Below are 72089 nucleotides of genomic sequence, written 5' to 3' on the forward strand. Positions count from 1 at the left end.
GTTACCCACGAGTCATTGGCTCGTGTGTCTTCTTTACCCTCTAAATTACAAACAAAATTCATCCCTTTTTGTCTCGTTCACTCTCCTTCAATTTGTCAACTTTCGTATGATTGATTGGTAAATCGAGTGGTAGAGAATTAAATTTTTAGCTTTAGTGATGGAAGTTCAATCTGCATAACCTCAATTTCATTCGAATTAGTCTGTAATAAAATTAAAGTTAACCATTAAAATTGTATAAAAAGCTCCCAGGAGGGAAAAAGGTTTCATCACATCACAGTTGCATTTTATGATTCAACTCACGGATAGATAAAAATCACTTTCACCAAGCTGACAAGGGATCATAAATGGGATTCATTATTTCGTTTTGCACTGTTAAAACTTCTATTGGACTAGTACATTACTGCTGTTCTTTTTGTATTTGTTACAATGAAATAAAAGTGCTAAGTACTAACAGAGTAAGAAGCCATCCCAAATGAAAATGTGCAAAATTTGTAGCATTACAATGGCCTCCTTTCACAAGGAAAACACATAAAGCAAAGTTCTGCAAACTCTTAACTTAATCAAAAAAGGAAAAAGAAAGTGCCTAGAAAAATTCCATGAAAAACATGGAAATACTAGGCACTAAAAAAGAAAAGCAAAACAGGATGATCAACCAATAAAAAATGTCTAATGGCTCCTGCAGCAAGTTCTTTTTGTCTCAAAAAGTTGCAGTGATTTCAAGCACAGCAAAACCATTTTCTCTGCATTGGAATAAAAGAGAAGGAAGTTAGTAATCAAGAGATGTTTTCATGTGAGATGAAAATTGAATGAATCCCAAGAATCTGTGAATTTAAGGTCGGACCTTAATGGAAAATTTATGTTTGTTTCTCTCCTTATATGCAGCATGTTTTTGCTGTGGTTTTGCAGCCTCAGTGGTTACAACTGAAACATTCTCACCAGTCCTCTTCTCATCTCTAGCTTTGTTAAATATGGCTGTGAATCCTTCAGCTGAGGCTGGATCTTTTACATCCCATTCACCAAATTTTGGTAGAGGCTGTCTCTTTTGATACTGCAAACATGGAAGAATAACAGATTATTTATCAAATCAAAGCAAAAAAAAAAAAGTTTTTTGAAACAATTATGGCATTCCCCTTTTATTACTCTTTCTGGGTTCGTTTGTTTCCAGAAAAGAACGTAGTAAAAAGAAGAGAAAAGCTATCAAATTGATCCAAAAAGAATTGCCTTTTTTTTCACAACCATTTCTTTTAGTATGTGATAATGAAACTGAAAAAAAAAAAAGAAAAAAGGCAGAGAACAAAAGACCCAGAAAGAAAAAGAAATTCTTGGAGAAAAGAAAAGGAGGGGAAGAGAATCTTACAGATGACATGATTGAAGAGTTTTTGTGGATTTACTGATTGATGATTATGATGAGGATATGAAAGAAAATTCAAATATGTGTGGATTTATATCAGGAATTTTGAGGTTTAAAGGTCGTCGGAGAATTTCAAAATAGGTTTGATTTTCCACACGGATCAAACTCGTCCAAGACGCGTGATCTTCCCATTTCATTTTCTCTTCTTTTTTCATTTTTGACTCTGTTTCTACAGAAAGGGATACTCTGCCTTTGTCCGTTTGATTTTACGCGGTTTGAAACGGTGGGCTTTAAAAGGGTCGTGCTAGTAAGAATTTAGATACGTCTAAAAATTTGCATATACGTATAATGTTTTTTTCATCTTAAATACATATAAAATACGATAATTATATATCTCAATTCTCAGTCTAATGACGGTGATGAATAGTGCCATACAAGCCATCAAGCTAGTTTGTTCAATGCATGAGAAGCCATGAACACGATAACACTAAAAGATATGTTACATATTTATATTTTCAATTCTGTCTATGATCTATATAGCAAATTGCAGATCCTCAATGTCCCACTTCAGACAAAAGAGGCACAATGCAAATTATTGCCTTTGAAAGTTCGATCCTTACATTTTCTGCGGTTTCTAAAAGTGCTATCCCACAGAATGTACATGGTGGTAAGAATATGAATACCAACCTATTACGCAACATGATAAGAAGAGTTAGATGAGGAAAAAACAAAAAGAATGATAAAGAATGACTACCATGTTTATCTTATTGAGAAAAACAACACCCACGCGCAGCAATCACACACAAAATAACAAGCTCAAATCAAAAATAAGAACACACAAATATATTTGGTTCGACCCAACTCAAAATGGCCTACTCCAAACTTAATCCACTATCAAATAAATCTTTACAATTGTGAGACTTTTAGAATGAGAAAAGTCTCCTAAAACTCCTTACTCAAAACTTAACCCAAAACCCAATTACACCCTTTAATAGCCTACTCACTTAGCTATTCTCTTAGTGTCTAACTCTCTAGTTTTACTAAACTAAAACCAAAACATCTTATTTATAGAGGTGAAACCCTTTATACCTTTACTAAATTCTCGATGTGGGATACAAGATAAATTCAAACTTACTTAACTTTCGATATGGGATTCTGAGATTGAAAAATTGTGCTCAATTTCATATGTGGCAATTCCGCCAAGATCTCTTCGTTAGTTGGGGGAAGAATCTGCACGAATCGGATTTTTTTAGGAACATATCGAGAGAGAATTGGATTTGGTTAGACAATGTATGGTTGGTAAACAGGGATCGATTTTTTAGCAAGGTACGGAATGTATCGTCAAATATTCAATATTATTTAAGGCAAATCCCAACAAATCCTCCCTTGATTTGAATCTCCAAATACTTCAACAGTATCTGCAAAGCTAACATGCTTACCTTTCTTCTTTTTTTCATCACAGGCATTCCAGCAACTGAGCTTCCATCAAACATGTACAAGTGATTGACCCTATTCCCTTGTAGAATCACACTACCATTCTTGTACACTTTTAACCAATCATTACTACCATAAAATGTGTACCCTGAGAAGCTAACTCACCCAGAGCAATCAAATTGTAGTGACAATTTGGTACATACCTTACATGACGAAGTGTCCTAATAACACCATTGTGAGATCTAAGGCGAACACTCTCAATGCCTTGAATCTGCACTTTTTCTTTGTTAGCAACCACAATATCCCCATACTTTTCATTCTCATTCAACTCCACAAAGCAGCTCCTATCATTGCAAACATGAACTGTAGCAGCTGAATCTAAAACCCAACCTTTATCACTTTTCAAAGTCTGGGTCTCATCCACACAAGTTGTCAAAACAACATCATCATCATCAGACAAGACAGCAGCAGTATCACTCTTTTCTTCATCTGATTTCTTCTCATCATTCGCCCTTTTGAAAGCAACCATTTCCCTTCTCAGCTTCCTGCAGCGCACTTGGATATGTCACTTCTTACCACAATAATAACATTCTACATCACTGTAATCTCTGTCTCTTGACTTGGATCTCCATCTCGATCCATTAATCCTCTTTTGAGTCTTCCCTCAATCAAAACCCTCTACAGCTAGTGTACTCTCCTCAGGTGATGAGTTCTGAGCTCCCATAAACCTTTCATTCTCACGCAACAGGGCAGTCACATCATCCAACTTCAAAGTAGACTTGCCTACCAATACAGTCTGAACTAAAGGCCTATAAGACTTGGGCAAAGATGACAGCAAAATTAAAGCTTTTTCATTGGATCTTTATGCTTTTTTTTCATTGGATCTTTATGAGAGGGTTTCAGTTTAGATCCGCGCCAAAGTTTCAGGCGAAAAGGAGATAGGATCTTGATCTGGATACCTTCTGATAACCAATTTTTTGGAAAGTCTTTTGTGGAGAATTGAAGACCATTATAAGTGCATTTAACATGTATTTCTCGCTTCCAAACCTTGAAATCCGTGGACCGCTCAGGAATTTGAAATAATAATATACGGACAATGTTTTTAGCTATTATCAATGAAGGTAATAGAATATATTTTCTAAAAATCGATTGGGCTATTAACATGATGCCCCTTGGTCCTTGACCAAAAAAGACGATATCCCAAAATTCTGCTGCGTCCAGCAAGCAAGAAGTCATCTGCCTCTTTTTTGTCTCCTTTTTGTATCTCTTCTATGCTTTCTCTTCTTTTTACCACTTGTTGGGAAAAACAACACACGCGCGCAGCAACCACACACAAAATAACAAGCTCAAATCAAGAATAAGAACACACAAATATATTTGATTCGGCCCAACTCAAAATGACCTACTCCAAACCTAATCCACTATCAAATAAATCTTTACAATTGTGAGACTTTTAGAATGAGAAAAATCTCCTAAAACTCCTTACTCAAAACTTAACCCAAAACCCAATTACACCCTTTAATAACCTACTCACTTAGCTATTCTCTTGGTGTCTAACTCTCTGGGGTTACTAAACTAAAACCAAAACATCTTATTTATAGGGGTGAAACCCTTTATACCTTTACTAAATTCTCGATGTGGGATACAAGACAAATTCAAACTTACTTAACTTTCGATGTGGGATTCTGAGATTCAAGGCAAATCCCAACATATCTATAATACAATTTTAAGGAGCAGATTGGAAATGAGGATCGATGATAGCGAACTTTGTTACAAAATAGTTCCCAGTAGCCATATGTGCAGGAGAAGACAATAGGCAATTAGGCCTAGCCTTGCTCTGGGACGACTGCTTAGAACTCGGCCACCAGATACCCTGAAGCAATTAAAAACAGATAAAATATCATTACAAACGAATAAAATACATAGAAGGCAAGCACTAAAATCCCTCTATGGAAAAATAGTTTCCCGTTCCCTGATAATTTGGGTTGAACATTTTACCAAATTCCATCGACTCGATCTGCAATCAACTTTCCTTGTTTTGGTATCAGACCAGATGTGTTGAGAGACTTGAACAATCGACCTGCCAAACAAAGGACACGCTTAAGTTCTGTAAATTCTGAGACATATATCGATCAGAAGTTATTTTTCTTAAAAAATATTCTAGAATGCCAACCTTTGTCCTCGTCAGTTTCCTCACTGTTGATCAGGCGATCAGATTCCGAGCCAATATTTAGTGCAAGATGGTCTGTTGATCCTTTTCGCATGGTTCGCACGTGAGCAGCCGAGGCCACAGGAGTTATTGTATTCTTTCCAAGTGATCCCTGCGTAAGCATCAAAAAGTAATCAGATTTCCTAACAGCATAATCTGCAGGGAAGTATGATACTATCAGTAGAATCAAACAGATAGAAAGACCTACAATAATGGTATTGACGACTGAGAAATCCAGCATTTAGCTTTAAATTAGAGAGAGATAGATGCTTCAAATTTATAAAAGTGCTTCTATTTGGGAGCAACATCATCATCATAAAATTAAGCAGTATATTGACAGTACATCAAAACATGATTATGCATTTAACAGTCTGTGATTAGTAACACCTTTTATTTTCTTTAACACTATATTTGTTACCACAAACTAATTCAAACAATTTTCATACTACTTCATCAAACATGCATAACACAAACTGATTTCCGTAATCCATCTGCCTCCACATTCACACAAAGTTTTATTGGGAAGTCATGCTTAAATCCACATTCACTGCCATGTTGCATTCTCAACAAAGAGGATTGAAAATTCAAGCATCACTTGAAGATGTTCCAATTATTTGACCACAAAAGATTCATCACTATATATCTATATAATATATATATATATATATATATTATAGCCTTAAAATTCATAATTTAAGTTCTCTGAGATCACTATATAGCCTTAAAACATTTAGGTCAAGGAAGCTATACAGGACGGCAATAATGAAGCAGATTCATTCACAAAACATAGATCTATTACATTGCACTATGACTAAAGAACCATCCATACATATAAATTTTCAATCTAACGGTAAGAGATACCCAGAGGACTATTTAAACCACCATATATGATAGTATACCTTTTAACTAAAATTATCCTAAAAAATGCACTCAATATCTGCCTCACAATGCAAAAATTTGAAGTCACGAAAACTCAAATGCTAATCGAACAAAACAAGCTAACAATATATGTATCAAACCACAGACAGTTAATAGTGACAAGATCAAGTTAATAAACATTAATTACAGAAATGTGCAAAAAAAAAAAAATTACCACATCTTCAACTTCAGATATTTCTGACCCAGTGGGTGCAGAAGGTGCATCAAAAATGCTCCTTTCCTGTACAATCTCAGGCTGAGCAGTCCCCCCCTGAAGAGAATCTTCAAGTAACTTAACCTTGGTTGACAATTCATCCACAACCTTTTGGCTTCCAAGCAACTTGGTACCAAGTTCCTGTGCTTTGGATTTTGAATTTTCGGCCTCCAACAACAGGGCACTAACCTGCTTTTCTAAAACAGGCAAAAGTGCTTTCACACCAACAGAATTTTGGCCTCCAATAAACTCTTTACCTCCCAACACAACAATAATCTTTTCCAAACCAATTGTAACCTCAGACAGCTCTATTTTCATCTCTTCCAAGTCTGGCATATTTCTAACATGTGTCCCAATTTCTTCTTTCAGATGCTCAATGTCAAATATCTGTCTTGAAAGTGTAGACTGTAGTTCTTCCTTCTCATAAGATAACAAATATATTTGATTCTGGAAATCAGTGAAACTATCAATAACAGAGAATAGTTTCTTAACATCAACTGAGCTGTGCGGCTCCAGGTCTTCTGACTCTTCAATAGGAACTTCAATCCCACTTAGCTTGTCCAATAGAGTTCTTACTTGAGATGCTGACAAGAGAGGCTCTTCAGCTTCTGCAACAATTGAAAAATAACTTCATAAAGAGTACTAGCAATTAACAATCAAAAGCACAAGATTAACAAAGTGAGAGGGGAGACGTTTACCTTTTTCTTTCGTCAACAAATTATTGTACAATGACAAAAGTTCTGCCTCTTTTTCTTTCCATCTGTCCTCTTTGGCTTGATAATCCTCTACCTTAAGCCTCCCTTCTCTGCATGAATCTTCCAACACTTCTATCTCACTCTCCAACTTGAAAACCCTATTTTGATATACATCTCTTTCTTCAATGGCTTTCTCCTTGGCTCTTCTGGCATCTTCCAATTCTTTCTGCAAATCATGAATGACAGTGGCCACTGCTTTACTTGTAGTTTCGAAAAACTTCACCACACCCTGAACTTTTCTAGTAGCAGTCAACAATTTCTCTGCTGTCTGAGCATATCTGTTGCCACTATAGCCTTGCTGAGCCATGTCATCTCCAACAAATTCTCCTGCTTCTGGATGCAAACCATGGTTCAATTTTTCAAGCCCAGCTACAGAGCTGAGTTCAATAAGATTGTTCTTGACTTCAAACTGCAGGTCTCCAGTTGCATCTGCACATGCAGAGAGTAAAATTGAAACATCATTCTGTAACATGCCTAAAGCCTTCTCCTTTTCTTGTTCACGCATTTCCAGGATTTTGACATTTTGTTTCAAGGATTCCATGCTCTCAACCATACTTTTTACCTCATCCTTTGTGCCCTGCAATTTTTTTAACAGGGCTGCTATTGACTCATCTAGGAAGGTTGAAAAACCTTCAAACCTATCAGCAAGGATTTTGTTTCGCAACTGGAACCCTTCTGCAACCCTTCTAAAACATGAAGAAACATCACCAGCATTTATTGCATTTATTTCATCATTCTCCATTTCAAAGTTCACGGTATTATCAATAACATCAGAGAAACATCTTGCTAGATTAGCAATATCCTGTGATAAATGAAAAGAGACTATTAAAAAATAAATAAATTCTTCACTCATTCAGGAAGTTGAGGAAAGAAAGTGATTCAATGTCCACAAGACAATAAGTAAAAGAAAAAGGAAAGTTCGGCATCACCTCCATGAATGGATAACCTTGTACCTGTTCCAAATCCTTGTCAAACAAATGCTCCCTTGTGTTTTTAATGGTAAGATCCAAATCTTTAAGGCGCTCCAAGTTCCTTTCAAAGCATTGTTTCATTGTAGACAACAAACTTTGGTCTTTGGAAAGCATTTGAAGATTATTGAGATGACCAATCAAGTCTATGGATCTGCTTGCTAAGCTGCCACTGCTTCCAGCCAACTCTTCCATGCATGCATTCAGTTTGGAATTAAGAGTCGATATCTCCAGATCAGCAGTTCTTTTTTCGCCTTGAAGCACAGAAAAGTCATTTTCAGCCTTAGCCGACGCATCTTCTAGCAATTTTATGGTTGTGCCAGCATCTGCCAGCTTGCCAACCTGGGTCTCAATTTCATCTTTTAGTTTCTTCAGCTCATTCTCCAAGTTGGTTATTTCCACTTGTGCATTGTTCCTTTGTTCAGTTAGTGAAGCAACAGTCGTCTCTGCCTGAGAAAGTGCATTTTCTAGTGACTTTATAGTGTTATATGCCTCTGTGAGTCTGCTGGTCTGAATAGCAACTTCTTCTCTCACTTTCTCCACTTCCATCGCTGCAGCAGCTCTGCTACCTTGAACCCCCTCTTTCTCACTGATAAGTAATGATATTTTATTTTCTGCCACTGACAATGCCTCTTCAAGTGACTTTCTAGCCTCACAAGTCTCAGCAAACTTGTTAGTTTGTGAATGAGCTTCTTCAATTGCTTTCTGCAACTCTATTTCTATATTTTTTTTACCAAATTCCATCTCCCTTTTCTCTTCAGCAAGTTGAGACAAATCATTCTCTGCAACAACCAATCTGTCTTCCAGTAATTTCATTGTTTCTTGGGCTTCTGCTAACTTGACAGCCAGGTTACTAGCCTCTTCCTTTACTTCCCTCAATTCTTGATCAGTCTGTGTCTTTGCAGTCTGACAATTATCAATATACCGAGCAAGCCAGTTCAGCTTCTCTACAGGCTCTTGGCATGCTGAATCAACTGGAATAACAATGCAATCAATCGATTCAACTACTCTCTGCAATATGCTATTGCTCTCAAGTAAGAATTTCTCAAGTTGATCGCTTTCCTCTTTCATAGCTGCCAGGTCACTTTCCAACTTTGGGATGCGCTCTAAATCAGTAGACAAAGTACTGATCTGATACCTGCCCTCTGCAACTTTAGATTGTTGCTGTTGTAACTCAAGCCTCAGCTTCTCAATTTCAGAGTTCTTTTCCTCAATAAGAAGTTTCAAGTTTTCCCGATCTTGAACCAAACCCTTTCCTTTCTTAACTGCCATTGACAACTTCTCCCTCAACAGACCAGATTTCTCCTCTGATCGTTCAAGATCTTTTTGCAGAACATCTTTCTCCTCTTTCAGTGCAAAGAGTTCCTCAGAAGTTACTCTGAACTGATTTGACAGATCACTGAACCGTGACTTCACCAGCATATCTTCTTCTAGTATGTCCTTAGAAAGCACCAACTCAAGATCCCTAACATACAAGAGACTTTGAAGTTTTTCAAATAGTTCAGCATCCATAATCTCCAAAGTTGCACTCTTTTGTTCTTTTATTTTCCCAAAGCACCTATCTATTAGCATGGGTAAATTAGAAGTCTCTTCAATCCCTTCTCGATCCCTCATCATTATTCCAGAACCCTCTACCAACATCCTTAACATCTGATCTTTCTCTGATGAAAGTTGATGGACCTTCTCAACTACTTTTTCATATTTACTTTTGACGTCGTCCAACTCTTTTTGAATATAATCCTTCTCTGTTAGTTCTGCTGCAAGTGAAGCACTTAAATGATCCTTGTCCGATGATATCTGACGTGCCTTGCTAACAATTTCCTCATATTTACTTCCGAGGTGATCTAACTCTTCCTTAATGTAATCCTTCTCTTGTTGTACAGATGAAAGTGAAGCACTCAAGTGATCAATCTCATTACGTGAAGCTTCCTTTGTTCTAGCAATTTCATTTTGCAACATATTTATTTCATCTTTAGCCTGGTAAAAAGATTCCTTAAGCCAAACCAAGCGAGAATCTAAATCAGAAAAGGAGATATTTTCTGGTAAATCAATTGCACAAATGGTACCTTTCAATCTGTAGAAGTCCAAAGAAACACCCTTCAGTTCATTTCTTTCATTAGCAAGCCATCTAGCTCTTCCAACAATATCCACTGATTGGAGTTCCTCAGGTACATCAATCAGGGATAGGATGCGTTCAAATGTCTCAAGAGTCAAGGTCTTTTGTGATAGTGATTCTTGCAATGATGCAACCAAATTTTCACTATTCACCAACTCTTCCTTGTGTAATGCTAGGGCACTAGACTTCTCTTGCAATTCAATCAGACATTGCTCAAGCTCACTTGTTTTACCAACCAGAGACTGCTTCAAGGTGTCGCACTGCTGAACCAATGCCTTACCTTTCGTCACAGCCATACTTAGCTTTTCCTTAGTATTAGCACACCTCACCTTTTCCTGCTCAACCTCTGTCTTTGTTTTTCCAAGCTCGGAATTTAGCATCTCCACTGTCGCTTTCTCACTTTCAACTTGTTCAAGCAATTTACTATTTTCATCCTCCAGAAGACCTATTTTTTCAACCAGCTCTTCTTCCTTTCTCCTCAACTCAAATAACTCATCACGGGCAGCAACAAATACAGTCCTAAACTCCTGCACACCAAAATGGCACTCAGCCTTTGCCAAACACTGCCTAAGTTGGTTAACTTCAAAAAGAAACTGGTTATACTTCTCAATTAATGCTGACGTTTTTTTCTCAACAAGGTCAATCTTTTCACCACCAGAATCACCGAACAAATCTCCTTGATCAACAACTAACCCAAGAGCAGCCAAAATTCTCTCCAGTGCAATCTCACATTGCTGGTTCTTCTGTACATAAACCTCCTTCTCTGCTTCTGCTACTGATCTCATAACCTTCGCATTCAGCCCTTCAATCTCTTTATCCTTCATATTAATCTCCTTGTCAAGCACCTCCATCTCTTCCTGCACACACTACAAACCTAAGTAACATTTTAAAATATAAAAATCATTGACCAATACATTAATCTTCAATGCAAAATATACACATAAATGTATCTACTAAACCTTGTATCTGATTTCGAGTTTCTCCTTTTCGTCAACTGCCTGCTCCAGCAAAGCACGCAGCCGTTCCATTTCATTGGCAAAGTGATTGTTATCATCATCTTCATTATTGTATGCACCATTATCCATTTCATCAAACTTTCCAGTGACGGCATTCGGTTTTTCTCCTAAAACAACATCGTTTTGACGTCTAGCTGGCATTCCAGTCTCCTTATTATCATTATTCATCTCATCAGAAGCATCCATAAACATATCTTCTTTGCTATCAACATGAGACAACTTAATAGATTCCGCTTCCTAAATTGATTAAAAAAAATCATAATTAAAAAATAAATATCAAATTATAGATTTTCCCTATCAACAATGAAAAAAAAAAAACCGAGATTGCAATTAAAAAAAACCTGATTAGTGGAAGACCGAGGGTAAATTGATCCATTATCAACAGCTCCAGAATTCACCGAATAGTGATTTTCAGACATTTCTACTGATCATATAAATTCATAACAATTAGAGACAGTTCCTTCTTCAATGACAAGAATCAGATCTGGAAGAAAAATCCAACGCGAAAGATTTAAAAATTAATAAATAAAAAACCTTACAAAATAAGGCGGATTAATGGATTTGACTTGAATTGAAATCCTACGGTGGATTGATGAGCTGATGAGATTCTGATTCAGCTTGTATTCAAAGGAGAAATTGAAGCTTGCGCACAGCTGCGTAGTACTATTTCTTTTTTTTTTTTTCTTTTTTTTTTTATTTAGTAATTTTTTTTGTGCTTTTGTTTTAATTTTTGCGTTATTGTGTCGACTTCATTGATGCGTGTGAAGAAGTTCGCTCCAATCGGATGCGATCGATGGTTTGTCACGATGTCAAAGAGTTCTTTTAATAATTCATTTGTACTTATAGAAGAGCAATGTGATAAAGCATGATATGGGTTTTTGTTCTTTTATAAAATTTACATTTGATTCATTGGATATTAAAATATTATTTTATATTTTCAATTAATTTGTGAATTAATTTCATTTATTAATTAAAATATTTTAAATTTGTAAAATTATTAATTAAATTTTATTATTACAAATAAAATAAAATTTATATTAAAATATCTATTAACAATTAAACATTAATTTATAATAAAATATTTATGTAATCAATATATAAAAAAATTACTTTGGATTCAAAAGAAAATGTTTTGGAACATAGTTGATTCCCATTTTTGAATCTATGTGATTCTAAAAATAATAATTAATGTAAGAGATTTACTCAAGTTAAAAAAAAAAAAAAACCTACTTAATTTGTAAAATAATAAAATATAATCTAAAAATTCTTGAATTGAAAAATATTTATTGATTAAGCAAAACTTATTATCATTACTTTCACGATAAATAATATTTTATTGTTTAAAAAAGATAAAAATTTAAAAATTTAAATATAGTAGCAATAATTGTTCTCTTTACTCTATTTTTGTTTCTCACTTTCATTTAATAAAATATTATAATAAATATAACATTGCATATTAAAATTTATTATCGAGAAGTTTCATATATCCAAAAAATAAGTAGTAGGATTAATGACTAGCCAATTGTTTGGCACCTAAATAGGATCTTTGCATAGAACAAAATTTTTCACAAAGTTAAACTCAATGCATAATACAAAAAGTTTAACGAATAAAATACATATATACTGTCTATAAATGATATAAAACCAATTTCTTTATTCCTTAATTTTTTCTTGGCATAACAAAAAATATATATACCTCCAAAATTTGTTTTATTGTTTGAAAACTATGATCTTGATATAAAAAAATAATTAAAATAATTAAAAAATGTGAAGCAAATAAAAAAAGAGTTTAAAATAAACAATAATGTTAGAAAATAAAATTAACTAAAAACAGAATTGACATACCTTAACTTAATTGTAATATTGACCAAACCATTAAAAATATTAAGAAATTTGCATTAAAAAAATTTGAAAAAAAAATACTTGTAGGATTATTGGATGTGAAAATACATACTTTATATTTAACATGTAGTCAAAGCAAGTTCAGATTTTGAAAGTATAAAGGATATAATAAGTTATTTTAATTTATTTGAATTTAAAAAAAATCAAATATTAAAAGATTATGAGGAAATCTATGGAGATATTGAAATTTTCAAATTTAAAAAAGATATATGTATATTATTGAAAATTTTTATTTTAAAAGAAATATATCTAAATTATATTTAATTTGTATGCTTTATATATAATTAATCCAAGTATTTTAAAGTAATATACATAGGAAAGAGTCAAAAAGTTAGTAAAACTATAATGATTTAATCAAAAAATATTTATATGTAAAACTTAGCATTTGAGTTTTTGATTTGATATATATTTATTATAAGAGTTAGTTAAGATTTTTTACGATTTAAATTAAGTTAAAATTTATATAAAATTGAAATATTAGATAAACTTAATTTTTAAAATTTTAAAATTATTTGTTAAATAATTAAAATTAAAGAATTATCTTATGTATAGATTGCATATATAAGTAATCATGCACAAATGCTTATTTGGTCATATATTTAAAATTATTTTATGTGCCATCAAATTATATTATACACATAGGATTACAAGTGAGCAAATCTTATAATGTATTCTTATATGTTGTAATACAATATTATATATGAATATGATTGATTTTTCATTTAAATATTGATAAACTTTAATTCATAAATATATTTAAATAATAATTTTATCTATAGATAATATCTAATTAGATAATAATATTTAAATTTGGGTGTTTTATACCTTTATCTTTTAAGAGAATCAGATAATTACTTGATAGCTCTGGACTTAAGAAAGTCCATCAAAGTGACCAATATAGCTTATTAGAGTTTAAAAGTTATCTAACATGAATTTTCTTCTTACAGGCACTAGAATACGCTTCCTTAATTCTTCTAACATCTTTTGACTACATCAAACTTTATTAAAAGATCCGTCACTTATTTTATCCCTATTTCACCAAAACATTTCCAAATTTCAATCGAAATTCCATTTGATCTTACAACTATTTTTACTTTCATTATTCTCAAAACCTCTTAAATCTTATACATTTTGATATTCAGTTTGAACACACTATTTATATTCTTAAAAGTGCACTATGATTTCATCTGTATAAATAAATAAAACAAATTTATTGAATTTATTTTCTTATTTGTTTTTAAATCTTAATAAAAAATATATTAGCTTAAGCGATTTCTAATTAAATTTATTATGATTCGAGAAATAAAACAAAAAAGATATGTTATAACTGATTTGAAAAAAAAGAATTTACTTGATGGAATGAATAGTATGTTTAGTAAAATAGTACCTATCATCATAAAAAGTATTTTAGTTCATATAACAAGAATAAACTAATAAAAAAAGATATTAAATTAATAGTAATGAAAAAACATTTAGCTCATATGTTTTATAAAATATTGGAAAACCTATATAACTAAAAACTAACAATAATGAGAGCTTTTTTCTAAGTTGTTTTGGTATATATATATATATATATATATATTTTTTCACATTTTTTAAAAATATTAATATTAAAAGTTTTTATAACAAATATTGATTTAAATTTAAATTTTATTTAAATTTAGATATATCTAAATTTATTTTTTAAAGCTGGTGGATTGTTTATTAAAATTATCTTTATCTACAACTAATATATTACAAAACTAAAGATAATATAAAGATTATTTATACAAAAATATATTGAAAATATTAAACAATATTTTTAAAATTTTTGATATATTTAAATAATCATATTAAGTTTAGATAAATTACTTTAAAATTTATTTTAAATTGAGAAGATATGATATATAGGAAAAAAGAATTTCATTAGAATTTAATTAGTTTTTGATTAAATTTTAAAAATTTAGATAATTTAATCATTTTTAAAATATATTTTCTATAAATAATTTAAAATTAATAAATATCTCATGTGTCATCATAGTGAAAAGTTTTGAAAATTATCTTACTCGTAAAAAAAAGACTGTTCACGTAAATATCCATGTCAACAAATGTTATAATTATGTATGTTGTAATATAATATATATATATATATATATACATATACTATTTGATTTAATTCATGTATATATATAATTATAAATGATTTATTTGAATTTAATTTAATAATTTTAATTTAATATAATATTAATAACAATTTTTAATATAAACTATATCTTAATTATATAAAATATAATATATTTATTAAATTAATATCTTAAATTAAGTATTAAATAATAATTTTATTAATGTAATACATATATATAAATATAAAATTAAAATAAATAATATATATATATATATATATATATATACACACACCAAGCTGAGGTGAAATAAATTTACTTAAAAACTTATTCCAATCCAATCTCGATTTAAAAAAAAAATGCGAATAAACTTGAAACCTAATTTAAAAAAAAAAAAAACTCTATAGAGATGGATTGAAACCTAACTATTACAAATAAATTTACCTATCTTATATGTGATAGTGAAAATTTACGATAAAAAATGAAAAAAAAAATTTTATCATGTTTTAATAAAGGAAAATCCTTAAACGAATACTGAAAGGGCAATTGTTTGTATTTTCTTTGGAGCAAAGTTATGCTAAATCGGTGCAATTATAGAAATAAAAATTGGAAGAAATTTCACCTAAAAAAAAAGTTGAACAAAATAAGAACTAAATTTATTTTCTTTTCTTAATTAAGGAGTACAATTTTAAATGTGAGCGTTTAATTTATGGAATCGGAACTATTTTTTATGAAAGATATTTAATTAAAAATATATTGACATCACATCATATATATATATTATATTACAATGTACATAGTTATCAAATAATAATTGTTGACGTGAACGTTTACGTGAATAGTTTTTTTTTTACACATAAAATAATTTCTAAAATTTTTTATTATGATGACATATAAGATATTTATTATTTTTAAATTATTTATAAAAAATATATTTTAAAATTTATTAAATTATCTAAAATTTAAAATTTAATCAAAAACTAATTAAAATTTTAATGAAATTTTTTTCTCATGTACATCAACTCATCTCAATTTAAAACCAATTTTAAAATAATTTATCTTTTTCAATTTATTTGGAGTTAACATGAATATTTAAATTTATCAAAATTTTAAAAATATTATTTAATATCTTTAATATTTTTGATAAATAATTATTGCATTATCTTCAACTTTTAAATATATTTCAAAAAATAAATGAGAATGAGAAAAATATATAAATGCCAGAACAACTTCAAATAAGTTTCTCCTATACACCATTTCATCTCAATTTAAAACTAATTTTAAAATAATTGATATTTTCTAATTTATCAGTAATTAACATGAATATTTAAATTTATCACAACTTTTAAAAATATTATTTAATATCTTTAATTTTTTTATAAATAATTCTTACATTATTTTCATCTTTTAAATATATTTCACCAAAACATGGACAAATATATATATATATATATATATATATAAATACCAAAACAACTTTAGAAAAGTTTCTCTTGCATCTCAATTTAAAACTAATTTTAAAGTAATTTAAAGTAATTTAACATTTTCAATTTATCTACACTAATTTTAAAGTAAATTATCATTTTCAATTTATCTGAAGTAATTTATTTTTTTCAATTTATTTGCAGTTAACATGAGGATTTAAATTTATCACAACTTTTAAAAATATTATTTAATATCTTTAATATCTTTTTTATAAATAATCCTTACATTATTTTCAACTTTTAAATATATTTCACAAATAAAATATGAAAATAAATATATAAATACTAGAACAACTTCAAAAAAACTCTAATTGTTGATAGTTCTTAGTTATATAGCTTTTCTAACATCCCAATGAACTAAATATATATTTTTTCAACCATTAATTTATTCTTTCTTTTTATTAGTCTATTATCGCTATAGGAACTAACATATTTTTTGTGATAATACGTACTATTTCACTAAATATACTATTAATTCCATCAGATAGGATTTTTTTTTTTCAAATCAGCTGTAATATATTTTTTAAAAAAACTATAAAAACACATATATTCTTATATTTTTACCTATGTTATATGCAGATCTTTTATTTTTTAACAGATTTTCAATCAATCACGTAATATATTTTGTCTTTTAACTGATTAATATTTTCCATTCGTATAAAATAAAATTGATGTTTTGATTAATTGATATAATAGAGTTTTGTACTTTAAACATAAACTTATGTTCCAGTTATACATTTAAAGAGTGAATTATTTCTCAACTCATATCCCCATTGTGAAACATATAACATAATTTCAAATCAAGAGATTATTTTTCATAAAAAATAAAATTAAAAAATAATTCAAGGATAGTCTCATAATTAGTATTAATTTTAAATTTATTTATATCTTATTTTAAAAAAATCTCAAAACCATAAAATATTTCACAAAGATTCTTGAAAAAGAAGATATGAATCCTACGATAACTTCTTAATTATGGAACAAATGATTTTTTATAGCCTTTAGCAGAATTTAAAAAGAAAACCTTATTTTTATTATGATTTGATATTTTAATTATATTATTTAAATGTTACATATAGTTTCAATATGTAAATAATTCAATAATATTAATTTATATTTTTATTTAAATTTAAATAAAATAAAAATATTTCATGCATCGCACAGATAGCAAACTAGTTTAGTTATAATTAACAAATTTTATTTAAATTTAATATTTTTTGGGTAATTTTAAGAAATTACTGCTCCTTCTATTTCCTTGTGGAAAGGAGGCATTCCACTGGGTTTCCTAACACAAACAGAATGGTTCAACAAAAAAAGAAATGGGGAACAACCTCATTTGGCTGGGAAAATTGGGTGTAGATGACTTTTGCTCGGTGTAACAAAAAGGATAATTTAAAACATGATATAGTGATATAATGTGAAAATATTATAAAAAATTATAAATGTGATATAATTTAAAATTTAATAAAAATCATATACAAATTTAACAAAATTAAAAAAATAAAATTTATATTTTTATATAAACACAAATTATAATACATAATTTTAATATAAAATATATAACTAACATATAAATTATTAATATTTTACATAATACGTATACATGGGATGGTCGTATACACAAATGATTAGAGTCATGCAGTGAGTTACAAATATAACCATTGGAATGGTCGTATCTCTAAAGTCCTTACGGTATGCATGCCTTCAAATAAAATCTCGTTATACAATTGTGAAAACGCTTATTATTAACTTAGAAATTATTTTTTGTTTGTCAGATACAGTGTTGGGTGCAAACTCCGTTGTGGTTTCAAGGGCAACCAACCGGTGGGATGGGATGCTGGCCACTAGAGAAGTTTTCGAGTCTCCAATATGCCAAGGATGAAATGGGTTGTTCAGTAGTTACCAGCAAAGCCGTCCGTAATGGCCCACAATGAGCTGCTCTGGACCAGAAGGCATTGGAAGAATTTTACTTCAGAGAAAGTCTGGTTCCAAATTACACAATTCGTATATGTTGATTATTTTAACACATACAAAACAATTATGGGAAACCTTGCAGGGTTTGGGTTTTCAGATGGATCCCAGGCATGCTGTGTCGTTGGAGGTGGATTTTTCAACTTTAACTTGCACAGTTTCTGTGGTATGATTAGCACCAATACCTGCAGCAACCCATCTGGTCAGGTCCACTGGGATGAGCTTCATCTCACAGAAGCAATACATCGACAAATAACTTGGCAAAGACAACCAAATGGTACCGTTTTCAACTTTCAACAGATTGATTAAGTGCATTTGACAACATGCTGAGAAACCCATTAAGGTTAAAAAGAAGTGAATGGCGTCAACTTCAGCAGAAACAATTTTCTTAAAAAGAAATTTTGTAATGTCTGAATCTTTCTCTAATCGAGGCCATTCTTTCCTCAATGACCTTCATTCATCTTTTATCTACAGTCTGATCCTTTTGTTTCTTTTTGAACCATTACGATATTGTATAGCCTGTATATCATTTTAAAGACTGAAACATCAAACTACCACCAAGTATCAACCATCTGTTTTACGCATACTTCTTCAACCAGTCACTTTGTGTATCACTTTCAACAAAAGATTAAGAGGAAATGGCAGACTCAAGTTTCAGAAATTACAGCTTCCATTAATAATTAATGAGGGTTTCTTACACTAATGTTCATTAACTTCCGAAAAGCGTAAAATGGGACTGCTTCTTTTCAGTAAGAAGCAGAGAGAATTTTCTTACCGGACTCTATTTACATTTGATGGTCGGCCTTTTCCATCTGCACACTATTTAAAAGAACTTCAAATCAAATTAGGTAATCTTTTGGAAGGCTGTTGATGTAGATGTAGAAACGCAACAAGTCCTCCTTGGAAACAGTTTCATTGTCGACCACATCATCATTGCAAGTAAGTACCCATAAATCTTCAGAGTTAACTCTTTTCATGCTCCCACGGCAAAATGGACAGGACTCTGATTTTGTGTTCCTATAATTTGAAAAGAAAAACCATTAAGGGTGAAACTTGAAAACATGGGGGTGTAAGAGGAATGGCATGAGGTTTTCAGTTACCAATTGCGGTAGCATCTGATGCACATTGCATGACAACAATTAGGCATGACCATTTTGGTGCAAGGCTCCAAGCAAATCCCACATTCATCTTCCCTCTCCAAATCAATATTCCCAAGTCCATCATCTAATTCAACTCTTTTCTTACCAGAACACCCCATGGTAAAATGCCCTTCCTTATCATCATCCAACACCCCCAAGTTACCATGGAGCCTTTGAAGTGATGGTAATATAACACCTACAATTTAGTTAATTAACAGAAAGGGATAATGGTAAGGTGAATGAATCATTATAGCCGAAATTCATGGTGTCATATAAACAAGAAAAAAAAAACACTCAAAATATTATTACATGCATACCATAAAACTCTCTAATTGTTGCCTTCCTTCCATGTGTAGATATCTTTGATCTCCCGTCCGTATATACCTGTAGCAAATAAGATAGAAATGAACAAATGGCACATAGAAATATGTATGTAAATAAATGTGAACCATCCTTTAAGAATCAAAATAAGTGAAGGAAGACAAACGAACCTTGTATACAAGTATGTGAAAGAGGTTTTGATATCTAGGGAGTAGACATATGCAGGAAGAATCCATCCATTGTAGCAAAAATAGAAAGAGGGGTGTCAAATGATTGTACACCAATTTCATTCGAAGATGTGCACCACTGTTGGCTCTTGGTATTGCAGCAGCCCTAAAGCCCCAAAATTTTATTAAATTTTGCTTAGAAGAATTAAAATGAAGACATCTAAATTACATTCTAACCTAATCATCCAAGCATCATAATAACCTAAAGTTAGACCAAAGAATAAAGCCAAACTTCCCAACTTCTTTTGTTTTTGATGAAAAATTCTATCATAAACGTGCTAATTTTTTTTTATATATAAAGGAGGCCACAGCCTGAGGATAAAGTAAGGTATTGCAAGTGGTGGGATTTGAAGCCAAACCTACTGGATAGCAAGTGGTTGCATCACTAAGCTCCGGGTTGATAAGCATGCAAATATTAATAGACCATTAAATTACTGAAATTTACTTCAGTTCCTATTAGGTAAAGAAACATCAAACTACCAACAAGTCCAACAAATAGGCAGACAGAGATTTTAGCTGGTATAAAAATTGCCAGCCAACAATCTACAATTCTAGACTATTTGCTAAAAAATCCGCAACTGGTTATGCCTTCCTACAAAGTCCTAGTCAGAGCACAATTATATCATCAGATCAGGCCAACCAAGTTTATGATAAAGAGTAAAGAACAACATAACATTCCAAACTGGGTAATTTTCCTTTTTCTTTCGAAACTAGCAGAGCAGCAAAAGAATTAAGCTTTTTGATCATGATCATGAAAAGCACCCCAACCAACTAATAAACACAAACAACAAGACCAAGTCAACAACCTACTTAAGGAATGGTGAAGGGAAAAAAAAATCAAAATAATAAATTTGCCAGAAAACTAAAAACCCAGAAAGGAAAACTTACAAAGCATTTGCATGTTGTATATCAGCCTCTAGTATTTTCAAAGAGTCTTGATAAGAACACTTGGACAACTGATAATACATCATCCCCATCTCTTTCACTCTTTCTCTTAACAAAAAAGGAAAAAACAGAGAAACAAAGAAACCTTGTCAGGGTATAAGAATCTACAAAGATGAGCAACAGGGTCTTTCTTTTTTGAGAACCTTATCCTCCCCCAAAGACTACAAAGAACAAGAAAAAAAAGGGTCTTTTTCTTCTCTCCTGCCCTTACCCTTCTCTTCGCATCCTTTTTGTGATTCGAAGGAGGCTCCAGTGAATAAAAAATATTGTAGTAATAATTATTCAACATGAAAATAAAAAGACTAATCCTTTTCTTTGGGTTTGGTTTTGTTCCTTAAATTTTTATGATTAAAGAAAAGAGTGAAGAATACGGTATAAAAAAATGCGTTTATTTCAATGTCTTACTTATTTCTCTTGCTCTTGTCTTAACCTTTGTGTTTTTTTTTTTTTTTTTTTTTAATTCTTATTTTAGTAATAACATAATCAGATTACAGTTAATATGATAATTTTTTTAACATAAGGTCATAATTATAACCATAGTATCAAAATTTTATTTGTATATAAAAATTTTAAATACAAAACAAAATGATAAAAAAATAAAAATGTTACATTTAAAATTTAAAAAAATTATTTTTGAAAAAATGAAAAATAAATTTTATATTTTTATATGTTAATTTTAATGTTTTACATATATTTAATATGAAATAAATATAATACGAAGATATGAATTATAAATTTAATTTTACATATTATTTTAGAGTTTTATAATATAATAATTGTTCATCTATTCAACAAAAAGCAATAATCAAAAGGTTTGTTTGAATTTCCAAAACCCTTGGTTGAATATTTTATTTAAGTAAAAAAGGGTGGCTATGTTTAATTTTAAACAATTGTTGTGACAGTTAGATTTCTGTTTCAAAGAAATCTAAAAAATCCAAAATCTATGGTCAAAATTATATTTTGTTTGAACAATGAATTTAAAAATCGAAAAGAAATAGAGTATTTGTTTATTATATCCTACAAAAATAATTTATCTTTAAGTAAATATGTTAATTTAATGAAAAAAACATGTAATTAATTTGTAATTATTAACATTATCATCTGTTTGTCAATGTTTTTGCTTTATACCAAAGTTTTAAAAAAGGACAAATCAGAAAATTCACTCAAGGTAATTTATATTCGATGGTACTAATAATTATATGAATGTATGACAAATCCTGTTTGTGCTTTTAACACAATCATCATTTCCACGTGGTTCTTTGCAGTTTTGACATTATAACTTTCCCATTCTCTACATTAGCAGTGAGTTTTGTGAATAGAAATAAGAACGGGGTGGATATGCGCTAGTTTTAAAATATTTTGTTTAATATTTAAAATATTTGAATTTATTTAAATTTAAATTCATTTAAATGAGTATTATCTGTAAAAATATTTGAATTTATTAAAGTATTTGTTTATTTAATTTATTATTAAAAAATAAAATAAATAAAATTTTAATTTAAAATTTCAATTCATTCTTAATTAATAATAAAAAATATTTTTAAAGTTTTAAAATTTTCACAAATATAAAATTAAATATTTTATATGTAATGAGTTACGGATTCAAATACGAATTCAGATATCCATTTATTTTCATTAAAACTTAAATGGATTGAAATATTAGATATCTAGAAGATATATCCATATTCACTCTGAATTTGTTATGAATAATAAATTATTATTCAAATATATTAATTATTTATTTATAACTATCAAAATCTGACATAAATGAATAAAATAATGATAGATATTCATTTATTTACTAATTATTATAACCTCTATTTGTGGGAGAAAAAAATTAGTTAAATATATATTTGACTTATGAATTTTGTAATTTGGGTCACATTAGTAACTAAATTTTTTTTTTTGTTACATTGGTACTTGAACTTTTAAATTTTTATCATATTGGTACCTCTGATTAACACTATTAGTTAACTTCGATAACTTAGCATGAATATCAAATAAGATGCTGATATATGTCAAAAAGTTCACTCAATACTACATCATCATTATATCATAGTTAAGTCATCTTTAATAAAAAATTAAAAAAATTCTAAAAAAAATTCTAAAAAATTTCAAAAGTGAAAAAAAAAATCTAAAACCTCAAAAAATTTTATGAAATTCTAAAAATTATAAAATAATTTTTCAAAATTTTTTTAAAATTTTAAGAAAAATTTTAAAAATTCAAATAAAACTTCAAAAAATATAACAATATTATGAAAAATTTTTAGAAAATTCAAAAAAATTTTAAAATTTCTGAAAAATTTTAAAAAATAAAAAATCTTATAAAATTTTCAAAAAAAATTAAAATATAAAAAAATTTTAAAATTCTAAAAATATTTTAAAAAATTCTAAAAACTTTTAAAAAATAAAAAAGATATAAAATACTAAAAATTATAGAAAACTTTTTAAAAATAAAAAAAGAAGTAAAGAAACTTAAAAATTTTCAAAAAATTCCAGATTTCAAAATAATCCAAAAAATTTAAAAGAAAAAAATGACTGTTTTAATAAAATTTAAAAATTTGTTAAAATTAAAAAAAACCCAAAATAAAAAATTAAATTTTTTTTTAAAATACAATAATTTTTTAAAAAAAATTTAAAAATTCTAAAATTTTGACATATATTTTAATCTTACAATTTCAATTATATATATATATATATATTTAATTTTTATATTTTTTGAAAAATTTTGGCTTTTTACTAAATTTTTTGCATTTTAATTTTTTTAGATTTTTTTATATTTTAAACAATGTTTCAAAATTTTGAAATTATTGAATTGTCCAAAAAATTTTAAAAGCATTTACATTTTTCCTTATTTTAAGTTTTTTAAGTTTTTGTATTTTTTTAAACTTTAAGAAAATTTAATTTTTGTAAATTTTAATTTTTTTAAACTTTTTGATTTTTTAAAAATTTCCAAATTTTTAAAAATTTCCAAATTTTGATAATTTATAAAATATTTCATATTTCATATTTTTTATAAATTTTAAAATTTTTTATTATTTTTTAAAAATTTCTAGAATTTTTTAGAATTTTAAGAATTTTTCAAAATTTTTGAGAAACTGTAAAAAAATTTGCATATTAAAAAATATTTTAAGAATTTTTTATAAAAATTTTCAGTATTTTTTATAATATTTTAAATTAAATTTTTTTTATAAAATTTAAAATTTTTTTAAAATTTTGTCAAAATTTGTCAAATTTTTTATATTTATTTTGAATTTTTATATGTTTGTAATTTTTTTTAAGTTTTTAGAATTTTTAAAAAACTTTTAAAAAAATTATATTTTTAATAAAATTTTTAATATTCTTCTAAGAATTTTTAAATTTTATAGATTTTTTTGAATTTGTTTAATAATTTTTAAAAAAATTTTAGATTTTTTAGAAGTTTTAGTTTTTTTTTTATTTTTCATTTAAATATGATGTTGGTATAATCTAAAATTGATGGTGTGACGTTGATTAAATTTTTTAGACATGTGTTAGTATTTTATTGGATGTTAATTTTGCGTTAATAAAATTAACTAACGATATTAGAAAGAGGTATCAATATGATAACGATTTGAAAGTTCAGGTATTAATATGTCAAAAAAAATTTTAGATATTAATGTGACAAAAATTACAAAATTCAAAAACCAAATATGGATTTAACCTCAAAAAAAATGTGTGAAAGAAAAACTTTTTTGATAAAAAAATAATGGGAGAAAAAATGAATGAATATACAAACTTTTTTTCTTTCAAATGCAATCTTTATAAATATAAAAAAAAATCATTCAATTTAAATTAATAAATTTTTTTATAATTTTATTCTTAATCCCTTTTTTTATTTTCTATTATTCATATTAAATATAATAAAATATAATTGGATTGTTTTTAAAATTTAATAATTTTATATTCATTGGTTTAAAATTTAAATAATTCAAGTGTCAAAATTAAATGATCCAAATATAAAATAAATCAAATTAAAAAAAATGAAATCTAAAGTGATCAAAACTTGAACAATTCAAATTTTCTTCAAATTAAAATGATTAGAGTCAAAATGGTTCAACCTGACTTGTATAATTATCACTTCTAATAGAGAATTACCCTAATCAATATGATCAATTTATTAAAGGTAAAAAAATTGGCAAGCCTGCCCCATGTTGCATGGAGCTGTCTTCTGTTTGGCAAAATTATCCACCCTCTGCGGATAGCCAATTAGCGTAAACTAACCTAATGGACCAGCAATAATTAAAAGCAACCTAAATTATTATATGTATCGCGCTTATTAAATTAAATAGGCTTTTAGAGTTTAGGATATAAGGATTAAAATTTAAAATTTAAAATTAAAGTTTTTTTTTTTTTTTCATGTAAAAAAACATTAAGACTTGACCTAAATTTTATTGTCCCGCCTGCTTCTAATAGGAGGAGAAATAATTCATCAGTTCACTGAATTTGGATTTTTCAGTGTAAAATTAAAACAAAAGATATTTTTTAATTATTTAATTGGCTTTTAAATATTTAATTTTATAGTTATTTTTATGTTTGTATCCAAACATATATCTTATTATTAATTTTTAATTAAAATATAAAAAAAATCTCTAAATTATAATTAAAAAATCATCTAGGGCTTCATTTTTTATTGCAATCAATTAATCCACCTAGCACTTATTTGTATTCAATTAAATTCTTATTTGAAAGAAAAAGTTAATACCATTAATTTTTGTTGCCAATTAAAATAAAATTTCATGTAATATTAGTAAAATAAATTAAAATTTACCACATGACGTAATTAATGTATGAGAAAATCAAATAAAATAAACTTTTCTTTTCTTTTCTATTTTCTCCGTCTCTTTTTCTAAGATTAATCTAAAGGCTCAATTAATTATAATTCGAGTGTTGATTGATTTAATTTTGCTCTGTAATTAGATTTTGTTCATTTAAGAGTTTAATTGAATCGAAATAAAAGCTTAAAGTTTAAATTAATTACAATAAAATGTTACGAGTTTAAATGATTATTGAATTATAATTCAAATTTTTTTTAGTCTTTAACTTTGTTTTTAATCTCAACTATAATAATTAATTTTATCGTCATTACTATTTTAATTTATCAAAAGTTATAACAAATACTAATTTTTCATTATAAAAAAAAGTGAAAATAAAAAGAAAAGAAGATGTCAAAGAAAAAAACAGGAAAAAGGCAAAGGGTCTCCAGCTAAATTATACAAAGATAACATAGTAGGGGTAACAACAATTCATATTGGATCGCGATTTTTTAAAGAATACATAAAATTATAGATTTTTAAAATTGGAATTGAATTTTTATCTAATTTAATCTAAACCAAATTTTACCGGTTTCATTTATTGATTTTTAAATTTAAATTTTATATATTATTTTAATATAATTTTTAATATATTTAAATAAATTTAAATATAAAATAAATAATTTTATTTTATAAAAATTTAAAAATATATAAAAGCTAACAAAATAGATAATTAGGTTTATTTTGATTTTTTTTAATTTTTAGTTTTTCATTCAAAATTCAGTCCAAATTTAATATATATATATATATATATTTAATATGAATCAAATAAAAAATTCGATCAAATTAGATCAAATATTATAATTTTAAATCAATTTTTATTTTATTTTTTTCATCCTGACCAACAGCCGAACTGATTGACTGCAAAGTCGGTCCCTTAGAAAGGCCCTACGCGCCAAGCACATAGCATTCGACCCATCACCTTAAAAAAAGGTACATGCAAGAAATTAAATCTAGTTATATCACCTCATAAAAATGAGGAAACACCAAAAAAAAAAAAAAAGTTTAATAATAGGAAGAAAAATATGCCTCTCAAACTAGTGTAACTTCTTCAGCTCTTCATTAGGAAACCAATGCTATCATTTATTTATGGATGACCCATAGGCCAACTGATTAGATGAAATGCCTCCGGGTTGAAATCATTGCAGCCAGGGCCCCCAAACCCTTCCTCTTAATGAACCTCTCTATAGTCTCAAATGGGTAGATAAAACCATTCTATCATCTATATATATCAGTAAGTCATTTTCATATATCAGAGAAATACAACTATCTAAGAGTGACCCTCATGTGCTGAATGATCAATCATAGTGTAATTTCAGACTTTATTAAGAATTTTTTTTATGTATGAACTCTAGACCAAAGGGCTCTGGCTTTGAACTAAACATGACAGGGTCAGTGAATACCTAAGACCAAAACAAAGGATGGGCCTGCATGATTGAATTCGTTGAACCTGCAATTTTTCTATACCTTTCATCTTGTCTTTTTCAAGATGAGCTATCTTATTTAATCTCTACCAGCTTTATTTCCTTTTTTTTTCTTTTTTCTTTTCCCAATTTAAGTTTGTAATGTTGATTTCAGATAAGAAAATTTTATTAGGAGCTAACCAGTAGGCAAAGTCAGACTTGGGGGTGGATAATGCCAGCACCTAAAGTGCATTGGAGAAAATAATGAAGGCAAAGAAAGAAAAGATGCATTAGATAGAGAAGGTATCCCTTTCTTTTCTTGAAATTTGAAAGGTTTGAACACTAAGCAAGCTTTCTCTCTCTTTCTTTTTAAAAGTCTGCCAACATTAGTCCTGTCCACCAAATTCCATTATTCCTTTAACAAACCAAAAAACCACTCCACCACAAAGGCCAGTCATTTTATCCTTCTTGCTCCCCCTGCTCTTTCCCTTTTTGTCTTTGCTTTTACTCTACTTTTTATCTCATAACACAAAAAGGGGGGAATCAATGTTGCAAAAACAGCCCAACAAATCATCTTTTAGGGAATCTCTCAAAGCTCTTGAAGCTGATATTCAGCATGCTAATAGCCTGTAAATCTGTTTTTGCAAATTGATTGAGTTGCATTTACAAGTTCATAGTCTTTATCCACAATTGGCATATCATGTTTCATAAAGTCGATTTCTTTACTACCAATTTGCATTCTTGCTTTGTCCTGAAATGCTAAAAGCTGTTGTTCTTTCTGCCTTCTGTGTATTCCATTGCCTGCTTAATTCTATTTAGTTATGATGTTTTGGTTGAAGTTTATCATCAAAATGCCAACTTTGCTGAAGTTGGATATCAATTCGGATTTGTGATTGGAATCTTTTATAGACGTTGATATAGGCTAATTTTGTCAATTGTTGATTGTTCCAGCGGAAAGGAAATGATTGCTTTGGCTTTTAGTATCAGTATTTTACATTGAAGAATTTCTTTGTTTATTACTTGTTTTTATAAGGTCTTGACAGTAGCCATGTAAATTTTGACTTTGGTTTCTTGGGGTGAAATTTACAGGGCAGCTGCTCTACCAAGAGATTATGGTGGCAATTGTTACCAAATGAGATTATCTTATAGCCCTTTTGCACCCTTCATCCTGTTTTTGATTGAATGGATGGATTATAGTTGTACAGATACCCTTCCCAGTTGTCTAGGCCTTCTCCATATACTTGTATACAAAGTTAGTATTTATTTTCAGCTTGTTTTTTCCATTTTGCAACATTTAAAGCAGAAAAAAGATTAGTTGGATGAGGTTTTCTTTTTATTTTTCTCAATTGGATTATGAGTTCGTTTTTTAAACAAAGTTCCATAATATTGCCCAGGCATATGCTGATGGAATGCCAGCTCTATCCTCAAAAGATAGAAAAGCAACTCTAAGGGAATTTTATGGTATGTTTTCTCTGGTGTTTCTTGGTAATAGAATTCCTATTTGTTTCTTCAGCTTTCCTTTTACTTCCTCATGTTCCAGTGTACTTATTGGACACTATTTGCAGCTGTTATTTACCCTTTGCTCAGACAACTTGGAGATGAGTTTATTGAATTGGAAGATAATAAGAAAGGCCGATGCACTGAAGTTTCGAGCAGAAAGAGAGTTGAAGATCGCAAGAGGTTCTCTGATAAAGATTTAGAGAGAGATGATGAATGTGGAATATGCATGGAGAATTGCACAAAGATGGTTCTGCCCAACTGCGGGCATGCCTTATGCATAAGCTGCTTCCATGACTGGTATTCCTGGTTCTCCAGTTTGCTATTCATGTTGGTCTTTTTAGATTACTTATGATTAAAAATTTTACTTAACCATGATTTTTTATACTACTATTCATCTTTCTTGTACACTGATCGGAGTTGCAGGAATATCCGTTCTCAATCCTGTCCTTTCTGCCGTGGTAGTTTAAAGAGAGTGAGTTCTAAAGATCTGTGGGTTCTCACAAGTGCCAATGATATAATCGACATGGTTACTCTTGCAAAAGAGAACTTGAGGTGTCTATATCTCTACATCGAAAACCTGCCTTTTGTTATGCCTGAGACACATTCATATGTATCTGATTACATGATCTGACTACGAAATGAAGACTGCAGTCCAACCACTGCAGAAAACCGTCGTCCCTACATTGTACATACAATATGGTATAGGTAAGCCTGAGCTTATCTGATGAACTCTTGAGTCTTGACGGTCTGTTCAATGGCAGCTGTATATAGTAATTAACTGAGGTGCTGCCTACATGTCACATGGGTTTCAAAACTAGCAAGAAGTTGACTCTGAAGATTTGTGAAATTTGGTATAGAACAGTCTGGATAAAAGCAGAGAGGCAGGGATTACAAACCTGAATATATATTACATGTAGAAGATAACAGATCCAAACTGAAAACAAAAAAGGTATTATTGGCATTTAACTCAGCTTTTTTCGAACCTGAGTGCTGGAATGGAAATATAAAGAGTTTATTATCTCATGGAATCTTCAGTTTCTGCTTACTGTCATCTGATCTACGATATGAATATCATGGATCAAATGAATCTTTCTTGAAACTTGTGCCTCATCGATGAATTCCTATCATAAAATTGCCTGTGACTGGATTATTTTCATAAACGTTTTACCTCAACAATGAATTGCATCCTTAGAAAAGTATTTCTTTTCTTGAATTTGCAGGATTTGAATTTCGTTATCACAAACTAAAAGTTCATACTCTAATAATAGATCATGCAGCCGTTGACAGCAATGTACTTTGATTGCTATATAATTATGAATCCAGGGTTCCAAGTTAAGATTTTCCTGGTGTCAATTTTGTTATACTGAATTAATCAGTAGGTACCTACCCTTTAACAGCAAGCAAAAGATCATTCTTATACTGTAATCCCTGTTGTTCTACACTCTTTTATATTGCCTTTTCTACGTTACTTTGCCTCCATCTTTAAGTCACCACAGAAAATTTTTTTAAATTTTATTTTTTACCAAAGAGGCCATAACTTTGAAAAAAAAAAGGATCCCTGTAACTTTTCCGGATCTAAATAAATAAGTTTCCTCCCCGAATTTAGTTATAAAGACATCATAATAAGCATTGTCTTATGGTAACTTATTTACCTTAAAAAAAATTACCAATCTCTAACCTTGCCATTGGTAAGAAACAAGTCAAGCTCAAAGCATGCCAATGCTGGACTTGAATGAGTTCACCAAAGCCATATTTTCACCCATTTTAGAAGAAATATATAGTTTCAAGTAACTAACCAATTTTCAATTAAATTATACTCAATTAATCAATATTTCTTAGAGATTATTGATCAATATTTAGCCTTTAAAGTGTAAAAAACTGTATATCCAACACCCGGATTAATATTATAAAACCAAAAACTCAAATTGATTACTAAAAAATGTTGCCTGCCACTTGCAGGTAAATACCTCCCATTTAGTTTTTGCTCTTTATAGTGCCAAGTTATTTGAAAAAGCACAACCAAGCAACTACAATTAACAATTTTGTCGTACATTTTTGGTAGAAAAGAGAGCTTTTTGAGGAAAAACATGTGTGGTCTATTCAACTTTTTTGGATTGTTTAAAAAATGGATGTAAGCAATTGCACTTATATGCTTCTTTCAAATAAGAATAAATAGCTTTATTGCTCTTAAGAATACCATTTTTTTTTTAATTTAATTTTTTGCGCAAGTTGGGGAAGGGGATGCTCATCATTCACTTGATTTTGTATAGCAGGGTCTTGCGTCTCCAAAACGCTCAACTGATTTTGAGATGCATCTTAGGGCCAATTTAGCACACACAACTAACATAGAGCAGAAAACTTATATACAGGCAGGCAGCTAAGGTTCCTTACATTATTGTACGTAAGATTGATGTGGTATTGGCCCAAATGTAAATTCTATCTTCCATCATAACATTACTTTGAATTTCTATAATTATTTAATTACTAAAGGAACTAAAAATGTCAGTGGCAGCATCCACCCAGCAACTGATCCTCCATGTTCACACCTGTATGAAATACTCTATTTGCCAACTGAAGGTTGGATATTTTGGGAAGCATTTTCATGCCTGTTCTTTGGCAATGAGGTCATCGAACAAGCCATCCTGTTATTTTTCCCTAATACATGCTTAGAGCTTTCAGTATCGATGGAAGGCCTCCTTGGAGGTCTAGAGTTTGCATCCTGCACTGTGCTGGGAGGTGGCTTCCTTCCAAATTTTGGTGATTGAGGCCAAGTTGAAGTGATCTGCAAGGCATGATTTACTGTTAAATCTGGAACACAAAAGCTGTAAGCACCTAAGATAATATAGAACATCATCCTCTGCAATTACACCCACTCAAAGGAGAAAGGAATAAAGGAATTTGACACTCAAGGAAGGTTGGGACAGAGTTTAGTCCACCTCTGCACCAGCTGACCATCGAGAGAAATATAGGATCACAAAGTAGATTGAACTAACAATATAACTTACGACAAAATTAAATCTATTTCTTGGCATAGAGAACAAATATTTAAACTCATGGCCAAACTTTTCAAGATACTGTTTAAGGCAAGCAGCATAAATTGTTGCATGGTTAATTCCATTATAATGTAATCAGTATCGAAATGAAGTCAGTTAAGATAGACATAAGAACCTTCTTAACATGATTGTGTGAAGACTGTGATCCATGGTATAAATCTTCATTTGGTCTAGCTTTAAAGTCAGTGCTCTGCCTGAGTTTAGTAAGGTCATTCTTTTCTTTCTCCTGCATATCATGCCATAAATTGGTTTCACATGCAAAGAAGCAAATGAGATAATTTCACTCAAAAGAAGCAAATGAGATTAAAGGAAACAGTGTACTATATTCATGCATAATTACATAATCTGCACGTGCACACACAGAATATCCATAATGTGAATATACTACGACATAATATTCTAGATCAAATTGGGCAACTCATCCAAAAGGATTCTTGAATTAGTTCACATCTCTGCAATTTAGGAGCTTGGCCTCCGCAACTGCAGGGTTTTATCAATTACACTAGTGCTAACTCCAAAATCCATATATCAATATCCTAACAAAGACGCCTGACTTGTACCTTTGATCCTATTTGCTTTTGTGATTTTTCCACCTCCTTTGAATTCATCTTATCTGCTAGCTTCTTAAAGAACTGGTATGGGGCAAATAAGGAAACACTGAGTCTTGGTACAATTTCAAATCATGACAAGTAAAGCGTGAGGAAAAGTAACAGTAAGACTTGCCTCTTTCCGTTTTGCTGCCCTTTCTTCACTCCTGAAACTAAACGGAGAGGAACTAATAGCAGATCTTCTACTAGCTCCACTTGCAGTTGAAGATTTTGAGCAGCTGCCACACATTCAATAAAGAATAATTATGGGGTCAGTATAAAGAAAAGGGCTTCACTAATTAGGTCAATAGTATCTGAGACCCAATATGGAAAGTCAAATAAGGATAAAGGAGCATACAGAAACTATTGAATGGGGCATAACATCATAAGATTATAAACTTAATCTTAGTACTTCGAAATTAAAAAGTGAATAGCACAGCCAAAATATAGAATTTACTGTGTACAGTATAATGCACTTTTGGTAGTTTCCCAAAAAAAAAAAGTATACTAAAAACTTGATTAGTTTTCAGACATCCCCTGTATACAAAACATGTAAAAGGTTAAGTAGCAAAAGCTCTTACTTGGAGAGAGTGGGCCATCTCCCATCTCCTGTTACCCCTCCTGAAACTGACTTATTGGGTGCTGCTCTAGTCCTGTAGATACAGATCTAATCATGTCAAGGAAAGGGAATCCTTTTAGGAAAAGTGTCAGCAAAGGCATTTTGGGAGGGAAAATTACCTTTTATCTTGTGACAGAGGAACTTTTGAAGCAAGCTTTGAACCCCCATTAACAGATGCCTGCAGTTTGGGAATGAAACTCCTCGGTCATTTAAAAAGTCTGAATCACTTGGTGTCTACTTCCTAAACAATTAGCACCATCTAAAAGAGTTTCTAAATAAAAATGTATACTCAACAATATTGTGCTTTTTTTCCCCTTTGAAACATCATAAATATTGTTATTTTGTCATCCACTATAGAAAATATAGAATACTATTTCAGCACATGCAAGTGTCTTAATGTGCAGACAAGGCAAACAGCAAATAAATAAGGTGAGACAGAAGAAGTACCCTGGTTGGAGTTTGTAGTGGAGTCAAACTTTCTCTGGATATCTTAGGTGATGTTTTATTGGTTTCACCAGTTCGCATAGTGAAATTCATTGACATGTGAAGGGATTTTTGAACAATTCTCCTCTGCTCAGTTGAGTCTACTGCAGACGTCTTATTAATAAGAGCATGGTTGTTCGCAATTCTTGAAGGTGCTCGTTTGGATGCTCTGCCATGATTGGATAACTTCAACATGGAATTTGATTGTCTTTTGTCACTTGATGGAGCTAAATTCTCCTGATCAGCAGCTTTCTTCAACGTCCTGGTTGGGGTTTGTAGAGAAGTTGGACTATCTTTTGGCATTCTCAACGATGTTTTAGTAGTTTTACTGGAACCAGAAGTAACAGTAATTGACTTGTGAAGCGAGTTTGGAATTGTGTTCATCTTATCATTTGAGTTTCCTGCAAACTTAGCAACACCAGTATCACTCCTGGCTTGTGCTGAAGCCACTATTTTAGAAGGGTTTAATGGAAGTTGGGATGCTCTGATGGGTGTTGATGACTTTGACAATGAACTTGTTCGCCTTTTGTTGCTTGATGAAGTTGAGTTCTTCTGATCGGTACATTCCTGCAGCATCGCAGAATGAGGACAATCATGAAAACCTGAAAAAGGAAGAATAAAAGAGAACTTTGTTTAAATTAACGTTACCTTATGGGGCATCTTCTTGTGTGGGGTTGCCATAATCATGTCATGGTTGTCAATATTTTCAAGCGCCTTTGAATTTTCAATCTGGGTATTATTCTCTATAGTCACATTTTGTTCGATTACTGCTTGACCTCCTTCTGCATCAGTAACATCCATATTATCTCGTTCAACATTAAGATTTCCTGCATCTACATCCGCGGTATTAGCTACCGCAACATCAGAAACACCATTATCCTGTTGATTCATAGCTAAAGAGGTATCTGCATTGGCTGAATCTGTATTTAAGGAAGAGACAGCAAGCGCTGCATTTATAGTTCCCGTTTGAGAGGCACCATTGATAACGGTATTTGCTTGCTCAAGCAAGGCTGCTGCTCTCATTGCAGCTCTTCTATTGTAATGTGCTTCAAAATAAGCTTTCTTCTGAGCAACGGATCCTGGCTCTGAAAACTTTTCCACTTCTTCCAAGTAACGATTGTTAGAGAAGGTTGACCATTTCTCCCAAGCCAGCGAGTCTGACATAAATCTGCCGAAAGATACTGATTCTGTGAGGGCACGAATTGGGTCACCCTGTGATTCAAAACCAATCATCAGTTTCCTGACCAAATTCTTCAAAGCTTGGCTCTAAAACTGCTGATCCCACACTGATCAAAGAATAAAACTAAAAGGTTCTCGACAAGCTCCATCCCTTATTGACATCTCTATTCATTAGTATAAAAACTGATTAAAAAAAAAACAGAATAATTAAAAGTTTTTCTTAGGGAAAGCATTGGAATGACAAGCTATCATAATATGTTCTGTTTGGTTCCTGAGAGAGTGAAAGGAAACGGTTATTAACAGCCCTAATGTGTTATTCATGTCTCTTATGAGTACCCATTTTCCCATAATTTTCCAGCGACCAAACAAGTGTCAGTAAAATAAACAACTGAACTAAGAAAACCCATTAAGTAAACATAGTAAAATGAACAGCTTTTATAAGTAAAGTTTCAGTTTTTGTTCACAAAACTGACCTCTTTAGCTTTATGAGAAATATCTGCAGGATTAGAGAATGATTTTACGGATTCACCCATTTCCAAAACAACTCAAAAGTTTTTTTTTTTTTCAGTTCCCTGCTCTCTTCTCTTGCTCTCCTCGTTCGCTCTTGTACTTCACAACTTGCCTATCTCACTCTGCAAGTAAAAAGAAACCCAACAAGACAGATTCCCTTTTCTAACCGTTATTTGAAACCCAGGCTCTCTTTATCACAAGGTTCATGGTCATAGGTCCATTTCAATGTCCCCAGGCTAAACAATGGGTGAAAGTCACCAAGAACAGCAAGAAAAGGAAGCTATTTTTTTTTCGCTTTTTCCTTCTTGTTCTTTTGAACCTCACTTTATAACTCTGTTTCCTTTTTTTTTTTTTTTCCCTATGTCTTCCTATGAATCTATGTTTGTAAAAAATCTAATAATTTTCTTGTGCGTAAGATGGATCTGATTGGTGGTCCCATTTGTTGAGATTTAAGAGCTTCCTAACGTTTAGTTCCCTTTTTTTTTTGGTTTTCTCTTATAGATGATTACTTACCACTAGTTCCTGCTCAGTCGAGACCGATTAAAAAAAGAAAAATGGGTGGATACTATGAATTTAGAGAATCTGTAAGCTTTATTGCGTTTGTTTAATTGGGCTGCTAAATTGAATTTGGAAGCCATGAAAAAAAAAAAATAAAGGTAGGGCCATAGAGGTAGACAAATCCCATCTCAACAAAATAATTTTTTTTCGAAAGAGATTATAGTTCGAGAGTTTTATATAATGAAATTTAAAATTTAAATTTATTAAATATTATGTTTTAAAAATAATTATATAATAAAGTCAAAGTTAAAAAAAAAAAAGGGATTTGCAACGGTTTTTGTCGGCAATTATGCGTGAAAGTGTGGGGGTAGATTCATATAGAAGAAATGTCAAAATGTCATTTGATAATCTTATAATTGCCATTCAACTAAAAGGGTTTTACAAGACCACATTAAAATAGAAATTAAAGGGCATCATTAAGACAGATAATAGACAACAAGACTTTTGCTCCAGATTTTTGGGTTGACAACAAGTTTCTTGGCAATATATATGCATTGCTAGAAGCTAATTTTCAGGCTAGAATCTCTTTCTTGTTTTATGGCTGTAATGAAGTGATTTCATACATCATACATGACCTAATAAAACAGTAGAGAAGGATTCACCAAAATAAAATATGGGATCCAGCAAAAGTGTCATGGTTCAATCATAGGCAATCTATGCTATATCTCCGAGGTCGCAAATCAGGATATATATTCATCGAGGTAGTCATTGGACAAACGAGGGCTTTCAACTATCTTGCAATCAACTCCGACCTTGCTTTGGGTTGAACTTACCGTCCAAAGCCTTGATAAATTAATGGCGGACAAAGCAGTGGTTGTGGAGTTCCAGATAATTGATTTCATTAATGGCTTTACCTTTTAGGAAAGACCATAGGCCATTGATAAAGAAGATTGTTCAGTTCAATTGCGTATATATAATTTAATTTAATTGATTCATATTATTATTTTTAAAATAAAATAATTCAATTGGCTTATATTATCAAATCATCTTACCACTTTTAAAAGATTATATCAGTCCTATGAAATTCAAAATTTATCACTTTTTTTTTAGAGAAAGAGTAACTGGTTTGTAATAGTTATTTGGCATTCAGAAAAGCTTAAAACAAAGGAATAATCTTTGTAAAAGTAATCAGCAAAACTAATTGAACACTTGGCAATTACATTTGCAAACAACTTTGGTAAACTCAAATAGCAACTTCTGCGGATTAATTTCTTACCTTGAACTTTAAAAAAGACAAAGCCAAAAGAAATTTGAAGCAAGCACAAAAATCAATCATTGGACATTGATGTCCAAAATTCTAGCATTACTACTAGCCTTGGGGATGGTTATGTACAAAACCCCATCTTTCACCTCAGCTTTAATCTTATCAAACAGGATATTCTCAGGCAATGCAATTCTGCTACCATACCTCCCATAGCTCTTAGCAGACCATTCTCCTTCCTCTCCATTCTCTTCATCATTAATCTTCTTCTTAGGCACTTTCTCAGCTATGACAACCAACATCTTCTCTTCAACCCACACTTTCACATCATCTTTGGTCATGCCAGGCATATCAAACCTCATCTTATACTCCCCCTCTCCTTCTTTAATCTCCCATGGCGTCCTGCCTCTACTGTAACCCCCGTTCTCAGTCGGCAAAGAGGATGGCCACGTGCCTGAGTATGCAAAAGGGTCTTCCATCAACCTCTCCATTGTTTCCATCATCTGCTGCACCGTTCTTGCTGTTGGGAACCTGTTCCACAACCCTGCTTATATAACAAGTTCAAGATTCAGTCAACATCCGGATTTAGAACTGAAAAACAAAAAATTGCCCGTACTACTACCTACCTATTGGTGAATCAGGGGCAGTCCTTTTCTTGTTGGGTTGGGAGTGGTGGTGTTTGCCAACTCTTTGCAAGTGGTCAAGGTTGTCTCTACTCTCTCCTGCCATGGCCTTGATGCTGTTCTTACAGCTGAAATATCTGTTCTGTGTCAAGTTCTGGGGGAGTTTTGAAAAGGGAAGGTGACAAGATAAATTGCTGGCTTTATTGGAGGAATATAAAGGGCAAGAGATGGTCAGATTTGAAAGAGCTTGAGACATTTTTCTTTCAAGGTTGCCGTTCACCCTTGATTGGCTTATGGAAAGAAGAGAAATTGGAGCTCTGCCTTTGATTATCACTAATATTATCAAAGAGAAAGATGAGAAATGGAACCGATGATGATAGAAAGAGAGCCTAACGGTTGATATTTTAAAAGATAGAGTAGACATTTCTGGAGAGGGATGGGGAGTGGAGTCGATTGATTTCTAGATTTCTCCAGAAACCAAATCTTTGCCTTCGATAAGTTTCCCCTTCATAGCCAACTAGGAAGCGGCCAAGGCCCGTGGGAATAGACGTGTATCACACGACATCGTTCCTCAGCAGAACAGCAACCTATTGTTATTGCATTGAAAATTTTCAACAAGAGATGAATGCATCCGTAACAAAATTGTGGTGTCATATTGCAGGGTGAGAAAAAAAAATTTTTAAAAATAAAAAATTGATTTCAATTTATAGTATTGGTTTAGTTTGAATCGGTTTTTTTTTTTGTTAGTTTGGATTAAATTTAAATATTAAAAGTATATATTAAGTTTGAATTTAATTTTAGATCAAAAAATAAAAAATAAAAAATAAATTAAATTATATATTTTATTTATATATATATTTTAAATTTTTATAAAATAAAATAATTACTTAAATCTATTTAAATATATGAAAAAATTATAATAAAATTATATAATAAAAATAAAAAGTTAAATTTAAAAAATCAATAAATTAAATCGAACCAAATTAATAGAATTCGATTTAAATTCGAATTAAATTTTAAAAATTCATAATTTTATATATTATATAAAAAATTAAACTGAATTTAATTTGATCCAAATTATTATTAGTCCTATCTTACTACCATTACCATACATTATTAAAATTAAAAATTTTGAAATTTAACTTAATTATTCATGTAATTATTTTTAAAAAATAACATTTAATAAATTTGAATGTAAATCTCAATATTGCATTTTTTTATTTTTTTATAAAAAAAATTAAAAAAAAGACAATAAGATAAAATAAAAAAAAAAAGGAAATTGACGAGGGAGTAGAAGGAAAGATTACAAGAAATCATATTAATCACCACTTCTTCAAAAATGGGAATTGTTTGTTAATACAACAATATTAAGTTTTAATTATGATTTGGGGCAGACATCTTTGCTTGAAAAATCAATAGCCCAGTAGGAAATGGTTTTTCCTTTAATCAAACTGAGCTCTCTTCAATAATTAATAACACAACTACACAAGTTTTATTTGTGGGCTACATTTAATTCAAAGCACAACGTTGACAGAAAATTTTTGGAGATTTGGCCCAAACCAAGTACTTTGTGGATTTAAAATACAACTCAAACAAAAGATTTTGGATTTGAAGGCCCACATCTGGACGGGCCAAAATTTGTTGATTCTTTTTAAACCATTCAAGAGTACATTTTTTGTATGAGTAACAGTCGAGATTTCATTTGTGAAATACTTTTCATAATTTTTTATTAAAAAATAAAATTTTTTATCAACTGAACTAATTCTTATGAGTGAATTTTGAGACATTATTATCATATTATGCATATATATAATTATATATATCTTTTTTTGAAAAAAAAAAAATGAAGCATGGGACATTCTTTCAATGGAATTTAGTGAAGTATCTTTCATTGGAAAATTCAAATCACCCTATTGGACTTTAGGCATGGGACATTTTGATATGGGCAATTTGCCCCTTGACTTTCTAGATGTTGAAGATCCTCATATCCACTTGAAACGAGAGAGAGAGAGAAGTCCAGTTGTAGTTTAGCTGTGAATAGAAAGTCACACTAATCATTAAATGTTTAAAGTTAAATAATGCAATTTTGAAGCAAATTCAAGCAACGTTCCCTAATTGATGAGATGCATGCATGTAAGATTATAAGGTTCTACCTTTCTTCGCAAGATTAATTGTGTAATCTCAGATGAATATATACATAGGTTGATATGAAATGAGATGCATGCCATTGTTTTTACTTATTAATATAATTTTTGGTTTGATGATTAAGAAGCTTGTTAGAACTTGAAAAAGAAAGATCACATATAATTAATCATGAAGAAAAAATTTCAAATAGCTCTCTAAATAATATATATTTCGAAACACATTCTAACATTCAAGTCCGTAACACTCAGCTTATTCTATTTGCGCACAAAGTACACAAACAAAGATGAGCAAGAATCAATAAGACATATATATATATATATATATATACATATATATAATATTATATTACTAAAGAAAGGTTTTGATTTTAAAAGTGAAGATAGGCTTATGATTTTGTTTGTTTAAGTGCAAATATCTTTCCCATATAGGGACAAGAATATAATTCATTATTAGCAAGCTAAAGGTAAAAATCATTTGGCTCAACGAAGCAAATATGCTTTGATTAATTAATGGGGGATTTATATATATGATGTAATTAAATACCATCTACTTTTTTAATGAAAATTAATTAATTAAATATATACCTTCTTGTTGATAGGGTCAGGCTTTAGTTCTCTTACTTTATATACTCTTTCTGTATCAATTAAGTGGTCAAAAATTTTAAACTTTAGCATTTATAATTTTATTTTTATTATTGATAAAAATATAAAAAATATATTTTAAAAAATTTGAATGAAGTAGTTTTTAAATATATTTTTTATGAAATTTAATTGATTAAAATATTTAAAGTAATAACGGTCAAAGTTAAAAAAAAATTTGATAAAAAAACAATTTAATTGAGACATAATATGGACCATTTCATTCACATTATGATGATTACAATCCTGAATACTCTTCCAATTAGTTATAGCAGTGCATTCTTATCATTACAAATCGTAACCAAATGATAAATATATATATATATATATATTTATATATAAAGAAAAAAATTAGTGAAAACTTATCTTAAATAATTGTAGGGGTTTATTCTTTCATTTTCTTAAATTTTTTATTACGAAGAAAAAAAAAAGTCAGAACATGCAAATTGTTTTAATGCTCATAAAGTCATTCTTTGAATTACAACTTTACAAGTGGAAGTAAACTCGACCATGCATTGCCCTGTACAAGAGTGTCATACTTGAATGCAGCCTCATTTTCTCTCTTGATTCCATGGGAAAAGTCAATGTCGCAAAACGTGCTGTTTAGAGACAGAAATGGCTGCAAATGCAAAGCCATTCAATTGCAAATTGCATAAACACCTTCTAGCAGGGCGCATCAAGGACAATGGCTTCATTAATTGCAACGGTGAGGGAGTTCTGTTTGTGGAAGCCAGGATAGTTGCTGATAATTCTTCGAAACCAAAATCCAAATAGTCACAACAAGTTCATTCTTGATCTCGAGCTTGATGATGCCAATGAGTTACCTGCTATGGCACAGGGCACCTTCCTTGAGTGTGGCAGTTTAGTAGTTTTTATTGGGATGTCTCGCAAGGGGGATAGGTTTTTAATATCATTTTTTTTAAAAATTATACGGTATTTATAAATGTTATTAAATGATTAGTAGCATTTTTGAGCATCGACTAAACCAGAGTCTAAAAAAATATCAACATTTTAATGCTGTTAACTTAATTAGTGACATTTTTTTTATACAAACATTGCTAATTTCTATAATTATGTAGAAATGCCGCTAAATTAAAAATTTTATGCTGTTAAATTTCTTTCAATAGTTATTATTATAATTAAATAAAAATTAATTAAAAAAAATGAATTTAAATTTATAAATTAAATATTACAAAATATTTAAATACATAATTTATTTCAACATACATATAATACAAAATTTAATACAGTAATATTTAAATTGTTCCAATACATTGAAGGAGGCCACTGTTTCAATTACTTCCTTTGTAAAAGTTCTTCCCACCCTAGATAAGCCAATCGAAATTGTTGGCTTGGTTGCCTGAAGGAGTAAGAGAAAAAAAAACCCAAAAATTACTTTAAAAATGGGAGAGAAAAGAAATTCCAAAAGTACGTACCAAACTTGATATTTAATTGTATTAAAAGAAAAAAAAAAGAGTAAAAAGACTACCAAACTTGATGGGATGATGGATATCCCAAAAGAATCCAACTCAAGAGATTCAACAGCCCTTAAATTAATGTTGAAAGTATAGTCTTGCACCTAGAATTATGTGAGATAGATTATAAGATAATTATAAAGCAAATGAAACAAGTAGAGAATTTCTAGTGCATAAAATATGTACTCACCTTCCCAATGTTTTGATGTCTTGGTGTGACAATTCTGTATCCTACCTAACAAACATAACAAAATTAAGCTCTTAAAAATAAAATCTAAGATATAAATGATGAAAAAGAAAATTCATAATAACCATAACAAAGGGGAAATTTTGATATCTTATGGGAATTTAGTATATCAACTTTAGCCCTCACTATAAACCATGAAAGAAATAAGAATTATCACTTAAAAACTCATTTTTGCAAACTTTCAAATTTAGTGAAAATTAAAACTAGTTGATTCCAAGACATGTAAATATTTTTAGTTTTTTTTTTCTTTTTTAATTTTCATATATGACAAAATCATGACATTGTTCAACAGTCAAAGATTGCAATCTATATGAATAGGGCTCTATGTTGCAATTCAACTCTATATTCTAAAATGCCTAAAAGTAGCAAGCTGAAAGAATACAACTCCATTTCAAATGAATAACTAGTTTTCATCTCTATATCATACCAAACATGAGTTAATTTCATAGGATCAAACACATAGCAGAAAATTTGCATAAAAGCACTCTATACTATACAAGAAAACTTTAATTAATAACATGGGAATAATAGCCAAGAAGTTATAAATCACAAATGATGAGATTTACATCGAAACAATGAAGGCAAGACAGGTAAAGAACAACACCTACTAGAGTCTCAAGTTTAATCATTTTAAAATCATTCTCCATCATTTTTTCATCTTTAACAAGCACAACATCATCAGCTCATTGCTTTCCTAATTGACATACTTCACATACATCATCACATTCATGAACTTGTGCCGTTCATGTAAGTTCAACACTAGTTCATGTTTTTGCAGATGCCTTAAAGAATGATACAAAAATAACAGATGAACAGAAGTAGCATATGCATAAAAAACAGTTGAATTTTAATTCAGAACAAAGCTCATATAATTCATCAACACACACAGCTAACATGATCATATTAAAAAGTTAATTCTTCTCAGGTAACTGAACTGACCAACACTTAATAGCTTCTTATCAATTTCAGACACAAAATAAAAACAGCAAAAGTTATAACTTTTGTACTTGAAGCAGTCTCAACAGTTACATCATCACCTTTAGCTTTGGCCTCAATGAAGTCTCCATTACCAATTCTGATTTTTAAAATGTAAGTTCTACTAAACACCTTTAACATGGCTTCATCACAAATCATATGGTGTATGCAACCATTATCTATCAACCAATTCACAATGGGTTTACTGTTGTTGCTGGCATAACATGTTGCAAAAATGGATATATATTTCTATTCATATGATTCATTGATTCTCATAACAAATCTTTTCAATAAGATATGATAAAATAATATTGCCATTTCCAACTAATGCATATAACATTATAACTATACTAGATTTTATCCAATACCATATTTGTCACCTTTTTTAATTCATCAGTAAATAAATAAATTAATAACTTCATACAAACAAAATTACATAATCATTTTGTTACATAGTACAAAAGCAAATCAATTCATTAATTCTACTTTAAGGTAACTATGCCACCCATTTCAGCTTATCGCTCAACAACTATGAGAACAAACAAGCTAAAAATCCTTAAGAGTGTTTTAATTTTAATAAAATAACACAAAAGTAATCATCAAAACCCAAAAAATAAAGAAATTAAGCAATGCATTGTCCGCAGAAGTGGATATTAAATAGAAAATCAAGCTAAGAATTTTGAAAAGAAATATTCCCAAACAGAATCAAAGAAATAAAAAAACTTATCTCCATTGGCATTTCTCTTAGTAGGGTAGAATAAAGAAGATTTCAACAATTTAAGCTAAATTAAAAAATAAATTAAGGGGAAAAAAAGGAAGAAAAGGTTACTGTAGCATGTTTGGAAATTTTGAGAAGCTGATTTGGCGGCTTACCTTAAACAAATGTCTAAACGAAATTATTCAAATAATTGAAGCTTTTTCATGAAATTATTAAAAAAATTAATTTCTTTAAAGAAATTGAATATATAAACAAAGAACCATAGATCTAATGTCTTAAAGAAAAAAATGAGAGAGAGACAGAGAAACCTCTGAGTAGGAGAGTCCAATAGAGAAGGAAATCCATTGAAATGGATTTGCAAAATAGCTGCTGTTTGAAATGGGTTAATTAGAAGGAAAATTGAAGGAAAAGAAAGGGAAAGGAAAAGGAATAGAAGAGGCGTGAAAATCTAGTGTTTCAAACGAAAAAATGGAAAAGAAATTGGAAAAACTCGATAGCTCTGATTTAAAAAAATTTAAGGATTAATTAGAGGCATTTGTTAATACAAATGCCGCTAACTTTTGTAAAATAAAAACGTTTCTTACAATAAAAAATCATTATTTGACACAAACGATACATTTAAATTTTTATTTTAACTATTAAAAAAATTTTATTTTCTAAATTTTAATAATTTTTTGTAGTCATTTTGCAACGTTTTATATATAAACGCTGCTAAAGTTTAGATGTTACTGGTGTGTAAAGCTCAAAATGCCACTAATAAATGAAAAAAATTATATTTTGAAACAATAATTTAGTAGCATTATATTAAACGTTACTAAAATTTAAAATTTAGTGACGTTTTCAATTACAAACGTTATTAAATTTTAAAGTTTACTGGCGTTTTTGCTCTAAACGTTGCTGAATGTTTTAAACACTACTAAATTTATAAAAAAATGACAATTAACAGCACTTGTTTAAAAATATCATTAAAGAAATAACTCCAAATCTCCATTTTCTTGTAGTGGTTAATTTTTCACTTTCTTTGACTGCTAGGCAGCTTTTGCTTATGGTGACATTGATATAATAAGTCACTGGTTTGAGTTTGCTACCTGTTTCCACCAAACGATATATCTGGGTTCAGCCTAGGATTGGGATTATGAAGTAGAATTTAGTGGCTAGGAGAATTGTCTTTGATGCTTCAGCAATAGTAGCTGTCAGAGCCACATACACAGACAAGAAAAACATTGATGCCAAGCATCCAAGTCCGTTGAAAACTTGTCTGCCTTTTATATGGAGCCGGTTTATGTCTATCGGTCATAACGGTACGGTACGGTTTTGGGCATTATTAGACAAGTTTTTAAAAATTTCAAAATGAGAAAAATATCCAAAAAAAAAATTTATTTTTAATAAAATTTTAAAATTGATTAAAATTTATTAAAAAAATAATTTTTTGATAAAATTAGATTTGAGAGTACAATTATATGTAAGAAAGAATTAACATCTTACAACACCCATTTTTTAAAAATGGTACTAATTAATCATATGTTATTCTTAAATTTGATAAAAATGATCTTAATTCTAATATTTAAAATAATTTCCTTAATTTTTATTTTTGTAAAAATATTTTAAAATTTTTTTATTTAGAAATAAAGTGAAAATCTTTAGTTATGAAAGAAATTTCTAAAATATCTCTCAATTTGGATTTTCATAATAATTCTTAAAATTCTTATAAAATTTTTTTATAAGAATAATTACTAGGAAGCCCTCTAATATTTAAATAGGGTATCAAGAATTATTTTTATTTATAAATATTTATTTTTATTTCTAAAAAAAAAAATTGTCAAAATCACCCTTTTATTACTTTATATTTTTCAACAATAATAAAATGTATGATATAACATGAAGCAGTCAAATAATACAAACACAAATTAAAATATGCCAACACACATTTTAATATGCAAATGATCAATTGAATTCATCTTATAAACCTTTAATTTTATCCTTTTTTATTATTTTTTATCATTTATTTTAAAAAAATTAGTGATAAAAGAAATTTTATTTATTATTATTATTATTCTTGGTACTGAAAATTTTTCTTTGGTTCCTCAATATTTAGGTAAAATTTAAGAAAATTAATCCTCTACTTAAAAAATTCTTATAATTATTTTTTGATAAAAATGAAAATAACGACCTTTTATTAAAATATGATTTATATTCTTTCGAATATCTAAACTGGTCTCTTAAGTCATTTTTTAAAAGTATTATTTCATATTTTTTTTCTACAAGAATTTTTTGGAATTGTTATTTTACTATTTCACATTTATTATTAATATATAAAATGCATATACGATAATAAGAGATAAATTAAATGATACATGTAGTATGTAGTTCCATTTCTTTTCTAAATAGATTTTATTCATGATGGCAATGACTTTTTTTTATGTTAAAAATATTTATTTTTATTTTTAACCCCCTAATATCTAGGTATAATTAAAAAAAATTGATCTTTCACTTGAGGAATTCATATAATAATTTTTAAATTAATAACTTTTTTAAAACAAAAATAATATTTTTTTACAAAAAAAATAATCATTTCAATTTCCTCTAATATTTAAGTAAAATATTCAAAAGTTATTCTTGTTTAAAGATACGATCTTTTTGTCTCTTCCTTTAAAAAAAAAACATTTTTATTAGTGCCTAACAACTGTATATTAGGAACTGCTAAATTATCCATATAAACATTTTATTATTTTTTAAAATTTAAAACAAAATATTAAACCAACATAAAAAAGAAAGAGATATATGCTAAAAGTCATGGGAGACATTATATCTTACTTGGGATTTGTGTTCTAGCCTAACCCCACGTAAAAGAAGGTAGGTGAACAAACATGAAGTGGACCTTGGGTCAAAAACATGTGGGTTGAATCTGGCAGTAAACCACCAGGTCAGGTAAATCACTAGGTTATGGGTACAGCCATGTTTCAGGTTTGACCTACTTTCATTTTTTTTAATTATTATAAAACTCGTTATTTTTTTAAAAAATTTATTTCCTTTCTTTTTTTTCAACAAAAAAATTCTCATTCTTAAAAAAAAAAAAAAAAAAACTAAACAACACCCTTTAAATCCTATTTTCAGCAATTAATAGTCAGTTAGATCATTGCTTGCTATCATCGATTGTCATCATCTAGCATTTTTTTCAATTAAAAATTTCGTCAAAAACTCTTTTTGACCCCTTTTTTCAAATCCAAGCTCAAATTTATCAAAATCAATCCCCACAGTCCTAGATCAAAGTCGAAAGCCATGGCATAAAACTCTAAAAAGATCGACCTTCGTTGCCCCAAACACCACCATTTCTCAATATGTTATCCCCCTCCCCAAGATCTATCCATTTCTCAATATGTTATCCCCCCTCCCCAAGATCTATCTTTCCATTTTTAGGATTGTCAAAAGCTTTAGCCACTGCCATTCGCTGCTTACGCTAGCACCATCGCAAGCTCTTGTTAGAACTAATCTTTAATATTTCCTTTTCATTTTAACAACCTCCAAAACCTACATCCTAAATTTTAGACCTAAAAAGAATATCCAACAAAATTTGACCCAATTCTCCATGCTCTAAAAACCCCTTTTTTCAAAATTTGAAAAATCCTACCCAAATTACGATTATCTCCCTTTCATTACCAGGAATATTTTCCCTTTTTTCTTCACTATTGCTTCTTCACTAAACGGAATGAGGCTGTTACTTTGTGTTTGTGTTTTTTTTTTTTTTTTTTTTTTATGTGTGTTTCAGGGCTATTTACAATTTTCAGCAGAAATTGAGAAATAGGTGAAGAATGAATGGTTTTAGGATTGTTGATGGGTTAGTGATAGGTGATTATGAGAGTTTGTTAGTGGTGGGTGATTATGGGAGCCTATTGGTGATGGATAGGTGTTGGAAACTGATAGTGGTGGTGCTTTGGCAAATGTTGGGTGATGAGGAAGGCTTTCGGTGGTAGGGAATTCTGGGTGAAGCTAGAGGTTCAAATAGAGTTCAATGGCTTGCCAAAGGGCTAGGTTGTCATGACCAGGGGTGGGAAATGTGAGGCTCAAAGAGGTTCAAATGGTAGGGAATTTTGGCCGATGCAGATGGAGCTTTTAGGATCTTTGCGTTTGTGGGAATTTTTCCATGTATTGCCCCTACTAGCCGTGTGTATTGGTGTTGGTATTTGCTCTTCAAATTGAATAATTTTTTGAATAAAACATTTTCATACTTGTGATATTTTGATAGTTAATATCTTATAAATGGTCATTATTTATCATTGAGTTTGTATATATGTATTTTATTGTTGATGCTTATATGATAAAATTCTCAAAATATAAAAAAATTTTTGCAAGGAAATGACAATGAGATTATAATTATAAAATCATCATTGTATAAAGCTATATGTTCTATAAATTTTTCCTAGTTGATGCTTTAACAATAAGAGATATTAACAAAAGCTGATAAGACTAGCACATGGTTATATTTTTATTTATGAAGAAGTAGTCGATCTCATAAGTTAAAATTTAGGTAAATTTAAGTTAACATATGAGAGTTTGTTACGAGAATAAGTTCACTAAATATAACCCAATATGAAAGTGCTATATGGCAGTTTGCATAGTATCTATAGTAACATTCTCATGTAGTGAAGTGATTCTTTGACTTAAAAATTACTTATAATCTTATAAAATGAATATTTTGACTTTACTTTACTTACCGTTCTAACTAAGAATACTTCAATCAAGTATTATTGGATATAATATGAGGCATATGAAAATGCATAAAATAATCAAGATACGATTTATCACCCTGTGTGATTAATAGAGTATTTCAATTAGTCTTAATTGATTAACTTCAGAAATCATTAGCCGAAGTGAAATAAAAGTTTAGAATTATTCTAAAGCTTATTTGTGCATTAATATCAATAACAAGACTTAATATAATTAAACAAGATTGAGTAAATACTAAATCATATTCAATGTTCAAGCCGAGATACTAAGTGAAGAAATAATATTAATTATACATTAAGACCATTCAAAAATAGGTTTTTAAGCCATATTGACTTTCTTTAGCAATTGAGGGTTATAACAATGTAACTAGTATTAATCATGACCTATAAACATAATATTAGCTAATTAGAGAATTAGTAATAAAGTTAAAAGATTTGATTCATTTATAGACGAATGTAAAAGTTCACAATGCTTATATTCATTGGCAACACGTTAAAATAGCTAATGGATCACACATAATAGGACAATTATGAAATATTAAAATTGAGACAAATTAAGTTGGATTTAATTTGATTTTAATAAGACCAAAAGATAGAGGAAATAAAACAAGAGAGAAAAACTTCCTTGTTGAATGTTCGGCTGGCATTAGGGACTAATTTGAAATTATGCAACTCATGCACTAACTTAGTTTGGCCAAATACTCCTCTATAAAAGAACATAGGCTACCGCCTCTCTTGTAACACATAAGATATATTAGATGCAAAAATAAGCTAAGAGCAACTAAAAGCAAAAACTTGAGAGAAAAACAAGAAGCTTTCAAAAACACTCACTAGTTAGAATGTGATTTATGCTCTTTCCATTCTTAGAGAAGATTCTTTCATAAGAGTAAGTGCAGATTATCGTTAGAGACTGCATGTTTGGATAACTTTGTGGCTTAGGAAACATCTTGGACAATCACTAGCTTGAAGCAAATCGAATTCGGCAAAAGAGGTACATACCCTTAGCTGAAACCCCATGTAAATATGATTGTATGATATGTTTGTATGATCTTGTTAAATAATTTTGGCTTTAGAGAATGAGAAATTTTAAAATTCGATCGTTTTAACTTTGTGTGATGATGCATAATTCCTATAATTGGGGTTTTCTTTATAGAATTTCAGTTTTCTTGAAAGGACCCGGGATCGAATTCATTTTGAACTGTTGCCTTTTGTGGTTGCATTTTGGGGGATGATGCATGCTGCCCTTATGTCTTTTTTTTTTTTTTTTTTTTTTTATCAATTTATTTTAAAAGTCAGTAGGGGTAAAATGAAAGGGGAAACAGACGAACAAAAGGGATGAAGTTGACAAAAAGGGAGAATAAGGCAGTCAACCTTTTACTTCTTATTTCTTTTATTTTTTTTTGTAATTTTATAATTAATTTTATTAATTCTAATAAAAATGAACTTTAAAATGGATTCTAGCTCTTTACTATCAAATTTGGGCTCTTAAGCTCAAATTATCTAACTCTAAATTGCATCCAATAAAATTAAATTAATCTTAAAATGAATAAAGCCCAAATGACCCTCTAAGATAAATTTAATTAAAATTTTCAAATAACCAAAATGGAGACACACATTAGGTATAAAAATTGAATAACTTCGAATCTACTTAAACAAAATTAGGTATAAAAAAAGTAGACCAAGGAAAGCTCTACACAGTGATTCAAGCTATGAACTTGTGTACAAGGTTGGATCCGCCACTTCCAAATCACCATTTTGAGAATATCATTCAAGAGACCTGTTAAGGTAGTGCCATTAATGGATAAGGAAGATGGATTTAATGACATTCCTAACCAAATGAGAGAACCGATTAGGAAAGTGAACGCCTAGTACGTGAAACGACTTCATGACACTGAATGGGCACTTGAATTTCATCAAAAGCAGGGCTGCATGTTACAAGAAGTCAGGACTGTTTTCCTCCCTGGTCGAGATTTTTTTCCAGGGACGGAATTCTGTACCGTCTAATTTTTGCTGGGATTGATCTAGCATTGATTGTCCCTCTTCTAGTTATTTTGATACCCCCTCTTCTTGTTATTTTGATATGCTGTTTCAGGGGAAAACAAAAGGACACTAACTCTCAAAAAGATTTCACCTTTGCTCCTTCGAAGACATGCCTCTTTTTCCTTTCGGCTCATCTGATTCTTGACTCATATAAGATGACAACAGAACTCAAAAAGGAAGTTTCAGATTTAAGCATTGCTTGAATGCAAGAATTCAAGTATCATTTAGAGTTGTTCAAACTCTTTCTGCATTAAGCAGGGCAGAATTAGGTAATACATCAGTCAACTAATGATATGAAATATTTTTGGAAAGTTAAACCAGCTCTGAAAAGAACCTTGGGCGGCTGCACATTCTAATGGGAAATATTTAGACAAAGTTATTTAAGGTAAAATTCATGAAATTTTTTATTAAAAATGATTAAATAAAAATTAAAATCAAAATTAAAATTGACAGATAAAAAGATCTCGTTACATAGATAAAGTATGTAAAATTTTAAAAATTTTTAATAAATTTTGATATATATTTTTAAATATAAATTTTTAATAAAAGTATTAACAAAATTTTTACCGTTAAATAAATATTAATCAAATTTAAATTATAAACAATATTTTTTAATAATTTTTTTTTACATATCATTGATCTTCACATTAAAATTTATAAGTCTATAGATTTGGATTTTTTATTAAAATTTTTATTAAATTATTAAAAAAAAAAACTTCACAAATTTCATCTAAAAAACTTAATGAAAGTTTTGTCCAATTCTAATTGAAGAAAAGACTTCATTAAAAACAAGTTTATTATTCTATGTGTTAGGATTAAAATCTTATTTTTCAAAAAGTGACAATATAACAAGTTTAAATGAAAATTAAACAAAAAATATTTATAATAATATTTTTAACCTAAAAATTAAATTCATTTTACAATCATCGCAAATTTTTTCACTATGAAAAAAAGAGATTACAGGATAATAAATTATTAAACTGACAATCATTTAAATATAAACATAATTAAGATACTTGCTTTACGTAAAAACAATTAACAATTAAGCTCCACAAAACTTGACAATATGATGATCTCGACTGTCAAATGCAGGTGTTTCTACGAAGTGGAACGATCAATATTCTTCATAATAGAATACGGTTTCTAGAAATTCAAGTTTTTTTTTTTTTTTATAAATATATTTTAACTATTAAAAATAAAAGTTTAATATTTTATTAACAAATTATATAATATAATCAAGTAAACGATCAAGGCTTGCATTTGTCCATATTTGCTGAAGTTCAAACGTTATCGCCCCCACCATATGTACCGTACGTGTCCTTATCACTCCAATTAGACTATATATCATCAGTAGTTACCATGCAATGCTTGATTAATTTGACAATATTCTACTTGGAGCCCACGGAAATAAAGATTGAAGAAAAAGAAGTGGTCGCCATCATTTTCTAGAAGAACATTAGGGAAAAGAAAAGGACACCCATTGACCCTTGTTGGTTTAAATTTCCTTTCTTTGAAAGTACTAGAATTGATCATACATTGAGTTTGGAGCCTTTTCTCTACTTGCCCAACATCTAATTAAAGAGTTTGTTTTGTCCTTTTCGATTAGGTCTATCTTGACCTGCTCACGGTTCACATTATTTGTTATATCCACGGATTTGATCCGACTCGGATTGAGTTTTGGATACAATTTTTTGAATTTAAACCGAATCCATCTTGAGATATAAAATTTATTAATAAACATATTTTTAATTTGAAAAATATATCTAAAAATATTAAAATATTAATATGTTAAAATTTTAATATATATTTTTTAAAATTTTGAATCTTTTAATCTTAATGGACTCTAGACAAGATTTTAAAAAATTGATCGAACTTGATTAGATCCAATTCTTGAACGCTTCTAAGTTTAATCTCTTTTTAATACAGGTATTGTGATCATAAAATATTCTTAAACGAGTTTATTCGAGTGAAATATTGAAAATTTTTTGCAAAATTAATGATAGTATCTCATATTTATGGATTATATATTTTTAATTTAAAGAGCACATTTCAACATATTTTTTTACTGGACGGTTGGGGCCATTATTCATGAGGGAAGGTATTAGAATCATACTTAGTTTATTTAAATTTATTCTCAATTAGGGCATTTATGATCGAGTGATTAGGAGTAGTGAAGCTTTAAGAGCATGAGAAAGTTTTAAGGTTTGAAACTGTTCCTAAAAGCATAAACCATCCTGAGGCATTTTTTCCTTAACCACATGTAGGCCACTGATAATCTATAAATTCTTTACTAATTCTTTTCACGTGGAAATGATCATGCTTTTCAAATTCATTATCATTTGTCTTTTGAAGATTTTATATGATTGAATATGGCCTCATGGCTTCACAAAGCTGAAATGTAGTTAATTGTTTTCTGTTTATTTTTATTAGTATTTTAATTATAATACTATTACTTTAGGAACTTAAATATGAGGCTTAGTATATAGTTTAGTGTAGGAAATAATGTCAATAAGGTCTTGGTTTAATGGTAAGGAAGATGTTTTAGAATTTTAAGATTTTAAATTCATGTCTCATTATTTGTGGGATTGGTTGTTTAGTTAAATTATAGTTTATTAGTTGATTATTTAATGATTTAATTTTTATTATAAGTATATAATATTTGATTATGAGAGTAACTTCAAAAAAATATGTATAAAAAAAATGATATTTGCACACTTTATGTTCATCTTAAACATGATTAAGGATAAATGTGTTATATTCTCTCGTATGACAAAAGATTGTACGAAATTATTATGTCATGTTATGATATATATCTTTCATTCGAATATGTCATATAATTACGTTATAAAAAAAGTCAACAATTTATTATACATTACATCTAATAATTAAATATTGAATATTTATTTATATAGATTAATTAATTATTTTATAATAAATAATTGATTTTTAAATAATGTAATTATATAATATGATTTAAATAAAGGGGAGGGATCAAGTTACACAAAAAAATTTTATATTTTTTTATACATTTTTTTAATAATTGATTTTAATAGATCCAAAAAATAAGATTATATTTTTTTTGATTTATCTCTCATAACCTTTGGATTTATTAAAATTAATGATTAAAAATACATATAAAACTAAAAAAATTTACACTAATATAAATTGATTCCTTCCCTTAAATAAAAAGAATATATACTTCACATAATCTAACTGTTTGGAACAATCTTTCTCCTATCATATTAGGTCAAAATTTGACATAAAATGTGCACGAGTGTGCAGGTAACGAGTGAAAAGTGGCCCACACGATATTGGTCAAAGAATTTTAATGCATTGAATATGCAAAAAGCCATCCGCGTTCTTTCATATAAAGTCTTGGCGCTCCCACTAGGGCTTCCAGATTCATGAGAAATTTCCACCTAACTGCCACACACAATGGAAATCTGATTTTGCTAAGGGAATGGTTTTATTCTCCACCCACTCTTGGCTTCCGGAGAAGTTTAATCCACTTGTACGAATCCAACACACAAAAATCAAACCCATGATGCATCTGCTCTCTATATAAGCTGGCAATTAGGGGTAATCTCATCCATATATGCCAAGAATTAAAATTAGCTGAAAAATCTCTTCGAGACTAAGCCAAAATGAAGGTGGAAATCATTGCTAGGGATGCTATCAAGCCTTCCTCTCCAACCCCTGACCACCTTCGAAATCTCCAATTCTCCTTCCTTGATCAAATTGCCACCCCTGTTTTTATGCCAATGGTTTTTTTCTATCCAATAGAATATTGTGATGTCAATGTTGGTAATTTCAAGAGAACCGAGCGGTTGAAGGAATCCCTGTCCGAGACCTTAACTCGATTTTATCCCCTGGCCGGACGTGTCAAAAACAATGCCTTCATTGACTGCAATGACGAAGGCGTCCATTTCGTTCAAGCCCGAGTGAAGTCCCAACTTTCAGATGTCGTAAGGCGACCCGAGCCAGACCAACTCAACAAGCTACTGCCGTATGAATTGGATAACGTAGGAGACTTGATTTTGGCAATTCAAGTCAATGTATTCGACTGTGGTGGAATGGCTATCGGCGTTTGCATCTCTCATAAAATTGCTGATGCATTATCTCTAATCATGTTTCTTAATAATTGGGCTGCCACTGCTCGTGGGAACATTGATACAGATACAGTCTCTCCACGATTTGATTTGGCCACCCTTTTTCCTCCCAGAAGCATATCCGGATTTAAACCAAGCACTGGAATTATTAAAGACAAGATTGTGACAAGGAGGTTCGTGTTCAGTGCTTCAGTGATTGCCGCACTTAGAGCTAAGTATGCTGACAATGGTGGAAGTGGAGAACTCCAGAGGCGCCCTACACGGATTGAAGCACTTTCAGCCTTCATTTGGAGCCGCTTTATGGCTACAACTCAGGGAAAACCTGAACCTGAAAAGCTTTACACAGTGCTTCACGCAGTGAACCTGAGAACAAGGATGGATCCGCCATTGCCGCAATACTATTTTGGTAACATCAGCAGATTTGCATTAGCACTGCCATCTATAAGCTCTGAGGAAGAGTGTTTTGGCATCGTGAATGAGGTAAGAGATGCAATAAGTAAGATCGATGGCGATTACGTGAGGAAACTCCAGGAGGGAAACGGCCACTTGAATTTTATGAAAGAGAGAGCTGAGAAAATCACAAAAGGAGAGGTGGTTTCTTTTAGCTTTACTAGTTTGTGCAGGTTTCCGCTTTATGAAACTGATTTTGGATGGGGGAAACCCATTTGGGTTGGCTCGGCTAGCCTTACCTTCAAGAATTTGGTGGTTTTCATGGACACAAGTTCGAGTGGCGGCATTGAGGCATGGATTAATATGAAGGAGAAAGACATGGCTAGGTTCGAAAGTGATGAGGAATTGCTTGCCTTTGTTTGCTCTGCCCCGGATCCTTAAACTTGTCGGTTTTATTTTAGTTTGCTGCTGAATCTGCTTATATACTTTTCCTTGGAGAAGATTCATGGATATATTTGCTTCATATTCAATAATGTAATAGAAAAATTTGAGAAATAAGAAACAGGAAGAATAAAAGAAATTTGTTTTTGAGAGGCGAAAACACTTTTTTAAAGTTTATTGTGTCTATGACATACAATAAAATTTTAAAGTCTCGATCCAAATAAATTAATAGAAAAAATGATTCAGTAAAAATCATTTCATAATTAACAAATAGATTTAAATGACCTTTATTATTTAAACAATTATAAGATATATATTTAAGTTAAACCTAATTATTTAGAATATATATTGATAAAGATAAATCTATTCCACAAGCGCAATTACTGACTGTTCTCAGGGCCACTATAAGAATTTTCAATTAGCCCAATGCAGTTGGTCCACGCCACGTCACTTAACTCAATTACTATAAACAAAAAGGTTGTCCATTGTAACAAGAAGCATGATCGGAAAAGGCGTGTGGATCAAATGAAGTTTTCGATATAATACTGGATTTTGTGTGTTTTAGGTTAAAGGATTTATCCCAATATCCTGCAGCCAAACTTAGCAAAGTTCAAGGGGCCTTTTCGACATTTGATCCAAATTAATATGCTGTGCTGAACTTATTTCTCGGAACTAATCTCAGCATTGCCAAAACAATGTCTCACCTTATAAGTGTATGACCATGCTAACACGTCTCAAGAACATTGGGGGCACGCCAACCACGTCGGTGTAAGTTATTTCACGTTAGATCAATCATCGGTTCACCCAATTATGTCCTTCCAACCCGATCACTCCCCTTATAAATATAAATGCCCTTTTTCATTTTAAGTAAAACGATTCAATCTCAATAAATTTTTATTTAATATTTAATATTAATATTATTATTATTATTATTATTTTAATATTAATTTGAGGATCAAAATACTAATGTTGGAAATATTTTTTATCTTTGCTTTTAACCGTCTTTCATCTTTATGATTTTTTATTTTCATTTTTCATATCAAGCTCAGCACAAATAATAATAAAAAATTATACAAAAATTCATCTCTTAAAAATGTGAATATTACATAAATTTTTAATGAATTTTATATAATGTTAAATTATAAATAATTAATTATATCACAATTATTGTAGTTGATATATTTCTTATACCACTAATATAATAACAGCAAAAGAAAGGATCCAAAAGGAGCCAGGCCCTTAAAATAGCAAAAATCCAAGTAATCAAAAATTTTGTAGGATTTATTCACAGTTTAATTACTATTATGAAATTAATTAAGGTAATGAAAAAATTCCGTCATTAATTTCATGAACCTTGGACGCTTCTTCTGTCGTTTTTCAGTTTGCAACATGACATGACCATCATGCCTTTTAAAATAACACAAGATGGTGAGACCTGTGGGCTGTGGTTGGTTTTACCATTAATTAATTAATGGCATGTTTGAATGAGACCCATCACCCATGCCATTTTCTTGATGTTAATCTCACTTGTCTTTTGTAATTTTTTTTAATTACAAAAGAGGTTATAATTTAAAAATAAGAGATAAAGTTATAGAATTTGAAAATTTAATTTTACATTTGTTGAATTTTAATTTTTAAAAATAATTATATGAATGGATTGAATTAATTTTTATATTCTTGTCTTTACTCTTTTCGCTAGTTGTGTTTTTTTTTTTTTTTTTTATAATTATACATGTGAGATTAAAGAGCATATCATTTACAATAATTATAGTATAATTAATTAATTATAATTTAAAATTATGTGAGTATTATTAAAATTTTATATGAAACTCATATTTATAGGTAATGGATTCTTATATATATTTTTTATTGTGATTAAATAATTATAATATCGTAGTAAAAAAATTATAAGTGAAATAAAATTGGAGTTTGAAATCAAATGAAAATTATTAACATTAAGAAGGATAGAGATTGGCAGGAGGTATAGATCGGAAAAAAAGCTTGTCTCTCCTTACATGTTATAAGACACCAACAAAGACATGGAATAAAAAAAGAAACAAATATCATCTTCAGATTTATCATACATACGAAACAAAGAAGTTAAACGTCAAAAGTCCAAACAAAAACCAATTAATATTTCTCATTCTTCATTTTCCCCTGCACTCTTTCAATGCCCAGCCGGCAAATCAAATATTAATCGTATTAAATCCCACTTGCTTCTTACCAAAGCGAATCAGCAGTCAAAGTAGTAGTTGTATATTATATATAGCATGAATTAGTAGTTGGCATTTGTCGTATGTAAATTCAAAATAGAAATTCTAGAATCATTAATTATTATTGATAAGAAAAACAGCAAATATTAGTATATATTAAAAAAATTAAGCTATACAAAAAAGATTTTATATTTTTATACTTTTTTTTATTATTGATTTCAATAATTTCAAATAATGATATTAAATTATTTTTTTAATTTATCTTTTTTATTCTTTAAATCTATTAAAATTAATAATTGAAAAGGTGTAAACTTTTAATTTTACACCAATGTAAGTTAGTCTTACACCTTTAAAAAAAAACAAATATATATATATATATATATATTTCAAATGACAAGCACAAATTGTAGGACTAATATCAAATATTTTCAAATGAGAAGCATAAATTGTAGGGGACTAATTTCAGATTTGATTAGGTCAGAATTGTTCCTTTTTATTTTTTTATTTTTTTATTTTTTATTGGAAGGTATCAAAAAATTAAAATTCTAATATTTTACTAGCAGATAACACAAATTTTGTGCATGTTCCTCCTGGTCTTTACCAACTTTATATAAAGTGTGATGTTACTGGCCATTAGGAAACACAATAACTTCATTTGAAAAAAAAGAAAAAAAGAAAAACTAGCTTGCCATTTTCATTTACAAGGCTACCTTTACGTACAACATGACGCTTGTTATAACGATTTTTTCTTTAAAAACTTGATCGTTAGATGTAAAAATTAAAGAGTTACTATTAAATTATTTTATCGAAATGCAATTGACCATCAATCCTATCTTTTGATTTATGAATTCAAGTTTAGATCTGAAAGTACGATTATGTATGAAGAATGTTATAGCACAATCACAATACCCGTCTGAAGATGATACCAATTAATTTTATATGATTATAAGTTGGTTTTGTTCAAATAGTCTTTTACTTATTATTTTATTATTTGAATATTGAAAAAATTTTAAATTATTTTCGACACTTTTGGTATAACTTAAGAAAATTTTTCACTTCAAAAATATTCAAAAAAATAATTTATTTTCTTGAAGAGACTCCGTCATCATATTTATTTTAATATTTTTTTTAGTAAATCATAATTTGCTTATACCAACACTTTTTGTATGATTTTAAAAGTTTGGAGGGAAATCACCACTTATGATTACCTTTTTATTTTATTATCACTGAAAATTTTAATTTACTTTGGAATGTTTATTTGTTGTTTAAAAATTTATTGGTTAAACTCTCAAAATATTTCCAACACTTTTAGACTACTTTGAAAAAAATACCTTGCCTAAGAAATTTTGATAAAGTTTTTACTCGTGGCTTTTATTTGTAAAATTTTATTTATTTTGATAATTTAAATTTTTACTATTTTATTAATTTTTTATTGAAAAAATTTTCAAATAATTTTACCAATACTTTTTGCAAAATTTTGAAAATTTTTTTTTTGAAGAATCAACACTTGTGATTTTATTACTATTGTTATATTTTGTATTTTGTATTTTGCATTTTTCCTTTCTAAGTGATTATTATTATTATTATTATTATTATTATTATTATTATTATTATTATGAAAATTTCTAAAATATTTCCAACATTTTTGGAATATTTTAGAAAATTTCTTTATATGAAAAATCATCACTTGTGATTTTATCTTTTTATTAATAATTTTTTTTGTACTTGAAATTTTCTAAAATATTTCTAATACTTTTAAAATATTTTAGAAAATTTCTTTATGTAAATATGCGTGGAATTAGGCTGTATGGGTTTGTATCTTATAGGTTCCCCTTTCTTATGTGTGTCTTTTTATAGAGCCTCTGAAAGATTAAATCTTAAAATTTTTAAGATTTGAAGATCATAACTTGAGATTTGAAGAAGAAAAAATGGTACTGGGGGAAAAAAATATGGTGGTCATCGGTGACTTATTCCACCAAAATCTAGCATTTTGAAAATTTTGTTATAGAGTTTGATATTGCATTTAATGCATCAAAGACTTTGAGAGCAAACTAGAGAAGAAAGAAAGAAAAGGCAATCATAAAAGAAAATCAAATATAATAATAATAATAATAATAATAATAATAAAGTATTGGGGGAAAAAATATGGTGGCTACCGGTGACTTATTCCACCAAAATCTAGCTTTTTGAAAATTTTGTTATAGAGTTTGATATTGCATTTAATGCATTAAAGACTTTAGGAGCAAACTAAAAAAGAAAGAAAGAAAGGCCAATAAGAAAAGAAAAGCAAAGATGATGATGATGATGATGATGATGATGATGATGATGATGATAATAATAATAGGATCGAATAAAATGAGTGTTCACAGTTACCCCCTTTTGCTTAATTTTTGAGAATTAGGAATAAGGTAAAGACAAAAAGACAACCATTTTGTTTGGACAAACATATACAAAAGATGAAACATTGAACACAAAGATTTTTTTTTTTTGCAAATTTGAAAGGCTTTTCTAAGTAGAAGTTCGACAACTTTTGAAAATTTAAAAACTCTTCTAAGCAGAAGCTTAACAACTTTTACAAATTTAAAAACTCCTCTAAGTAGAAATTTAACAACTTTGAAAAATTAAAATGTTCTATTTGACGGACTAACGAATCTTAATAATGAAAACTCCTCTATGTAGTGGCTCAACAACTTTAAAAAGCTCTTCTAAGTAGAGGCTCTATAACTTAAAAAATTTAAAATATTCTACCTAAAAGACTTATGAATCTTAATAATGAATGCTTATCTAAGTAAAAGCTCAATAACTTTAAAAAATTAAAATGTTCTACCTGAAGGACTTATGAATCTTGATAATTAAAGCTTCTTTAAACAGAGGCTCAATAACTTTAAAAAATTTAAAAAAGCTCTTCTAAGCAGAGACTCGTGATTTTTGAAAATTTAAAATATTATTAAAATTGAAATCTCATCTTTGAAAAAGTAAATTTCTCACTTCTGAGGATTGAGGTCTTATATTAGATGTTATCTTAAGGTCAAAATTTTGTTTTTCATTAAGAAATGAAAAATCTTTATAACTTGTAATCTTAACCTTTTCATGGATGCATATACTAAATACTTTAAATGTAATGCATGTAATGTAATCAAATTATTCACTTCCAATTGTGGCAAAAGGTTCTTAAAATCTCTTGTATATTATATTTTAGTCATCAAAATTCTTAACAATCGCTATAGGATCAACTTATCCTTAACATTTGATCATCGTATTTTTTCAACAATATTCTTTCCCTTTTGTAGAAGTCTATAATATCTTGTCTTTTTCTACCTATCTTTATCAATTTTTTAAAAAAGTAATGCTGAGATCTTCTATGTTATTAGTTAATTTTTCATCATTTTAAGTTTAAGACAAATAAAATGCATTACACATTTCTCTTATTCATTTGTAGGGTGGACAAGGATAACATGAGATAAAGGATATATATTATTTTTATTTTTTCAAAGAAGAGGGAACACATTTCATTAAATAGATAACAAAAGCATAGCAATAAAAGTGTTTGGGTGGGAATAAAAATACCCAAAAAATTATTACAAGATAATCATAAGCAAGTAGTTCTTGGACTTTTTCCAAAACTTAATTAGATGACATCCTGAATTCTTCAGAGCTTATCAAACTACATTTGCCCATGTGTTGTGATGTTATCTCAGCTACTTCTTCCTTATATCTAACCTGTCTTTTTAGGTTTTCAACTTAGATATATCATCATTTTTTTTTTTTAAAGTAAAGCATTTTTTCATAACATTTGAATTTATTGAATTGGGCAAATCATTTTCGTCCATTTCTACCAAAATCAATGCCCCACTAGAAAAAACTTCAACACATATGAACTCATTTTTGTCGATTATCATATTGATTTAGAAGGATCTTTTTTCAGTATTAAAACTCCTTCTCGAAAGTAACGAGAATGAATTTTCTTATCATGAGCTCTCATTATCCTCTTTTGATACAATTGATCATGGTAAAGTGCTGTGAATTTTTTCTCTTTAATAAGGTTTAACTGTTCATAGTGATTTCGAACCCATTTAGTTTCTTTTAGTCTAATTTCTATTAGCACTCTTAATAAGGGAATCTCTACTTCAATTGGCAGCACAACTTTCATTTCATAGACTAACAAAAATGTAGTGGCCTCAATAAAGGTTCTGACTAATATTTTATAAGCATGCAAAGTAAAAGGCAACTTCTTATACCAATTTTTATAAGTATCAACATCTTTTCCAAGATCCTCTTAATATTTTTATTTGTAGCTTTTACTGTTCCATTCATCTTTAGACGATGGATCTTAAATTGAATGCACACTTATTTCATTATTTTGCTAATTAAGTTTTTGGTATTGTCAAAAATAATTCTTTTTTAAAGTTCATATTTGCATATTATTTCTTTTTTTATAAACTTGCATACCACTGATTGGGTCACGTTCTCATACGATGTAGCTTCTACCTACTTTGTGTAATAATCAATCATTATAAAGATAAATCTATGTCTATTTGAAGCTTTTGGGGTGATAGAACCAATGACATCCATGCCCCACATAAAGAATGGTCAAGGAGGTGCTAAAACATGCAAAGTTGATGAAAGAGTATGAATTTTGTTAGCATAAATCTGACACTTATGACATTTTCTAACATAATCAATACAGTCACTTTCTATTATCAACCAATAATAACTAGCCCTCATAATTTGTCTAGCCATCATGTGGCCATTTGAATATGGCCTACGAAGCTCATCATTTACTTTTAAAAAAATTTTCTTTGCTTCAGCTGCATCAATACATCTTAGAACCACTTGATCTTGGCTCTTTTATAAAGGATATCTTAGAAACACTTGATCTTGGCTTCTTTTATAAAGGATATCTCTATAAAATAAAAAACTCATAGTCAACCTTCTAATGATCTTTTTAACTTTTTCTATTGCATGTTTTGGATATTACTGATTTTTTATGTATTACAGAATATCATAAGACCATGGTTTCTCATCAACTTCTTTTTCAATGCTTGAGCAATGTGCTTGTGCATCTTTCACATCCAACTTGATAGGTTGAATTTTAGTATTTGCATCTATTTTGATCATTGTAGCCAAAGTAGTTAGCATGCCAACAATCTGGTTCTTTTCCTAGGCAAATGCTCAAATCAAATTTCTTCAAATTGTTTGGCCAGCTTAGAAATGTACTCATGGTATCGAATCAACTTCGAGTCTGGTTTCCCACTCTTTTCATAATTGATATATGACCATAGCTAATACATCTAATATTTTAATATTCTTTTCAATTGCTCCTTGCAAACCCATAATATAAGTCTCATATTCAGCCACATTATTTGTGCAGTTGAAGTTTAATTTAGTTATGATAGGGTAATAATATCCATTAAGAGATATTAAAATTGGCTTAATACCATAGCCTAAGGCGTTTGTAGCTCTATCAAAATACATCTTCCAAGGCTTTTCAATAGGTTCTTTCTCTTCAGTTTAAGAAACAACTATTACATCTATTATAGCATATAGATCCGTAGACCTATTGCTAGATATGGATTAAAAGGAGTCATCACCAATCTTTTGTGTTTAGATATGATTGGTTACCTGATCAAATCTATCCCATTTAAAGAGAAATTCCAAGATTGACTTGGGTATCTTTAAATAGTAGACTTTAATCTACGAAATCAGATTTTAGATTTGAAGTATGGTTATAGGGAAGGAAGGTTATAACCTCTTCACAGTGCTCATCAAAAGATGGTACCAAATTGATTTCAAATTATCTAAGCCTTAAAATGTTTATGCTTTACCAAAATATTTAATATTGAAAATTAATCCTAAAATTACTTTAATAGTTTGATAGCAATTTAAGATAATTCTTTGACCTCATGAATATTAATAAAGATAATGTTTCACCCTGAAAAGGCTCAATGATCGAATTTATTAATGTATTTTATTAAAAAAAAATTAGTAAAGTCATAATAGTTTAGTAGGACTTACTTTGAGGCATATCTCCCAATAGTTTGGTGAGATTTTATTATAAAAGTATGATAAAATTTTATATATATAATTTTTTTTTGAGAAAATTCATTAAGTCTTTTAACAGTTTGGTAAGACTTAATTTAAGAAGTAATCTTCCAATAGTTTGGTAAGATAAAAATATTTCTCTTGAAAACTAATTTATGAAATTTTTTAATAGTTTGGTGGATTTCATAAAATTTAAATCCCTGAAAAGTCTTCCAATAGTTTGGTGGGATTCATGAATTTATTTGAAAATATTTTATTTTTATTTTTATTGTTTACTATTTTTTAGAAAGAATTTTGAAAAATATTTAATAAATATTAAGTTACTAAATAAAAATAAATAAATAATAAAAGTAAGTAAAATAAAATGAATAAAAAAACTAATAATAAAATAATAAAAAACTTAAAATATAAAAAAAAATAAAAAATAAAATTAAAATAGAAAACAAAACCTATGATTAGGTCGAGTCAAACCACGGGTGGCGTGAATCTTACTTGGGTTATGCATAGATTTGGACTTTTTAAAATGATGTCATTTTGGGAGGCTATAAAGGCCAAGTCCTACATTTTCCTTTTAGAAGTCCTAATCTCCTCTCTTTCTTTAGCCTCAAACGCTCTGACCTCTATCTAGAAAAATCAAGAACATTCAATTAAAAAATGAAAATTTTCACTGGTTTCTAGAAAAGTCATCAAAATCTCATTGAAAAATTTAAACTTCGTAAAAAAACTGAACTGAAAAATTCAAAAGCTCATCCCCAAACCCAAATTTTTTTAGATTTTTTTAGATTCTTCAAAATTTTTCAGAAATCCAACCTTGGTCTCAGAAATCCAAAATTTCAATCCTAATGCCCTAGAATAAAACGCAAAAATTAAACCCCTTTTAATCATCAAAATCTTGAATCCAAAAACTCTAAAAACTAAAATCTCAGAAACCCAATACTCAGATAATTTTTCCAAAACACAAAGCTTTTTCTCACCAAGTTCACTCCCCTTTTAAAAGTCCATCATGTCCTGTTCTTTTGGTCCTTTGTTCAATTTATAGTCACTCTTAAGAGAGTTTTTAGGGAACGAACAAAACTAACTTGGGCTTAAATCCTGGGATTGGATTAAGCCCGAACCTGATTTTAGGTCTAAATTCTTGCTGATTTTTCTGGATTGAACAAAAAATCCTTTGATTTGATTATGGTTAACTATACAGATTGGATTCCATTGATTCGACTGATTGAAATTCAATTTCCTAATTCTAGTTATCGATTGAAGAAAGGGTAGGAAAGAAAAAATAAAATAAAATAAAATAAAATAAAAATAAAAATATAATAAAAATATTTCATAATAATATACTATAATATAATATAATATAATATAATATAATCACATTATAATATAATATACTATAGTAATATAATACTAGTAACTAAAAATAAAATTAGCCCGATAGACCCTAGACATATATAGGTGTCTATAACTGCCCTTTTTTACACATCCTTGTTATACAATGATGATACAAAGACCTAGACATTCACTCTGTGACGGTCTAAAAATAATAGACAAATTAGTAATCAGCAATGATCAGGATTGAACCACAAGTCTAAAAGATGATCGGGGTTGAGCCGAGATTAAATTATCAGGATTGAATTACAAGTCAAGAAAATGATTTAGACTAAGCCAAGATTGAACGATTGAGATTGAACCATAGTCTAAAAAATGATCTGGACTGAGCCAAGATTGAGTGATCAGGATTGAACCATAAGTATGAAAAATGATCTAGATTAAGCCAAGATTGAAAAGAGTGTAATGATGCAAATGCATGCCCTATCTTGGATGCAAATGTAAACACACTATATGTAGTACAGATATTACTAAATCAATGCCATGAAATTTCAATTACGATAATAAGGTTCTCAAGACTCCACCACTTATTCTTAGCTTCTCAGTATTAATAATCTCGGAACAAATTCTGTCAGCTGATCCATGTCATTCTTTTTATTTGGTCATAACTTACAGGTTATGTCAACTAATCTATCATTGAATTCATCATTAGGTCACTTATGTCACTTTATTTGCCCATTTTTAAAGCATTTTCTCAGACTTTTTTCACTTCTTTCATCTTGAATTTCTTTCAAAAGAATGAAAAAATCTTTTACGAATAATGTCATTCATTTATTTAATATCATTTAAATTAGTGACAAACATGATATATTTTCTTAATTCATTCAAATGATGTATTTTTGGCAAAGGATAAGAAAAATGGGTCTTTATTATTGAAAAGAAATATGATTAATAACATATTAAAGGTGAATAAAGGTAAAATATTTTCGTTGTTCAAACAGGATATCAACTTTCAAAATAATGATTGTTTGGACAATTTTGAACTTCAACTCAAAATTTTCTTTCAAAGACACATTCCATCAATATCCTCAGTCTTTGAAGCAATCATCATCCTCATTCTTGAGACCCTTATATGATGTTGTTTCTTTGAATTTTCATCTTTACTTAAACTGCCATTTCGTGTTTTCAATTTAAGTATTTCTTTTTGCTTTTTTTTCTTTCTTTCCCTTTTTTCTTTCTTTTTTCTTGTTTTTTGCACTCATATTTCTCATCTTTTCTTTTCATTTATCTTCCTTTTTATCCATTAGTGACACTTTGTTCAAAGTCCTAAACAATTCAATTGCAAATCTACCTTAATTTAATTCATGATTCTCTAATTCAAGTACTCACATTCAATCAAAATGAACTTTTAAGGGATATAATGTAGGCTAGGTGAAAGGTTATTAAAGAAATGGATAAAACAGGCCTAAATTGTATTTGAAAAATTCTCAAACCAAGTATCATTTTTTCATATAGAGCACCTTGACATGTTGCCCCATCAATTTTTTCTTCATTTTTTCTTTTTTTTTTATTTTCATCATTTTTCAAGAAAAACTTGAGCACAAAACGGGTTTGCCCTTAAAATAAATAAGTTTCTCAAATTTTACCCCTAATGTGAAAGTGATTCTTGGTTAGGGTTCCTTAAAAGAAATTTTCAACAAGCTCAAATAGGGTAACAAAGGATAATTTTACTTTTTTTTTAAAGATAAAAGAAAGATGATCATTTCTTATCTCAAATATGAATACTCTCAATAGAGAATATTTATTGAATAAAAGTAGATTTATGAATGAACAATTGCAAAGATTATGTGTTGCATCCCTTTTAAGATTTTTCATTAGATTTATCTTCTTTTCATTCAGCAGTGTTAATGAATCAATGATCTCATCTATCAATCAAATTATCATGAATAATATTTTTAAAATCGAATCTTAAATTACTGTCACGATTGTCTGAACATTTATTATTTAAAATCAGAGAATGGATATAGAAAAAAGATATAAAAAAGTAAAAATAAATAATGGTGATTTACACAAAAAAAAATGTCATGAGAATGCATCAAATATGTCACTTTTATTAAAATGATGAAAAATAAGAAGAAATCTAAGTACATAAAAGAGATTCATATTCTTAAAAAATCATAAAATGATAAGCAGTTCCAATAAGCCTTTTTGAAATCATACCTTTAGATGATTGGGTAATGGGTTACCATTGACATTAGGTGCCGTGTTTCGATTGGTATTGAAGCTTATCAACCCTTATTTAATCAGACTTTGTACCCTATGTTTCAAAGAGATATAATTTTTGGTAGAATGGCCAGCCACCCTATAATGATAGTCATAGTGAGCAGTGAAATCATACCATTTGGGATAGAGAGGTTCAAGTTATTTTATAAGAATGAAAGCAATCAAGTGGTTTTTGTAAAATTTTTAGCACAGTTCTATGTAGCTCATGGGAATAGGATCAAATGTAGGCTTTTCCTGATTTTGTGATTTTTATACACCATTTATTAGGGTAGTTGGATGAATAGAGAACCTAGTTGTGGATGTCATGCAGTTGATTGGTAGGGTGAAGAAGAAGCATGACTTACAGTAGGATGATATGTGGGATAGATCGACTGAGGGTAGTTTTTAAATTGCTGCATTTTAAAATTCATAGCTTGAGTCCATTTTTTTTTTAGGCATCTTTTTAAATAGTAAAAAACTCTTTTTCTTCAAGTTTGCCATTTTTAATGGTATTTTCGATGATATTTCTTAAAATCACCATATCATCAAAATTCTTAGTCATGTTCCCTATCATCTTCTCATAGTACGATGACTTTAAAATGCTTATAAATAGCACCGTTATTTCTTTGTTCATTAGTGGTAGCTGTACTTAAGTGACGATATTTTGTCATCTTTTAGCATACTCTTTGAAAGATTCAGATGCTTTTTTCTCTATATCTAGTAATGAAAGGTGATTGGGAGCTATATCATAATGTGGCAGTATTGGTTAATGAAGGATCGAGTTAAATCTTTTCACTATTTTATGCAAGTTTTGTCCAATTGAACATACCACATTACAACAAACTTAATTAAGCTGTCTTGGAACACATGCATGAGTAATTTCCTATTGCTGGCGTGTGCTACCATCTTACGATAATACATTATGATGTGTATAATGTGACACTTAGTATTATCGTACTTCTCAAATTCTAGCACTTTAAATTTTGAAAGAATCACAACATCTAAGACTAAACAAAGATTGACAGCATCTATGGAGCCATAGAAATCAATGCCTTCTATAGCTTATAATCTTTTTTCAATCATGCTCATTGTTTGATTAGTCTTAGAGTCTTTCGAGGATGTAGCCATCTACAACTTCACTTCTTTTTTTATCTCATCCAGTTTGGAGATTTGGATGGGCTTAACTATTTTTTTAGTGAAGACAAGATTGGTATAACTCTAAACATTCCCTTGATTGGGTGCATAAGGCATTCTTGGATAACTGTAATTCAAGAATATGGTCTATTGTGGTTGTAGATTTAGAGTGATTTAGGTCTAATGTAGATCGAACCCTGAAGGATATAATGACTCAGTAACTTCATACGAAATATCTTCTTCCACTATTTTTCCTTTTTTTAATCTTTTCTAGAGCTAAGATGATCTTCTTTAGTTTTTCTTTAATTACCTTCTGAACATTTTCTAACCTTTCAAAATTGTTTGCATTATCTTGCATCATCTCCTTGGCTCTAGCTTAGGTGTCGTACTGATATTGAGCTATCATCAAACTTTGATTTCTTATAATGTGTAAATTTAGAATGATATCATGGAACCCTTAGATTATACATGAGAATGAATGCAAAAACAAAATGTATGAATGCAATAAGGAGAATTTACCACATAACAATTATTATCAAAGAAAATCTTTATTGAATTAAAGTCATTTTTAACCAAATCCAACATTACATCCATGAAAGTCTAAAATTTATTGGGAAAAAAAATCCATAACTTGTTGATATTGGCTTTGCACTTCATTAAAGAAATCTATCAATTTTTGACCATGTGCTCCCATTGGTGGCACTCTTGCCTTCCATTTTTCAATATTTTCTACCATGTCTTTAGCTTTGTAAACAGCCACAATGATTCAGTTAAATGGAGACTTCAACTAGTTATGTTTCTTCATATATTCTTCTTTCATTTGCTCACATTCTTCAATCATATCCCTCATTTGTGCTTTAATTCCCAACACCGCTCCATTTAGCATTTGGATGAGCTTTTGTGCTTCAAAGAGCATTGCATCCTTTTCTTGTAGTTTTGCTTACAATTGTCTATTTTCTTGCAAAAGTTGGGTCAATTCTTGATTAGTGGATGATCGTGTTGTATTATGGTTAATGCACAAACTCTTCCTTTCATCTTTTTCTTGTTTCAGTGTTTAGACTTTCTTTTTTAGCCTTTTGTTTACAAGCTTCAACTCTTCATACTCTTTTTTTAGGCCAGTAAAGGACTTTGCTAGGCTTTTTATGAATGTAACTAAGATTTTTCTTGTTAAAATTATTTCATGGCAAATATTCCTTATGATAAATCTAATGATATGAAGGCATGTTAAAGGAAAAGGGTTAGTAGGCATAAAAAAAAAACATAAATACAAAGACCAACATATAAGACTAAAGTATATAAAAAGGATAATATATAAGCTTACAAGTAAAATAAACATCTAATCATGTGTCCTATTTAAGATTTTTTGACACAAGGAAAGGCATGGTTCTACCTGTGGTTGGGCTCTTAAAGTTAACAATATATCATTTGGATTACGTCTAAAAGGTTACCAAATTATTCTTTACATCATTGTCCATTATAAAGTAGTAAGGCACTATGATTCTCGTCCATCATAGGCTACAAGCGAAAATGGTTCAATTTGAGTGAGAGTATTTCATAGGCCTAAGCAGAAACATAAAATCTCACAAAAGCATAGGTATTTCACTCTTTCCTAAGGGTAGAGCTTGGGTGGAAGGCTTATGTTATCCACATGTAAATGAATGACAAATATATATATATATATAGGTGAATAACTAAACAAAATATAAGCAATGAAAAGAAAGAAATAGGAAAGAAAGAAAATAATCTCAAATTTATTTAGCAAGGCTTGGATAATAAAAAATTATTTACTGGTTTGACTCTTAATTGTCCCAAGTGAAGTCACCAAACTATCAAACATATAGATTCATGGACCTACCGTTAGATATAGATTAAATAGAGTCATCACCAATCTTTTTTATTTAGGTATGATTGGCTACTTGATCGAATCTATCCCATTTAAAGAAGAATCCTAAGATTGACTTAGGTATCTTTAAATAGTAAATTTTGATCCACGAACCAAATTTTAAGTTTGGGAGTATGGTAATGCGTGAGGAAGGTTATAGCACTCTCACAACGTCTATCAAAAAATGATACCAATTTGATTTCAAATTATCCAAGCCTTAAAATGTTTATGCTATGCCAAAATATTTAAAATTAAAAATTAATCCTAAAATTATTCCAATAGTTTGGTAGCAATTTAAGATAATTCTCTCACTTTAGGAGTATTCATAGAGATTAGTGTCCCAACCTGAAAAGGCTCTATCGTCAGATTTATTAATGTATTTTATTCAAGAAAAATTAAAAAAGTCCTCCAATAGTTTGGTAGGATTTACTTTGATGTAAATCTTCCAATAGTTTGGTGAGATTTTATTGTAAAAGTATTTATAAAATTTTATATATACATTTTTTTGAGAAAATTTATTAAGTCTCCTAATAGTTTGGTAAGACTTAATTTAGGAAGCAATTCTCCGATAGTTTGGTAGGATAAAAATAGTTCTCTTGAAAATTGATTTATGAAATTTTCTAATAGTTTGGTGGATTTCATAAAATTTAAATCTATGAAAAGTCTTCCAATAATTTTGTGGGATTCATGAATTTATTTGAAAAGATTTTGTTTATTTTTATTTATTTTTACTGTTTTTTCAGAAAGAATTTTTGAAAAATATTTAATAAATATTAAGTTACTAAATAAAAATAAATAAATAATAAAAACAAGTAAAATAAAATGAATGAAAAAAAATTGAAAATAAAATAATAAAAAACTTAAAATATAAAAATAAATAAAAAGTAAAATAAAAAATAAAATTAAAATAAAAAAATAAACATGCGATTGGGTTAGGTCGAACCACGGGTGGTGCATGGATCCTACTCGGGTTATGCATGAATCTAAGCTCTTTAAAATGGTGTCATTTTAGGAGGCTATAAATGCCAAGTCCTGTGTTTTCCTTTTAAAAGTCTTGGTCTTCTCTTTATCTAGCCTTAAACATTCTAACTTCTCTCTAAAAAAATCAAGAACATTCAACCGAAAACTAAAAATTTTCGTCGGTTTATGGAAAAATCACCAGAATCTTATTAAAAAATTCGAACCTTATTGAAAAACTCAACAAAAAAATTCAAAAATTTATCCCCAAACCGAGATTTTTTCAAATTCTTCAAAATTTTTCAGAAATCCAACCTTGGTCCTTGAAATCTAAAATTTCAATCCTAACACCCTAGAAAAAAAAAAACCAAAAATCTAACCCCTCTCAATCATCAAAATCTTGAATCCAAAAACTCCCAAAACCAAAATTTCATAAACCTAGTACTTAGAAATTTTTTCCAGAACACAAAGCCTTTTTCACCAAGTTCACTCCCCCTCCAAAAGTCCATCATGTCCTGTTCCTTTGGTCCTTTGTTCTATTTATGTCACCCTTAGGAGAGTTTCTAGGGATTAGACAGAACCAACCTAGGCTTGAATCATGAGATTGGATTTTGCTTGAACCTAATTTTAGGTCTAAATTCTTGTTGATTTTTTTGGATTAAATAGAAAATCCTTTGATTTGATTCTGGTTGACTATATAGATTGAGTTCCATTGATTTCGCTGATTGGAAATTCAGTTTCCTAATTCTCG

At 29.3% G+C, this 72089-nt stretch overlaps 6 protein-coding genes and 1 pseudogene across 14 annotated transcripts; 2 read left to right on the top strand and 5 right to left on the bottom strand.

Annotated features, from left to right (window-relative positions):
* Nucleotides 1–336: 336 nt before the first annotated feature.
* LOC111287042 (uncharacterized) lies at nucleotides 337–1496 on the bottom strand. Its single transcript, XM_022877216.2, has 3 exons — nucleotides 1358–1496; nucleotides 842–1048; nucleotides 337–740 (listed from the first exon to the last, which is right to left on the bottom strand). The coding sequence occupies exons 1-3, from the start codon at nucleotides 1364–1366 to the stop codon at nucleotides 717–719; spliced, it is 240 nt and encodes a 79-aa protein (XP_022732951.1). The 5' UTR covers nucleotides 1367–1496; the 3' UTR covers nucleotides 337–716.
* Nucleotides 1497–4136: 2640 nt separating this feature from the next.
* On the bottom strand, nucleotides 4137–11792 carry LOC111287038 (trans-Golgi network-localized SYP41-interacting protein 1-like). Of its 7 annotated transcripts, none has more exons than XM_089759953.1 (9): nucleotides 11565–11792; nucleotides 11323–11465; nucleotides 10925–11218; nucleotides 7811–10822; nucleotides 6825–7683; nucleotides 6088–6734; nucleotides 4959–5106; nucleotides 4784–4865; nucleotides 4137–4658 (listed from the first exon to the last, which is right to left on the bottom strand). In XM_089759953.1, exons 2-9 carry the CDS (start codon nucleotides 11398–11400, stop codon nucleotides 4556–4558), a joined length of 5223 nt encoding a protein of 1740 aa, XP_089616079.1. In that variant the 5' UTR covers nucleotides 11401–11465; nucleotides 11565–11792; the 3' UTR covers nucleotides 4137–4555. The 7 variants fall into 7 exon arrangements, with proteins under 7 accessions (XP_089616079.1, XP_089616083.1, XP_089616078.1 ...); XM_089759957.1 differs by having other exon boundaries at nucleotides 7835–10822; nucleotides 11323–11402; nucleotides 11521–11792; XM_089759952.1 differs by having other exon boundaries at nucleotides 11323–11402; nucleotides 11521–11792.
* Nucleotides 11793–17966: 6174 nt separating this feature from the next.
* Nucleotides 17967–21419, bottom strand: LOC111289016 (E3 ubiquitin-protein ligase AIRP2-like). 2 transcript variants are annotated; one of them, XR_016341728.1, is made up of 7 exons: nucleotides 21284–21419; nucleotides 21016–21120; nucleotides 20071–20233; nucleotides 19897–19963; nucleotides 19541–19775; nucleotides 19216–19457; nucleotides 17967–18625 (listed from the first exon to the last, which is right to left on the bottom strand). XR_016341728.1 is itself a non-coding variant. In XM_022879900.2 (6 exons), exons 1-6 carry the CDS (start codon nucleotides 21295–21297, stop codon nucleotides 19280–19282), a joined length of 762 nt encoding a protein of 253 aa, XP_022735635.2. In that variant the 5' UTR covers nucleotides 21298–21419; the 3' UTR covers nucleotides 19093–19279. The 2 variants fall into 2 exon arrangements, 1 of the variants encoding a protein (XP_022735635.2); XM_022879900.2 differs by lacking the exon at nucleotides 17967–18625 and having other exon boundaries at nucleotides 19093–19457.
* Nucleotides 21420–27257: 5838 nt separating this feature from the next.
* On the top strand, nucleotides 27258–29906 carry LOC111288065 (E3 ubiquitin-protein ligase AIRP2-like). Of its 2 annotated transcripts, none has more exons than XM_089759959.1 (5): nucleotides 27258–27610; nucleotides 28397–28559; nucleotides 28702–28768; nucleotides 28873–29104; nucleotides 29231–29906. In XM_089759959.1, exons 2-5 carry the CDS (start codon nucleotides 28440–28442, stop codon nucleotides 29436–29438), a joined length of 627 nt encoding a protein of 208 aa, XP_089616085.1. In that variant the 5' UTR covers nucleotides 27258–27610; nucleotides 28397–28439; the 3' UTR covers nucleotides 29439–29906. The 2 variants fall into 2 exon arrangements, with proteins under 2 accessions (XP_089616085.1, XP_022734557.2); XM_022878822.2 differs by having other exon boundaries at nucleotides 27580–27936.
* A 1227-nt stretch (nucleotides 29907–31133) lies between these two features.
* On the bottom strand, nucleotides 31134–35707 carry LOC111288064 (uncharacterized). The gene is made up of 9 exons (XM_022878820.2): nucleotides 35202–35707; nucleotides 34198–34761; nucleotides 33514–34116; nucleotides 33186–33244; nucleotides 33029–33100; nucleotides 32584–32686; nucleotides 32421–32492; nucleotides 31976–32086; nucleotides 31134–31589 (listed from the first exon to the last, which is right to left on the bottom strand). Exons 1-9 carry the CDS (start codon nucleotides 35259–35261, stop codon nucleotides 31368–31370), a joined length of 1866 nt encoding a protein of 621 aa, XP_022734555.2. The 5' UTR covers nucleotides 35262–35707; the 3' UTR covers nucleotides 31134–31367.
* A 1204-nt stretch (nucleotides 35708–36911) lies between these two features.
* Nucleotides 36912–37998, bottom strand: LOC111287362 (small heat shock protein, chloroplastic-like). The gene is made up of 2 exons (XM_022877876.2): nucleotides 37624–37998; nucleotides 36912–37541 (listed from the first exon to the last, which is right to left on the bottom strand). The coding sequence occupies exons 1-2, from the start codon at nucleotides 37874–37876 to the stop codon at nucleotides 37069–37071; spliced, it is 726 nt and encodes a 241-aa protein (XP_022733611.2). The 5' UTR covers nucleotides 37877–37998; the 3' UTR covers nucleotides 36912–37068.
* A 16100-nt stretch (nucleotides 37999–54098) lies between these two features.
* Nucleotides 54099–55682, top strand: LOC111287656 (stemmadenine O-acetyltransferase pseudogene; annotated as a pseudogene).
* Nucleotides 55683–72089: the final 16407 nt, after the last annotated feature.

The sequence above is a fragment of the Durio zibethinus genome, chromosome 4 (genome assembly GCF_047325235.1).
Source record: "Durio zibethinus cultivar Kanyao isolate XHJ-2024 chromosome 4, ASM4732523v1, whole genome shotgun sequence".
NCBI classification, from domain to species: domain Eukaryota; kingdom Viridiplantae; phylum Streptophyta; class Magnoliopsida; order Malvales; family Malvaceae; genus Durio; species Durio zibethinus.

Coding starts and splice junctions, on each gene's coding strand:
- LOC111287042 (XM_022877216.2), bottom strand. Junction 741..841: donor AACATAAATTTTCCATTAAG/GTCCGACCTTAA, acceptor ATTCCAATGCAG/AGAAAATGGTTTTGCTGTGC.
- LOC111287038 (XM_089759953.1), bottom strand. CDS start 11,400: ATGTCTGAAAATCACTATTCGGTGAATTCTGGAGCTGTTGATAATGGA. Junction 11,219..11,322: donor CTCGGTCTTCCACTAATCAG/GTTTTTTTTAAT, acceptor TAATCAATTTAG/GAAGCGGAATCTATTAAGTT. Junction 7,684..7,810: donor AAGGTTATCCATTCATGGAG/GTGATGCCGAAC, acceptor CATTTATCACAG/GATATTGCTAATCTAGCAAG.
- LOC111289016 (XM_022879900.2), bottom strand. Junction 20,234..21,015: donor ATACAACATGCAAATGCTTT/GTAAGTTTTCCT, acceptor TTGGGGCTTTAG/GGCTGCTGCAATACCAAGAG. Junction 19,458..19,540: donor ATCAGATGCTACCGCAATTG/GTAACTGAAAAC, acceptor TTCAAATTATAG/GAACACAAAATCAGAGTCCT.
- LOC111288065 (XM_022878822.2), top strand. CDS start 27,854: ATGTTGCAAAAACAGCCCAACAAATCATCTTTTAGGGAATCTCTCAAA. Junction 27,937..28,396: donor ATTCAGCATGCTAATAGCCT/GTAAATCTGTTT, acceptor TGAAATTTACAG/GGCAGCTGCTCTACCAAGAG. Junction 29,105..29,230: donor ATAAGCTGCTTCCATGACTG/GTATTCCTGGTT, acceptor TCGGAGTTGCAG/GAATATCCGTTCTCAATCCT.
- LOC111288064 (XM_022878820.2), bottom strand. CDS start 35,261: ATGGGTGAATCCGTAAAATCATTCTCTAATCCTGCAGATATTTCTCAT. Junction 33,245..33,513: donor CACTACAAACTCCAACCAGG/GTACTTCTTCTG, acceptor CCCAAACTGCAG/GCATCTGTTAATGGGGGTTC. Junction 31,590..31,975: donor CACACAATCATGTTAAGAAG/GTTCTTATGTCT, acceptor CATGCCTTGCAG/ATCACTTCAACTTGGCCTCA.
- LOC111287362 (XM_022877876.2), bottom strand. CDS start 37,876: ATGTCTCAAGCTCTTTCAAATCTGACCATCTCTTGCCCTTTATATTCC. Junction 37,542..37,623: donor TGCCCCTGATTCACCAATAG/GTAGGTAGTAGT, acceptor TTATATAAGCAG/GGTTGTGGAACAGGTTCCCA.